At 38.0% G+C, this 72089-nt stretch overlaps 2 protein-coding genes, 1 non-coding gene and 1 pseudogene across 3 annotated transcripts in view; 1 reads left to right on the forward strand and 3 right to left on the reverse strand.

Annotated features, from left to right (window-relative positions):
• Window positions 1–31029: 31029 nt before the first annotated feature.
• On the reverse strand, window positions 31030–32971 carry LOC114264354 (uncharacterized). Its single transcript, XR_014343656.1, has 4 exons — window positions 32894–32971; window positions 32724–32812; window positions 31884–32028; window positions 31030–31210 (listed from the first exon to the last, which is right to left on the reverse strand). It is a non-coding gene; the product is annotated as an uncharacterized LOC114264354 (transcript).
• Window positions 32972–33497: 526 nt separating this feature from the next.
• LOC114300417 (phospho-2-dehydro-3-deoxyheptonate aldolase 1, chloroplastic pseudogene) lies at window positions 33498–34507 on the reverse strand (annotated as a pseudogene).
• Window positions 34508–37733: 3226 nt separating this feature from the next.
• On the reverse strand, window positions 37734–46197 carry LOC114264322 (protein NRT1/ PTR FAMILY 8.3-like). Its single transcript, XM_082893674.1, has 5 exons — window positions 45857–46197; window positions 42455–42560; window positions 42154–42371; window positions 40223–40779; window positions 37734–38762 (listed from the first exon to the last, which is right to left on the reverse strand). Exons 1-5 carry the CDS (start codon window positions 45917–45919, stop codon window positions 37940–37942), a joined length of 1767 nt encoding a protein of 588 aa, XP_082749800.1. The 5' UTR covers window positions 45920–46197; the 3' UTR covers window positions 37734–37939.
• A 22118-nt stretch (window positions 46198–68315) lies between these two features.
• LOC114264323 (glutamate decarboxylase 4) overlaps window positions 68316–72089 on the forward strand; it is a 6778-nt gene continuing 3004 nt past the window's right edge. The window contains exons 1-3 of the mRNA XM_028204927.2: window positions 68316–68580; window positions 69864–70068; window positions 71167–71367. Coding sequence (XP_028060728.2) covers window positions 68486–68580; window positions 69864–70068; window positions 71167–71367 — 501 coding nt within the window. The 5' untranslated portion in view covers window positions 68316–68485. The remainder of the gene's footprint in view (window positions 68581–69863; window positions 70069–71166; window positions 71368–72089) is intronic.

Here is a 72089-nt window from a genome sequence, read left to right on the forward strand (position 1 = left end):
TTGAGGACGGTCAAAAATAGGGTGTCTACAGTTACCCCCTTTTTGACAGAACTCGAAAGTCATAAGAATGACGGGAGTGAGTGTCAAAGCCCAGAGACGACCCATTTTGACAAGGCCGAAAACTTAGACAAAGCATGCAAGATAATAAAGATATGCGCCCGAGGGCAGGGGCAAAATGCAACTGATAATGCAAGAAGCCGAACATAACTTATGATCATGCAAAGAAAGCTGTAACGAAGCATAACATGCAACAGTTTTAAGCTAGCATTCAACAATCCAACTACACTACAATGCAGAAAGGATGTAAGAGAATTATGCAATTCTCGATACGTCTCACTCGGAGAATACAATACCTGCGCGCTTCGTCTGGTTGCACCAGCTTCAAATGAACCGTACATACAATATCTTGCCTAAAAGAGAAAGAAAACTCAATAGGTACAATATCGTTGGCAACATGCATAATATGTAAAATGAATGCTGCGCGATAACGCGAATGTAGGATTTAAAGTCTCCTTAGACCAAGGGGTGCACAAACAGTGCGATGATATGCAATTGAGTCTAATGTAACGCAAATGATATGTAAAATTACAAAACAATGCCAATAATATGCAAAGCATACAAAACTATATATAGACAATGCAAACGATATGCAATGCAATTGAATCATGATCCAATCATGAGCGGTTCAAAACCACACAAATGTCAAAAAGATGGATGGAGATGCAAAGTCTGTCTACCATAGAAAAGGTGCCGCAACCCTCAAACCACAATACCAGCAGTGGAATAGGCGCGTACACATGCAGAACTATGAGTAATGTAGACGGACACAGGAACAAGTAATTGGGTGGAATGACATAAGTAGGGAAACGACTCGCTGAAGAAAGACCAATGATCCTAATGCTTGATGCAAAAATTACACTACAATGTAATATGTACAATGGATATGGCATGCAGCCAAACCAAATCTTGCCTAGGAAAGGCATGGACACATACAAATCATGTCTAACATAGAACGGTCATACAGAACTATGAGTGTATAGATGTGAAAAGTATGGGCACATACCAGACTAAGCTCAACAAGGAAAGGTGCAAACCCTAGATGGAAGTGATGCAGTGAATGCATGCAAGCTACAATGCAATATCTACAATATGCAATGGAATGGACACAGTGGATTAAGGCCTACAGCAAACCGTATCTTTCCTAGGAAAGGCATGGACACAAACAAACCACGTCTAATATAGAACGGTCATCCAGAACTATGAGTGTATAGACGTGAAAAGTATGGGCACATACCAGACCAAGCTCAACAAGGAAAGACGCAAACCCTAGATGGAAGTGATGCAGTGAATGCATGCAAGCTACAATGCAATATCTGCAATATGCAGTGGAATGGATATATTCACAGTGAAATGCATGACATATGCAATATATTACAATGAAATGCATGACATATGCAATACTTAAAATGATGCATGACATATGCATGTTTGTTTTTTTTTTTGTTTTTTGAAATACAAATGATGCATGTTGTTGTTTTTGTTTTTGTTTTTGTTTGTTGTTTTTGTTTGAAATGCATGTTGCATGGAATGTGCGACAACGCAAGTCGCTTGAAATGCACGACAATGCAACCGAGCGGATTTAAGGTATCGCCAGACCAAGCGGGTTTAAGGTCTCGCCAGACCATTTGCTGGGGTAATGCCTAACAATGCAAGTGAACTAATGCAAATGAAAGATGCATATCAATGTAAATGAAAGTACATTCAACCAACGCATGTTCACGACGAAGCATTGCGAAGCAACGCATGTGGGGTAACTTTCAAGTCTTGAAAGAGACAAAAGGATACAAGAAGGATGCATCTTGCACATATTCGAGTGCCGCACACAGAAGACACGGTCCGAGGTCAAAACAGGGGCCGGTTGAGCTTCGGAAATGCACTGCTCTTGCACTGTCTTGAGCAATGAAGGTCCCAAACCACATATCTGACCCAAACAAAGGTGTAGGAGGCTCACCGGCCATCAGGAGATGTCACCGGCCATCTGCCAGCCATAGAAACATTACACCGGCCAAATATTTAGTCGACCGGCCAAAAGTTTAGCCGACCGGCCAAATCTTGCTGAGTCGGGACAGTTTGGTCATTTCGGCATAGGCTTTATAAAATAGGGCTTCTAGCCCTATTCTTTTCACTTTCTCTTGGCCGAAATTCCTTCCTCCCTCTCTCTAGAGTATTTTCCTCTCTCCCATTCGTCACTTTCCTCGGTTTTATGGCCCATTTCGTTGTTTGATTCGCGAAGTTCTTCGCGTTTCGAACATTTTCATCCGAACGAAACTTCGTTTCGGTATTTCCTTTTCGATTTTCACCACTCGGGACTTGTTTTCCTCAGGTTTTTCTTGATTTCTGTGCCTTTTCTACACTTCGGCTTTTCCGACCATTTTCCGCTCTCTCGGGGTTGACCTTCCGTTGACCCTTCGCATTCTAGCCCGATTTTCTCTCTTCCGGCCATCTTCACACCACTTTTGACATGGCGGATGATATTCCACGGGGCAGGACTCCCCCGGATCACGAGGTGGACCCAGAGGCCGAGCTCCTCCCCTTGAGGGTCCGCCCGTTCGACCCGGTGACCTACAGGTCGACGGTTCACTTGTTTCCTCCCGACGGACTTCGCCAGTTCCGGAGTTTTGCGAAAGGTGAGCCACCAGAGCTTCTCCTGCGTGAGCCGGAGTCACACCTATCATACGGTGCTTTCGAGGTATATTCTTCCCCGTTTCATTTTCCGTAATGTAGAACACTTAACTACCATAGTTGATTTTGTTCTTTAACTGCTTAACCCGGATACACCGATACACTGTATGTTGTAGTTGAGTGTGAACACACTTGCACTTGATGTCTGTTTGAATCTGAACACGTGCATACACGTTGCATTGTCACTGAACCACCCAAACACACTGGCACATCACATGTTGTAGTTTACTGTAAGCACACCAGCACCCGATGTTGGTTTGAACTTGAAAACGTGTACTCACGCTGTATCTGTACTGAACCACTTGGAAACATTGACATGTCATATGCCGTAATTCACTTCGAGTACACCGGCACCTGATATCTGTTTGAATCTGAAAACATGCACACACGTTGTATTGTCACCAATCCTGAATGTTCTTCAAAACTGTACATTGAATATTGCTTCGCAACTGTTGTTTTTGAATACAGGGAGATTCCTATACCTGCCGAGGGTATGGGAATGCCGCCGCTCGAGACTGGTATCTGGAGCTGCCAGATGCAATCCGTCACATTGTCGATCAGGCCGACTTCAGTGCCTTCTGTAGAGGACTTTCCCGACTCACCGCGAGCAGGCCTCTTCTCGCCGCTCTGGTGAAGAGGTGGTGGGACACCACCGACTCATTCCATTGCTTTGCCACAAGAGACATGACGATGACTCCCTATGATTTCTCGATGCTCACCAACATCGAGGTAGGGGGTGATCCGATCCCCTTCGACACCGACATGGACGAGTGGGAGGCCACTCAGATTTACCTACTCGGCGAGGTGCCGCCTCTCGCGCGTCCCGGTTTCGTCAGATATTCGTGGTTCGAGGTCCAGTTCAGGGTTCAGCCAGCCTTGACCGAGGAGGCTCCGATGACTCAGGAGGGGGTGGAGCGGTATGCGCGTGGCTTCCTCATGTTTCTGCTGGGGACTACTATCTTCGCCGACCAGGAGAACACCGTGCCCCTCTGTTTGTTGAGCGCACTGGTGGATGCCACACGGATTCTGCACTTCGACTGGGGTGGTGCTGCTCTAGCCACTCTATATGGATACATGAGCTCAGCCTCCCGTTACAGCGGGCAATTATTGGGGGGTTACTGGCGAGCTTGGGAGGTACACCTTTTCTTCTGTTCTTCGTTTCTGCTCTATATTTTCTGTACTCTGTACACTGCACACGCTGCGGTCTGCTTCACGTTTGACTATATACTGCACACACGGCACACACATACTCTGTTTTACACTGGCTGTACACTGCACACACTGTACACTCTGCACAATACACTGCAAAATACACGGTTCTGTAATTTCTGTTTTATTCTGTATTCTGCTTTATCTGATAATCCTGCTGGTATTTGCTCTACAGTTGTGGGTCTACGCCTACTTTCCGAGACTCACCCCAGTGCCAGACGTGGAGACCCCTCTCGTCATTCTGTTCTCACGTCGTTTTGACGTGAGGTGCGTGCAGAGGCCCCGGGAGACATTCATCTTTTTTCGCCGCTACTTTGACACCATCACCCCTGCAGAGGTATGTTCAACTTTTAGAGTTTTATTTGGCTTGGCTTTATACTTTATTTTCAATATCAGTAGATAACAAACTGCATGTCATTTACAGATCACTTGGCAGCCTTGGGCTCCATTGCCTGCGATGATTCGAGATCGATTTGCTGGTGTAGAGGAGACTGCACGTTTCAGGATTTTGCTGGAGGGCCCGGTCTGTCGGGCTTGGTACCTGGGTGAGCGTTTCCTACGCCAGACCCTGGGTTTGCCAGAGCAGATAGTTTCGGGTCCGCCTCCTAACCCACATGAGGGACACCGAGAGGTGCATTGCCGAGGAGATGGCCGATTACACGATCGGCTGGGACGCAGAGGGCTTTAGGGGCGAGGGCGACTACTCAGAGTACGTTCGGACGTACATTATGTGGCCTCTGAGCAGTGGCCGTCGAGTTGAGAGGGGGGACTTGCGGCGCCGGTAGTTGGAGCGGGAGCAGAGGCAGGGACGTCGAGGACAGCTCGAGTCCGTGGCAGGAGCGGAGCTCGGAGGGGTCGGGGGGTTAGCTGGCCAGCACTACCCACGATGATGACATGTAGAGGACAGGGCGGGGCGACTTACCAGATTCCCATTGCTCCCCCTCCAGCTGATCATGAGTTAGTCGGGTTCTACAGCTTGCCTCCGGTATGTACTACTGCGTTTTGCATTATGCATAGTTAGTTCATTTCAATTCATTTGATATTCCGCAGAATACTGATGCTTCTATCGCTTTTGCAGGCCTCTTCCGAGTATACTCACCAGTCCCTAGAGCTGACCGCCTCCGTGATGGGGATGCTCCAGCAGAGCCTCGACCTTCTGGCGATTTACAGCATTCTGGTATGTTTCTCTGACCGCGGTCTCAAACCATACATAAACTGTTTCTCATATCTGATGCACAACACAATACTTGATACACTACCCTCACGGCATCTGACATACTGTAGCCCACAGACTGTTCACAGCACTACTCGTGGCATTCACACACTGTACTCATACACTGCATTCTGCATTGATACACTGCTCACGGTATTCACACACTGTATTCATACACTGTATTCTGCACTGATACACTGCTCACAATATTCACACACTGTATTCAGACAACTGCATTCTGCACTGATACACTGCTCACAGTATCCACACACTGTATTCATACACTGCATTCTGCACTGATACACTGCTCACAGTATTCACACACTGTATTCAGACAACTGCATTCTGCACTGATACACTGCTCACAGTATCCACACACTGTATTCATACACTGCATTCTGCACTGATACACTACTCACAGTATCCACACACTGTATTCATACACTGCATTCTGCACTGATACACTGCTCACAGTATTCACACACTGTATTCAGACAACTGCATTCTGCACTGATACACTGCTCACAGTATTCACACACTGTATTCAGACAACTGCATTCTGTAGCATACTGATGCATTTGTCGTTTGTGTTTTTCAGCCTCCCTTCCAGATCCCTTCTGTGGGAGGTGCTCCAGCTGGACCTTCTGTTCTTACCGGAGAAGATGGCAGAGTATACCCCCGCACCAAGGCAGGGCGCACCCATGTCGGGAGTAGCTCACGGGCACCCGTCCCTAATGATGATGATGAGTCCGAGGCTGAGGCTGAGGCGGAGGCAGAGTCGTCCGAGGAGGAGACCGGAGACGGCTCGGGCTTAGACTCAGATGACGATGACAATGCTCCTGGACCTCCGTCCAGGAAGAGGACGAGGACGGACCCCTAGACCCGCGGCCTTTTGACATTGATACAGACTTTTGCTGTTTTTCTTTTTCTTTTCCTTTTGTACCTTTTGCTGGTAGCTAGAGTACCTTGTACTACCGTAGGCAGATTTTTTTTTCCAAAACCATGTACTTGAAAAAGATGATGAAATGAAACAAACTTTTTATCTGAAAAAGTGTTGCATTTGTACATTTCATATATTGCATCGCATTGCATCATGTTGCACCTCAATGTAAATGAAATTGATCTGTTGTCTGAAAATTGAACACTTGCATTGTAATAATCAGATAATGAACCAGCCAACAACAAAACAACCCATACCAACCACTGCTCATTCCGAACACTCGACTCATACTCTACTGGGGATTAATCTGCATACTGCTCATAACATAGCGCTTGGTTCATTTTGCACACAGCGGATCCAGAACAAACAGCCCAAATCTGACAAGACGGACCATGAAGGTTGAATCTACTGAAGTTGAAGCACACTCAGATGCGATCTGAAACCCAGAAGCTTCAAAGAGGCCCAGGTTTTCCTGTTCACACTTATCGGGAGTGGACCCTGCAGTTGTATGAAAGAACCAAATCATGTTTTTGCACAAATGTAGAGAATGGCACAGCATTCTGAGCATAAAATGATTAATTTTTGAAATTGAAGAAGGGTTTTTTTTTTTTAAACCGGGGTAGTGAGCCTACAACTAGACATAGCGAGAATGACTCAACAGCGGAGACAAAAAAGGTAAACAACCTAAACACAACGAGACACACTCGGAAAAGACTCAAAACAAAGGTTGAAGTAAACAAGACAAAAGACACGACATACAGACCCGTTAACGGAGATGGGGGACCTCAGATCACGAGGAGCCAGTTTCTCTGGGTATTGTTTCCCACCCTTTCTTATTTGTGGTTCTCATATAATTCGGCCCTCAAGCTCAATTTTTCTCTCAAGACCCTTTGGCTCACTTTTTCTCTCAACTTACACCTCTCTATTCTTTATTCTCTCATTTTTATCCCTTCCCGGGGTGTTTAATGGATGAATAGGAAGTTGTGGGTTCACGCCCGACATGGTTAGCTCACAGCTGTTTCTTCCGGTGGCGCTTGGTCGATGCCCCAGGTAAGGGAACGGAGTACCTTGATCCCTTCAGATTCGTGCTTTGCACTTGGTTTGATACCTCGTTGCTCGGAGGTTGAGAGAGCTTTCAGCCCTTTAATGACAGCTTGAGTTGTGCCCTTCTTGGCAAGTATGTTGGCGATGGGGGAAAGACAGGAAGCCTGACTCAACCGTGCCCCTAGTTCATCATTTTGACCATTTTTTTGTTTTTGGTTTTCTACTAAAACAGTCTTGACCAAGATGAGAGTTAGATCAACATATTTGTTCGATTTCTTATTTGAAAATTATGCAAGTCAGGCCATGAGCACTGAAAATTTTCCTTTTTTTGGGTCTAAAATGGTCTAAGTTTTGGAGAAATGAAATAGTTTTCGAGAAAATAGTCAACCTCAGTAAAAATTTTCAAAAACTATTTTCGCAAACGGCCACCGCTCAACGAGCGTGGAGCTTACTTTCGAGATGCGCAACCTCGGATCGGTGGCAATGGAAAATTGCCCCTTGTTTGAAGGACACTGCACGGCAATGGAATGTTGCCTCTGGTTTGAACGGTGACTTATGGCAACGGAAAGTTGCCCCTTGTCTGGATAACGCCGCAGCATTTTGTAGTCAGTCCTCATTAGTGACGATCACGACCAAACTCTCAGACGCGAAGAAGACGAAGATGGTCAAAACCAATATATGGACACAGTCACTTTGAAAGTGCGTGGGGCTAGACTTCAGGATGAAGTTGCCTATATATTCCAAACATGGGAACCAAGGATGATTAAAAACCATTGCATGGACTTAGTCGCTATGAAAGCGTTGGGGGCTGGACTTCAGGATGAAGTTGCCAACGTATCCCAAACATGGGAATCAAGCCTTACGTAGTTCCGGTTAAGGTACACTCGGGTGTTAACCTTCACTTTTTAGGCTCTAACTTTTGCCAAGGCGCCCGTTGCAGGTTTTCGACCTTGCGAGCTTTATTTTTCTTCTTTTCTTTTCAATTTTTTTGTATCTTTTTATTCCTTTTCTTTTCTTTTGCATTTTTTGTCCTTTTTTGTATTTTTCTCTTTTTTCTCTCTTTTTATTTTTCTCTTGCTCTAACTTTTGCCTGGGTCACCCTCCCGGGTTTTCGGCCCAGCGAGCCTCTCAAAGGGTAAAAGTGTAACAAGTCCATGCCAAATGGTTTTAGGGTTTCGAAGCCATCCGTGTCCAGGAGAGTGGTTGTTGTATCGATTTGCTGAAGGACCCCTCTTCGGCTCTTCGAGCACATCGGACATTTTTGCCCCTAGTTGGAGGGGTAAACTGTTCTAGCTTCACAAGCTTCTTCTGATGAGGTCTGATCTTCTTGATCTAACTTTGGTGCCTCTTGTTTGAGGGCTGCTTCCGATCTGGCCACACAGGCCTCCCTTGATGGTCGATCGTTGAACACTCCGAATTGTGTTTCAAGGTTTTAAAGCAAGGGCTCAAGTCTTGAGGCTGAGAGCGATCCTAAGCTGCACAATCTCAAGAGCAATTCAACACAGGTTTTCGCAGGACTGCGCAAAACATTTTGTTTTTGAAAGTTTTTAAGAAGGCGACAAATCGCTCGCGCCGAAGATAGTGTGGAACCAGTCTGGATCAAGCCAGGGTCCTTCTCAGTACTCACACTAACAAGCATGATTTCGATCATTAAGGGCTTAGCACGCCTCTCTTTCTCTCGATTGATCAAAGTTTTGCAAATCCCGAGGAATTCCTTCCTCTTCGTTTTCATCACTACAGTGTTTGAAAAAAGTTTTGACAAACTTAGGTCAATGCAATGATTTTCAGGGCACAAGAGAGTAGGTGGAATGTACTGCTGTTCCATTCAAATCCTCTGGCACAACTAGCTCAAAATAGCAGTAAGCATGGAAACATGAAAGCCGCACTGTTTCATTCAGATTCCCTGGTTGCAACTGGCTCCACGGCAGAGACAGACTTAAAAGAAAGTAAAAGGGTAATTACAAAACAAAAGGGTGTTCAAGGCAACAACTCCGGAATCACCCGACATTTTATGCAATGGGACTAACTTGACGCGACAAGACAGACCCTTAATCAAAAAGACTGACTCAAAGCAAAGAGACAGACTTAAAACAAGACCATCGAACTGACTCAACACCTAAGTCGGAAACCACAAAAATTGGCATTCGCAGATGCTCAAAAGTGCGTGCCAGACGCCACATCTGAAATGCATCGAGTGCCGCCCGCAGGTGGTCAAACCCCTGATCACAAACTCGTAGTATCCTTGAAGTCCAATAGCTCAGTGGTAACAGACTTTGCTGAGGTAGGCGGGAGGATGACCTCATTGTCGATCAAATCTTGCACTTCATGACGAAGGCAGAAACAACCATCGGTGCTGTGACCGGACTGTTGGTGGTACGCGTAGTATAAGGTAGCATCATGTGAGAGAGGGAGATTCTTTGGGAGAGGCCGAGGCTCGAGAGGTTTAAGATGCCCCTTTTTAGCCAAAATTTGAAATGCCCTAGACAAAGGCATGTAGAGGGCGTGAAAGACTCTGCGCCCTCGAGGCAGGTACTTCGAAGTCTGAGGGTTCTTGCTAGACGCACTAGCAAAAGGGTCGGCAGGCACTGCCTTGGCTTTCTGATCTTTTCCTGGTGCAGGGTTAGGAATGACAGGAACTGTCTTGGCATGACGGGGCCCATCCCGATTTTCCGCCTGGCTTGAACTGTCTTCGGTTGGAGTGGGGAAAGCATCATCTACAGCTTTAGTCATGACTGCGAACACCTGCTGCTTCTTCATTCCCCCAGCTTTCAGAGCCTCGACTGCCCACAGCAGGTGTCCAACGGGATCAGCATCTATTCCCACTTTGTTCTTACCTCTAGCCTCAGCCTGATCGAGGGTTTGGGTTGCTATATCAGAGCGGAACCCGGTTGTTGTTGACATGTCATTGCCATAGCTGGAGGCAACCTCTGGTTGGCTGAGCTCGATCACAATCCGCCCCAGTAGCGGGGGCTCCTGTGGTACAAAATTCCCGGCATATGATGTGGCTGGTGGCGAAGTCGACATTCCATAGGCCAGATCGGCCACGGATCTTTGGAGGTCGCTGATCATTCCCATTAATTCAAACGTCGTGGGCTCACGAGCCTGATACAATTGGGGAGTCCAGATCGGGTGTGCAGCAGGCGACCTGGGCGGATGCGGTACATCAACATTGGTCTCATCCTGCAAGATGATCCCTTGGTCTAACGCAGCTGTCATAACCACAATTTCCTCTAAGCTTTGGGTCGTCATAAGTTCGCCGATCTTGAACGGTGACTAACGGATCAGATATCTGCCTTGCCCCAGCGAGGAAGAACACTGGCTATTCTGTACTCGGGTCTCTAAGCCCCCTTAAAGAGAAAACATGCAGCATTTCAGCCCGAACGGAACAAACACAGGCGTAACTGAACAGCTATACTCTAATACTAATCATTGTTCCCCAAAATCACTGCCCCAAAACACTGAATCGGATACCCGCAGATATAACTGTTTCTCAAAAACACTGGTACTGATGCCCTCAGGCCTGGTGCCCAAACTTGCACACTGATGTACGCATTCTTGTAGAGATACACTCTAGAGCACATAGCAAACAAGTGAGAGCCAAAACACCCCTATGTTGGGGGTAGGGTTTCCCTATCCTATTTTTTCAGGAGCTAGGGTTTCACTACGCACGCAGCGGTTTCAAACAACCTATAATCGGGTAAACAACCTGTTCTAGCTTGGAATGGTCACTATGGATTCCGAATATGCACTAGGTCGAATGGTCGAAAAGGGTGTCCCGGTAAAATCGGGGTTTGTGTTCCCATACTGGCAGAGCCTATAACCGGTCAGCCTTATGGCATGCTTCTCAAAGCAAGCCTCCGGCAAACCGTTCAGGAATAGCAGACGCAAACACAGTGTCCTAGGCGCACCAATGCACATGCAATGCAAAGAAACATATAAGTGTAGTCAAAACAAGATATCACGAGTTGGAGTCAAGTTCTCTAAACTCCCCAACAGAGTCGCCAGAAACTGTAGACATCCCCGAACACCCCGGGAGGATGAGTCCCGTTCTGTTCATATTGGGCTCACTACAGTTCGGACTCTCGAATTGTCACGGTTCTTAATCTGAACCAAAGAGTCCAAATCTGGCAAATCGTTTTGGAAAATAGATTTTTAGAAAAAGAAGTGCCAAACATGGACTGCTTTGCCAGATACAGAGTCGCCACCTAAATATTTTATTTTGGGAGAATTTAGGAAACCTTGACTCGGTGCCAAAGGCCACGTGTCCGTCATCACCAAAGTTGCCTCGGCTCGAGAACTTGGGTACGATTGGGGAAGGTCAGCTATGAGCACCCCCTCTCGCCTGATCAAAGATCGGCCTCTACTAACCATGATATCTAGTTTTGAAAACATTATGCGTTCTTATTCCGGTTATTAGCCTAGATTTACTATGTTATGCGCATAGCAAATAAGCATAGACCGGGTCGCCTGAATTGGAACAAAACATTTCATGTTTGTTTGTTTGAAAATGATTTGATGATGCTACCCACAAGTAGGCTAAGACATGAATTTTGCCACCCGCAAGTGGGCTTAGGAAATATGGTTTTGCCACTTCCAAGTGGGCTTAAAACTCGCATTCAATGCATTGTTCCAATTCAAATAACCCAATCTTCACTCACAGGCATTCAGGCAGCTATATCACATAAGCAGCTAGCCTCATAGTAATTATGCTGTCATGGCAAATACTTACACTCATGCAAGATGCTAAAGCATAAAAGCTTACCTAGTACTCCGAGCCAAAACAAAAGCTAGTTAGTAATCAATGCATGACCCTAGCTCATGTTAAGATGGCTAATGCAACACGTACAAGATGCAACTACAATAGGCTTGGCTATTCTAAGATGGCATGTGACAATGCTACAATTAACATGTATTCAACTTGGAATTGAAATACAATGCAGTTAGTATGATGCGCCGAGCCCGGTGCATGCAAGACAAATGTATGGATGCACGCATGCATAGCATAAGGTATGCTAAATTTAAATATGACCCAATACTAACCATCAAAAGCAGGTAAGTAAAAAGGAGAAAGAAGTGGGGGTTGGAAGACATACACGCACCCACACTTATTACAAATACGCCCTCACTCGGAGAGACCGAAAGAATAATATAATTAATTAACCTACAAGCTAATTAAAATGTTACAGACCAATTAAACTAATTAAACTAGTTAAGCGAATTAACTAATCTAATAAAACAGTAAACAGCCTCGGGAAGAGGGCCCAATGCAATGCGTGTTCGGCTTCGCTCGAAAAGCCACTGCCATGCACAAGTTGCCTCTGTTTTGACTGTTATCCTCATTTGAAAACTGTACAAGTCCCAGGGTTGCTTCTCTGAGTGTTGTGGAACACCACCAGCTAATGGAATTGGTCACCGGCCAAAGGGAATGATCACCGGCCACTTGTTCAAGCTATCGGCCATTTATGGATGGCCGGTCGGCACTGGAGATGGCCGGCCGGCCAAAGCTTCCTGCAGAATCTGTTTTTGACAGCAGCAGAGGGCAAAACATAGCATGGCAATGCATTTCAAGCAATGTATGCACCAACCACACTCCTTATCATATTCATGACTCAAAGGAGGATGGGTCTCGATTCTCGGACCACCAATCGCGCATTTCAATGCGTGATGGCCCAAGAAACCAAGTATGCATTTTGATATAGAATCCAATGCACATAATCAAACAAAAGGGCTCGACCTCTATCATACTCAACTCAAGAGGTGAAGCATGCATGCAAATGGAATGCAACCTAGACATGGAGGCTAAGTATGCAAAATGAGCATGCAAGGCATGTGACAACTATGTTAGTGGCAAACATGCAACAACATGTAAAGTGGACTAAGCATATGAACAATGCAAAGCAACTTGGCCAATGAAATACATGCCAAATGCACCATGATTTCAAGCAAGCAATAACATGTAATAGACCAAGTATGCAACAATGCACGAGGCAAGCATGCTATAACACATGAAGGATGGACTTAAACTAATTTAGGCAGCCCTCAAACAAGCCTAAAATAGTGGCCATCATGCTCAAGAATGGAAGCCAAAACACGTACAAATAGGCATGCATGCAAGGTCCAACACTTAGGCACATAGAGACAACTTTTAAGCACACTTAAAAGAGGAACAACATGGGCATATGGCATGCAATGTAAGCTCTGGAAATCATGTTAATGATGGTGACAAAACAAGCAAACAAGACAAGCATAGCATACAACAAATGGTCTAAAGCCGAAGGCTCACCAAAGAAGCATTGAACTACACTTAGTGCAACCACACATGGCATGAATTAAGTGACTGAAAATAGAGATGTGACATGCTAAAATGAGCCTCAAAACCCACCTAAATGGCATCTAAATGGCTTAAGTATGGAAGCATGCACAAGGGCCTAAACAAGGAGCATAAGACAACAACCTTTTAACACATTAAAGGGATATCAAATCAAGCATATAGGCATGCCACAAGGACTGAAATAACATGGTAAGTGGTTCCAAACCACTGAAATAATGCAAGTAATGCATGCTCATGGTTCATGCACTTAAGGCTCACAAGCTAAGAATGCAAAGAGGCTATGCAATGCATGTTATGGTCGACCAAAACAACCAAAAACAGAACTTTAGCATGCTGAAACAAGCACAAAAACTTCACAAAGCTTGGCCAAAAACATGCTAGAACAAGGGTCAAAAATCTAAAGCATATTAAGGCTAAAACATGGCATTACAAGGCATGTATGCTAAACAAGCATGGTGTACCTAAACCAACTAAAAACAGAGCTATATTATGACATAATAAGCACAAAAATCAGTTAAGGCATGATCAACATGGACCTAAACTAGATGCTCACACAAGAGGCTAAAATGGCCCTTTTCAAGGACAACAAGGAGAGGGGGTGGCCCTCTCCTTCTTAGGACCTCAAGGCACCATCCTTACCACTGAAATCCCTCAAGATTTCAGTGGTGAGGAGGCCCAAACACAATGGTCCCGGAGCTCACCAAAATGGCACAAAAAAGGGGTCAAATAAGCCCTAAGAGGGGTCAAACAACCTTAAGGCTCAAAATACTCTTAACCAACTATTTAGAGTAGGCAAAAACAAAACTTTTATATGTTATACACCAAGCCTAAAAACAGTTGCAAGGCAGACTAAAGAGCTATGCAAAAATGGGGAATAAAAGGGATAAGTTCTTACCCTTGTTGACCCTCTTCAAGAATGATGGACCAGCAGCTTCTTTGGCTCAAACCAGCTCCAAAACTTCAAGAACAGCCTCTTAGTACCTCAGTAGCTAAAGGAAGGTGTAATGGTGGGTGTTTGTGCACAAAAGTAAGACAAAACACACACAAAACACAAGAGAGAGGGAGATATAGGCATAGGATAGATACACAACTCAAACCCTAAAACTAGAGCCCTCTGAAAAATGTTGTCTAACCTAAAAGAGGGAGAAGAGGCCTCCTCTTATGGAAGATTCAACCTTGTAAAGCTTCCAAGGCAAGCTAACAAGGTTGAAATCCCTCCACACACATGTATGGAGGGGAGCAAAGGTGGGTGCCAGCTATCACAGCTGGCACAAAAATATCTGCAAAAGCAGGTGAACAGTGGTCGGCCAGTCAAAAATGCAATTTGGCCAAAATAGATGGCCGGTCGACCATCTATAGTGCCGGCCGGCCAAACATTTGGCCGGTGGAAACAAAACATAGCCGGTGGCCTCAAGCCACAGCCGGTGGAGTGTGGGGATGGCCAATAAGCCATTCCCTATCCTCCAAAGCAAAAACACAAGTGTTTGGTGCAAAACCAAACACAAAACAGTCGAGTCGAGAGGTCCTGAGGCAAGGCGCGTTATAGCGACCCCGGTCTTTTCTCTTTAGATTATTGTATCCGGACTTAGGCTCCGTAGATCCTGTCATTATTTATTGGTTGTTGTTGTCCTTTAATCTCTTAGTATTTGAATTATAGGTTGTGTTGGGCGGGTCTGTTACAGGTTGGATGAATTTTGATGCCAATAGGTGATGCCCAGATTTTGGCCTTCACGCTCGAGCGGGCCCTTCGTTGTTGCTTCTCCGCTCGAGCGGGAGTTTTAACGCTCGAGCGGGATTTTCCATCTCCCAGTATTTTGCTCTGCAGTTCTTCCGCTTGAGCGGTAGTTTTTACGCTCGAGCGTGATCCCTTGTTTTTGCTCCTCCGCTCGAGCGGGGAGTTTGACGCTCGAGCGGGTGCAGCGCCTGCAAAACTTCTGAAAGGGTGCAATCGACGCTCGAGCGGCTTTCTTCAGGCTCGAGCATGATTCTGTGTCTTACGCTCGAGCGGGGCTTTCTACGCTCGAGCGTAGAGTCGACTACATCAGTCCGTGATTTCACTTTTCTGATCACTTTTTGACCTACCTTTTCATCTCTTAACTTTTAAAAACCGCCCCTTGAGAGTCTCTCTCTCTACTCTTACCTTCTCTCCAAGATTTGATCTATTTCCGGTGGTCTTCTACCCTAGTTCCTTTGGGAAAAAGGTAGAGCTTCACGAGATCTTTCTTTTAATCTGAAAAAGAGAGGATTTGGAGCACTTTGGATTTTGGGTCATCATCTCCATCTTCTCTATTTTAGTTGTGATCTTCAAGGTAGGGATTTCCTACTCTATTCTATAAGCTTTGTTCTAAGTTTTGGTATTTTAAGATGTTGAGGTCACTTAGATAATTTTGGGAAAAACCCTAGTTGTATTAATTAATTAATTTGTAAAATTAATTTAAGGGAATTGGGGAATTTGGTTAAATTCATGAAATTGATGAATTCATAGATTAAATGGTGTAGTTGGATGATTTAAATCACTCACCTATTAAATTGTTGATATATTTATTTCCAGTCTAGAAATAACTGTTTTGGGCTATCGGTGGAGGATAGTCGTGATTGTTGTAGACATTGCATGTGGATTAGGAATAACTGAAACTAATCACATTGGTTAAGTCATTAATTTGACTATTGAATTAATACTGAAAATACGTGTATTGGTTGAGCATTGCATTTGCATATTGTGTGGGAGGAGATAGGGGATGTACTCCACGGTTTAGGGAAAGATAGGGGATGGACCTCTAAACCGGATTTTTGTTTGGGAGGAGATAGGGGATGGACTCCATTAGCACCATTTTTATGTGTGCTTATTATATTGAAGTGTTTTTACATGATTATTGATACAGCACTAAAATGTGTATCAAATGGGAAGTATGAAGTGTTTTGATATGAGCATGAGTCTCATTTGTTTTGTTGATATTGGAAGTAATGTGATTATGATATATAATTCACTGTTGTAAGTTTGGCCAGGTTCTGAGCCATGTTGATAATAATGGAAAGTGAAATGTGTCTTAGACATTAGTGTCATGAGACTGTTTAATAATAAAATTGATTATCTTGATTAACCATCTATTGAATGCTATAGCTTTATTCAATGCTTATATTTGGTTTAGTATTTTTCTACTGGGCTGTGGCTCACCCTTTATGGGAACATCATTTTCAGGTTCAGGTGATAAGCTACCTCCACGGACTTAGCCTGGAAGGATTTGATGTTTGGGATGTTGAAGACTTGTCTTTAGTTATATGTTTTATTTTGTTATTTTTGGGATTTCATGTAAACATTCAAGCCTAGGGCTTAACTTGTAAATGAGTTAGTACTCATCCTTTTTGTGTCCAAGCGTTAGCTTGGAAAGATGTAAGCCCTTAGGGCATTTATTTTGATGTTGCAGGATGTTACAAGTAATGTCTGTCAATAAGAATACTCTGATGACTAACTCAAATGATTCATTTTCTTTTATAAATGCATGTTAATGTTATGGTTATTATGGGTTTATTTTGAGGGCGTTACAACTTGGTATCAGAGCGTACCGAGTTTGAATACTTTGGGTACGTGGGAAGTGATTAGTATCACAATGGGTTCGTCTCGTTTGATAGAGACTTAGTGTAACGTTATATGCTTATATGATAACATGTTTATGTGATTATGTGGGTATGGAATGTAGTTTCTAGGATGTTGATTGGACCCTTGAGTTCTAGTAGTCTTGTTGGAAAGGCACTTGATCACTGCTGCTTCCAACCGGAACTATAGTAACGCATTGGGACTATCATTATCCGGGAATGAAATTCGTAGGTGCTTATGTGATTATGTGCTTACGTGGAATGAATTATTGTTGTCCATTGTATTAGGACGCGAGTGTTTAGCTTTGGCACATTTATTAATGTGCTAATGTCTTTGTTTCCTTTATTAGGATGTCAGGACGAGGACGAGGACGCGGTAGGCGTGGTAGGCCGGGTAGGCAGGAGGTGCCTGCGCCAGAGGAGATTCCGATAGTTCAGGAGGGAATTGGCCAGGCCAATGTGGCCGAGCCAGTAGGCCAGCAGGCTTTGGGCGCTTTAGCTCGAGAGATAGCGGGGGCATTCAGGGAGTCAGTAGGCATTCTCAGAGCTGAGAATCAAGCTCAGGCTGGTATTGCGGATGCAGGACCTTCCTTTCTGAAGAGGGAGTTCTTCCGGTCCAATCCGGATGAATTTGTGGGTGATCCTAAAGAGCCACTTAAGGCAGATGAATGGCTCGAACAGACAACGAAGACGTTTGAGATGCTTGGCATCGAAGACGAGGGGTTGAAAGTGACCTTGGCATCTTTCCAGTTGAAGGGGGATACGGGTCAGTGGTGGAAGTTTACTAAGGGGCGTATAGGAGGTACGTGGGAGGCTTTTGTGAATGCTTTCCAGGAGAAGTTTTTATCTCCGGCAGTTAGGGAGAAGCTGCGAGACCAGTTTTGTCAGCTTAAGCAGTCGAGTTCTTCTGTGGCCGAGTTTGAGGCTGCATTTACTAGTTTATCCAGGTTTGCACCTGAATTGGTGGCGTCTGAGGAACGTCGTTGTATTGAGTTTGAGAGGAAGTTGAGGCGTGGCCTCAAGCTGAGAGTTGGGGGAACTATGATTCGGGATTATGGGCGTATGGTTGATGCTGCAGCCCATATGGAGATCATGATGCAAGAGGAGGAGGAAGGGCAGAAGGGCTCCAAGAGGAGTCAGGATAGTCAGAGTGATGGTAGGAGACAGAAGGGTTTTAATCCCCAGCAGTCTCATGGTAGCTTTTCGAGATCGACTTTTCCTGTACCGAGTGCTAGTTCGGGGAAAGGCAGTCAGGGAGACATTACCTGTTTCAAGTGTGGCCAGTTGGGCCACAAGTCTCCAGTTTGTCCTCAGAGGGGAGGAGTTCAGAGAGCAGCATCTTCTTCGGCTCGATCTCAGAGCCAGAGTCAGGGTAGAGGTCAGCCACTCTCGTGTTATCAGTGTGGTCAGCCAGGGCATATGAAGAGGTATTGCCCCCAGTTGGGTGGCACACCTGGTGCATCTGGTTTGAGGCAGATTCAGGGTCAACAGCCAGCTCAGTCGGGTCAGGCCTCGAGGGCCAATCAGGGGGCTTCATCGTCTCAGTCGGTGCAACAATCTTATGCTCCTAGGGGTGAGCAGGTTGATCAGAGGTCATCTGGGCGCGTGTATGCTGTTACCGCGCAGGATCTTGTACCGGCTCCATCTGTTGTGAGAGGTACTTTCTTGTTTTGCAACTCGGTTGCTAATGTTTTGATTGATACGGGTGCATCTCATTCCTTTGTGTCTGCTGCATTTGCATCTGTTTTGGAGTTGGAGTTTGCACAGTTAGCATCTCCTATTTGTGTAGTGTCGCCTCTTGGGGGTGAATTGATTTTGAAACACGGCGTTAGGGGTTGTGATATAGAGGTTGATTACCATAGAATCCCATTTTCCTTTGTAGTTATGCCTATGAGAGGTTTCGATGTTATTTTGGGTATGGACTGGTTATCGTCATACCGGGCAGTTATTGATTGCTACCGCCAGAGGGTCACCTGTTGTACTGTGAATGGTGAGTGTTTTCATTTTCTGGGGGACCGTGTTGGTAGTGTTTTGCCACCGGGGTATGTTCCGCGAGGACGGAGTGAGCTTAGTGGTCTACTTGCCAACCTTTCGATTAGTGAGGATGATGAGACCCAGGTTGTGTTGCCAAGGGTGGTTTGTGAGTACTCGGACGTCTTTCCCGAGGATCTTGTTGGTTTGCCACCGCATCGAGAGATTGAATTCTCTATTGACCTAATGCCCGGCACGGCGCCGATTTCTATGTCACCTTATCGTTTTGCCCCAGCCGAGTTAGTTGAGTTGAAGATTCAGCTCCAGGAGTTGCTAGATAAGGGCTTTATACGTCCTAGTGTTTCACCGTGGGGGGCACCGGCTCTCTTTGTTAAAAAGAAAGGTGGTGCTTTGAGACTTTGTATAGATTATCGGAAATTGAATCGAGCTACAGTTAAGAATAAGTACCCTATGCCTCGTATAGATGATCTGTTTAATCAATTAAAGGGTTCCCGTTGTTTCTCGAAGATAGACTTGAGATCGGGTTACCACCAGTTGAGGGTCAGGGAAGAGGATATTCCGAAGACGGCATTCCGTACGCGGTATGGCCATTATGAGTTTTTGGTAATGCCATTCGGGCTCACCAATGCACCAGCAGTCTTTATGGACTTGATGAACCGGATCTTCCGGGAATTCTTGGATCAGTTTGTAGTCGTTTTCGTGGACGACATCCTTATCTATTCACCATCAGAGAAAGAACACGAGGAACACTTGAGGGTGGTGCTTGATTTACTTAGAGCCCATCAGCTTTATGCTAAGTTTGGGAAGTGTGAGTTCTGGCTGAGAGAAGTCAAATTCTTAGGCCATGTGGTATCCGGTGAAGGAGTGTCTGTTGATACATCCAAGGTAGAGGCAGTGCAAGATTGGGCACAGCCTAAGAGTGTGTTTGAGATCCGCAGTTTCCTGGGGTTAGCTGGGTATTACCGTCGGTTTGTGAAAGACTTCTCCAGGTTAGCATCACCGTTGACTAGACTGACTCGGAAGGGAGTTAAATTTGTATGGAGTGAGACTTGTGAAAAGTCGTTTCAGGAGTTGAAAGTTAGACTGACTACCGCTCCAGTATTGATTATTCCAGAGAGAGGGTTGGGTTATGCAGTCTATTGTGACGCCTCACGAGAGGGTCTGGGTTGTGTATTAATGCAAGAAGGGAAAGTAGTTGCCTATGGTTCACGTCAGTTGAAAATTCACGAGCAGAATTACCCTACGCATGATCTAGAGTTAGCAGCTGTGATATTTGCCTTGAAGGTTTGGAGGCATTATCTTTATGGTGAGAGATTTGAGGTATTCTCGGATCATAAGAGTCTGAAATATTTGTTTACACAGAAAGACTTGAACTTGAGGCAGAGGAGGTGGATGGAGTTCATAGAGGATTATGACTTTGAATTGCATTATCATCCGAGAAAGGCCAATGTGGTGGCCGACGCCCTTAGCAGGAAACCTGTTGGTGACATAGCTAGTATAGCCATCCGAGAGTGGGAGATGTTAGGTGCACTTGGAGAGTTTGATTTGCTTCTGGGCGAATCCGTTGAGGCTGCGGCCTTGTTTTCTGTTGTTGCACAACCTACACTTGTGACTCGAGTGTTAGAGGCTCAGAGGGGCGACCTTGAGATAGAATCCCTCCGTGAGAAGATTTCTGGTGGGAAGGTTGAGAAAGGTTTGACGGTGTATCCCGACCTGAGTGTGAGATACCGAGACCGTCTATTTGTGCCGGAGTCTCATCGAGAGGAGGTACTCCGAGAGTTTCATCATTCACGCCTTGCGGTGCATCCGGGAGGTACTAAGATGTATCGGGATTTGGGTCGCCAGTTTTGGTGGCGGGGTATGAAGAGAGATGTGGCAGCTTTCGTATCTAAGTGCCTTACTTGTCAGCAAGTGAAGGCCGAACATCAGAGGCCAGCGGGTTTGTTGCAACCCTTGCCTATTGCCGAGTGGAAGTGGGAACATGTCACTATGGACTTCGTTGTGGATCTTCCGAGGACTCAACGGGGTAGTGATGCTATTTGGGTAGTTGTGGACCGGTTGACTAAGTCGGCGCATTTTATTCCTATGCGTGTTAGAGATTCAGTTGATCATCTGGCCGATTTATATATTCGGGACATAGTGAGGTTACACGGGGTTCCAGTGACGATCGTTTCAGATAGAGATCCTCGTTTTACTGCCAGGTTGTGGCAGAGCTTGCAGAGTGCCTTAGGCACTAAGTTGACCTTTAGCACAGCTTATCATCCTCAGACTGACGGGCAGTCCGAGCGTACTATTCAGATCCTTGAGGATATGCTTCGGGGTTGTGTTCTTGACTTTGGTGGGTCGTGGGAGAGGCACTTGCCTTTGGTGGAGTTTGCCTACAACAACAGCTTCCAGTCTAGTATCGGTATGGCACCATTTGAGGCCTTATACGGCCGACCGTGTAGGTCTCCTGTTTGTTGGGCCGAGGTGGGTGATGCACCTCTGTTGGGTCCGGAGTTAGTGAGGGAAACGACGGAGAAGGTTGAGCTTATCCGTAAGAGGCTTGTTACAGCCCAGAGTCGTCAGAAATCTTACGCCGACCGTAGGAGAAGACCTTTGGTGTTTGAGGTGAGTGATCACGTCTTTTTGAAGATATCACCAAGACGGGGATTGATGAGGTTTGGGAAGAGCGGGAAGTTGTCCCCTCGATTCATTGGTCCTTTTGAGATCCTTGAGAGGATTGGCGAGACTGCTTATCGTTTAGCTTTGCCGCCGCAGTTGTCCGGAGTACATGACGTGTTTCATGTGAGTATGCTTCGGAAGTATGAGCCGGATCCATCACATGTATTGGATTGGACCGATTTAGTAGTTGATGAAGATGTCTCGTATGAAGAGAGACCGGTTAGGGTCTTGGATAAGCGGGATCAAGTCTTGCGAGGCAAGACCATTCCTTTGGTGAAAGTTTTGTGGAAACATCACGGGGTGGAGGAAGCCACATGGGAACGTGAGTTGGAAGTCCGCGAGAAATATCCGGACATGTTTATTGATTTGTAATCTTGTAGTTAGATTTTGTAATATTGTCAAACCTTAAAGCTTTTTATATATGTCTTAAGCTGTAAAACATTTAGAATGTTTTGGTTAATGGAAATATTTTGGAACTTACCTCGAAATGGAAGTTTAATGGAACATTGTATATATTGAATATATTGAAAATTGTTGAAATTGAAAGAAAATTGCATAGTGTTAATGCAGGTTGAAATATATGTTTGTTTTGCATATTGTGGCATGCCTCTTAGTTGAGAGATGGAATGGCCGGTGTTGGGTCAAGTTGTTTATTATTGAGTTAACATATTGTTGGAATTTGAGAAAACTTGTTTTTAAAACCTTGTGCTTAATTTCGGGGACGAAATTCTTTTAAGGGGGGGAGGTTATAGCGACCCCGGTCTTTTCTCTTTAGATTATTGTATCCGGACTTAGGCTCCGTAGATCCTGTCATTATTTATTGGTTGTTGTTGTCCTTTAATCTCTTAGTATTTGAATTATAGGTTGTGTTGGGCGGGTCTGTTACAGGTTGGATGAATTTTGATGCCAATAGGTGATGCCCAGATTTTGGCCTTCACGCTCGAGCGGAGGTTTTAACGCTCGAGCGGGCCCTTCGTTGTTGCTTCTCCGCTCGAGCGGGAGTTTTAACGCTCGAGCGGGATTTTCCATCTCCCAGTATTTTGCTCTGCAGTTCTTCCGCTCGAGCGGTAGTTTTTACGCTCGAGCGTGATCCCTTATTTTTGCTCCTCCGCTCGAGCGGGGAGTTTGACGCTCGAGCGGGTGCAGCGCCTGCAAAACTTCTGAAAGGGTGCAATCGACGCTCGAGCGGCTTTCTTCAGGCTCGAGCATGATTCTGTGTCTTACGCTCGAGCGGGGCTTTCTACGCTCGAGCGTAGAGTCGACTACATCAGTCCGTGATTTCACTTTTCTGATCACTTTTTGACCTACCTTTTCATCTCTTAACTTTTAAAAACCGCCCCTTGAGAGTCTCTCTCTCTACTCTTACCTTCTCTCCAAGATTTGATCTATTTCCGGTGGTCTTCTACCCTAGTTCCTTTGGGAAAAAGGTAGAGCTTCACGAGATCTTTCTTTTAATCTGAAAAAGAGAGGATTTGGAGCACTTTGGATTTTGGGTCATCATCTCCATCTTCTCTATTTTAGTTGTGATCTTCAAGGTAGGGATTTCCTACTCTATTCTATAAGCTTTGTTCTAAGTTTTGGTATTTTAAGATGTTGAGGTCACTTAGATAATTTTGGGAAAAACCCTAGTTGTATTAATTAATTAATTTGTAAAATTAATTTAAGGGAATTGGGGAATTTGGTTAAATTCATGAAATTGATGAATTCATAGATTAAATGGTGTAGTTGGATGATTTAAATCACTCACCTATTAAATTGTTGATATATTTATTTCCAGTCTAGAAATAACTGTTTTGGGCTATCGGTGGAGGATAGTCGTGATTGTTGTAGACATTGCATGTGGATTAGGAATAACTGAAACTAATCACATTGGTTAAGTCATTAATTTGACTATTGAATTAATACTGAAAATACGTGTATTGGTTGAGCATTGCATTTGCATATTGTGTGGGAGGAGATAGGGGATGTACTCCACGGTTTAGGGAAAGATAGGGGATGGACCTCTAAACCGGATTTTTGTTTGGGAGGAGATAGGGGATGGACTCCATTAGCACCATTTTTATGTGTGCTTATTATATTGAAGTGTTTTTACATGATTATTGATACAGCACTAAAATGTGTATCAAATGGGAAGTATGAAGTGTTTTGATATGAGCATGAGTCTCATTTGTTTTGTTGATATTGGAAGTAATGTGATTATGATATATAATTCACTGTTGTAAGTTTGGCCAGGTTCTGAGCCATGTTGATAATAATGGAAAGTGAAATGTGTCTTAGACATTAGTGTCATGAGACTGTTTAATAATAAAATTGATTATCTTGATTAACCATCTATTGAATGCTATAGCTTTATTCAATGCTTATATTTGGTTTAGTATTTTTCTACTGGGCTGTGGCTCACCCTTTATGGGAACATCATTTTCAGGTTAAGGTGATAAGCTACCTCCACGGACTTAGCCTGGAAGGATTTGATGTTTGGGATGTTGAAGACTTGTCTTTAGTTATATGTTTTATTTTGTTATTTTTGGGATTTCATGTAAACATTCAAGCCTAGGGCTTAACTTGTAAATGAGTTAGTACTCATCCTTTTTGTGTCCAAGCGTTAGCTTGGAAAGATGTAAGCCCTTAGGGCATTTATTTTGATGTTGCAGGATATTACAAGTAATGTCTGTCAATAAGAATACTCTGATGACTAACTCAAATGATTCATTTTCTTTTATAAATGCATGTTAATGTTATGGTTATTATGGGTTTATTTTGAGGGCGTTACACGCGTAGCCGAGACCTCTGGGAACTCAAGACGAACACAAACAAGGATGATCACCGAGTGTTCAAACGGTGACGCCCAAGTCTTGAGGACGGTCAAAAATGGGGTGTCTACAGGGTATAATAGTCATATAAAATATTTAAATAATAAATTTTGTCTTTATACAAGACTTTATAATTATGAGGGGGTTTAGAAAGTGTAATTTTTTTCTTAGTCCTTTTAACAATGAAAGGAAGGTAAATGGGGTTTATAGCTAAATTTTCCAAGATAAAATGGTAGAAACAGACGAGTACCCCTAAAAAAGAAACATCATAAGAACATAAATGTGCTTGCGTGTTTGTGTTTTGTGTGGTGGTGGTTGTTTTAGGACAGTTTTTGCTATTGATTTCCCATTTCCTCACTTAGAAACATATATATTGAGTGTAACATAATATCATCCTATGTATAAAAAGTTGATGATACCATCCAAAAATATATTGAGTGTAATGACGATATCATTCGTCTTACGTGATATTACTAGCCAATTATAATGATATTATCTTACATAGTGTTATTGGTCAATAAAAAGTTACAAATAGATTAAGTGAACAATCATTGTCTCCCACAATCATTATCATAAATTAAAATTGCTCATTAAATGATGATACCACCATATAATATAGCCATTATATTCAATATTTGCTCACTCACCTGATAGCAATTGACACTAACGTTGTGTTTGGTTCAAGAATTTGGAGAAGAATTTTAAAAAATCATTTTTCCTTTCCAAATCCCTTTCAAAATCTTTGAATCAAATACAGCCTAAAGTTTTCTTGGCAAGTCTATCATAATGAAAAAATAAATAAAAATAGTGCTAGGTGCTATGGTATACATATAAATAATACGAAGCACTGAAGTTGAGTAAACAATCACGCAAACACAACAGGTCTAAAAAAGGAGAAGAAAACCAAATGCTCCAACAAGCATTGTAAGAGATTTTATGGGATTCAGGGGCTATGTCAACAAAATCATTACGATTTCACTAAGATTAGAATAAAAGGGGTTATAACAAGTCTCATATTCAAATAATCAAATTCACAAACTCTCTCTAATAATCTCTTACTAATGTATCTCTCTCAATATGATCACAAAACTCTATCTAATAGAGATACTATGAAGTACATATATATGACATAGTGCTCAAAGACCAAATCCTAAAACAAGAAGAAAATAGTGTAGAAAGTTCAAATCTAGACAAAACACTAATTTTCACTCTCAGGTGCCACGGTCTTTGCCCAAGCAGAATGATCCAGCGGTCTTCCCTGAGTTCTGCTCGAGTGGCTAAGAAGCTCCGCTTGAGTAGCCTAAGGACTCCACTCGAACGAGCCTTCAAAGTCTTGAATTAGGCTTCACACTTAACACTGGAGACAAATCAAAAAACATAATCTGGGCAATATAAGCCACTTTGTTTTCTCCCTGTACCACTGCTGGAAAATAGATTTTTAGTGGCGTTTAAAAAACGCTGCCAATTCCTTTTGCGACGCTTAGCACCAAACGCTGAGGACGCGGCCGTCGCTATAGTTTTGTGGCATTTTAAAAACGTCGTGATATTAGTATAGGCAGCGTTTTTAAAAATGCCACCAAATGTCCTACTAAACACACGCTGACGTCACTGACGATATTTAGCGACGTTTAGGAAAAATGCCGTCATATCATTTTTTTAAATATGACCGTTAGTAAGTAGGGTTTAAGAGGCGTTTGTAGAAACGCTGTCATATCCTTTTTTTTTCTTGAAATTGTGCTAATTTTATTTGATTGAACTAAAAAAATACCTGTAATAGCACTAATATAAAATAATAACTCCCATTCAAATAGTTGTAATGAAGCATTAATTTACTTTCTCATTCAATTAATATCCAATCACCATTACCCACAAAATTAACATATCCAAAATCCAAAAATCATGTTTTAACATTAACCACAAACTAACATATATCCAAAAATCATGTCTTAACATTAACCACAAACTAACATATATTCAAAAATCATGTCTGAGTATTAAAGTTGTAGTCTTCACTGGTCTACATGCCTGCATCAGAACATAAACTGCATCAGATTCACCAAAATAAACACAAATTGAAGAATTTGTACCAAATACTTATAAACAGTACTTAAAACTTGAAGAAGCACTAACAAGAAGATTTTATCACATACCAAGAAGCACTAAATACATATAAAGAAAAGGGCATATCCAAAGACAATACAGACACATATGAGAATCATGTAAAATTAAATAAATAATGCTCTCATAGCATAAACAAATTTAGAGGCCATTTGATCTAGCTCCCACTCATCAAATTAGGCAAGACTTCTGAAGGGTCTTTAACATGTTTTTTCTTTTAGAATGTGTATAACCTTATCAAATTGAGATTTTCCATCACATACAAATTCAAATTTGAATCCAACCAAAAATCTGGGCCAATGTTGAACAGGTCTATGATGGCACCATCTGATGCTCTCCAATTCAGCAAACACCATTCTTTATAAAAAAATTGCAAAAATTGCCAACAATTTCTTCAACGTATGATCAATTTCACACAAGAGAGCTTGAATCCAAGCAAGAGGCTACAAAACCCATAAAAAAATAGGAAAGAGAATATAAGATCATTGAAGCTTGAAATACCCATTTAAACAAGTGTACAAGCCCAATTCTAGCACTATGCTACCTACCAACTGCTAGGCCACAACTTTGTACTACCACCTTTTCTTTCCCTCACAGTTCATTCAACTTCCCATGGTTGTGCATCTTAAACTACTTAAAAGGCGTGTTTCAGATGTTAGAAAAAATAAAAATAAAAACGCTATTGAGAAATTGCAGATCATGCTGCTTGTAGACCAGATCAAGTATGAACTCTTTCCACAAATCACATCATGTCTTAATAGATTTAGAAAAGTGAGAAATTAAAAACTAGTGATGTTAGTACTTAGGGTTTGAGAGCTTGGACCAAAAAGAATATATATATATATATATATATGGCCAAAACGATGTTGTTTTGGTACAACAACAGGATGCACCATAGGATAGAACGGCAGAGGATCCAAACTTGTCGTGCACCAAGACTTAAAGTCTGACGGGCTGGGATCCTCTGTCCCTATCTCTATTCAGAAAAGTTATGTGGAGGAATTACTTCCCAGTGACAACAGCAATTTTATGTTACAGATAAATAGAAAAAGATTGAGAATTATGGTAGGAGTGGAGAGTAGGAAATTTACTATCAATTCATAGTTTTTTGATGTTGAATGAACCATTTGCCCCTACACTCAACAACGACATTGTTTAAACAATGTCGTTTTCTACTCTCAGCCCTAGCATTGTAGCACACTCCCAACATTAAAAAACTCTATTACCGTTTTCTTCTTGCCTTTTAAACTTTTTTTTTTCTTCTTCTTCTGTTTTATTGGTGGGTCTAAAGGCTGGGCCTAAGTAGACTGGGCCTAATGTCCTTATGCTGGGCTTGAACTTATCCACATATCTCTACGTAAAGGGCCCATCCCATCCCCTCTTATTAGCAAGCTTATAGTTGAATCTCAGGCATAAAAAAAATTACTCTACAAAAAAACTATGCTAGAGGATTTTGACTTCTCAATTTAATCTTCTTTGGTTTGGAGAGAGGGATTAGATACAGGACTTTGTTATTACATATGCACACATGCAAAGGATAAATTTGAACAAGGTAAGCAACCAAAGCATCTAATTGAACTCAAATCTATATTTGTTTTATCGAAAATTAATCCTAATTTTTCAATTATTATGTGTGTATTTGTCAAACAGGAGTTGGCAACCTTACGTGAAACATTTAATGAACAAAAAGCCAGAAGCAATCATTTCAAGAGAATCAAGGTAACCCATTTACTATCTTCCTCTCTATTTCATGATCTGTCAATCCATCAATCATGTGAAAATGCAACGTAGACAAATATAGAGTCCTGAACCAAAAAGGATGGCGGCTTGTAATTCGGTATTCTTATAAACTACTATAATACTAACTCAGCCCTACCATTTTCTCCCAACATAAAATTCTTGTTGCCACTGATAAGTAATTTCCCAAAAGAAATCAATAACCTGTTCCAGTGTTCTCTCCCCCCCCCCCCCCCCCCAAAACTCCATCTCCTGCCATATCTCTCTTCTCTTTTAATTTTTAACCCAAAGGTATCATTGAATTACACACCAAAAACATAAAACATGTTTTTTGAGTTTAACAATTGACTGTTCTGCAAACTCTATCATCATCTATGAGGGGTCTGCAAATCCTAGGCTATACCATACATGATTCATGGAGTCATCTAAAGAATTACAAGTATTGAACCAATGAAGTAGATCAAATTGTAGCTGTGCAGGGAACAAGAAATTCATTTGGCAAATTATCAAATATAATATATATATATATATATTGAATGACTTGCCTTGGCATGGTGAACTCTAAATTGTGTTCATAATTTGTCTTCAAGTATTAGAATATTGGAGGAGGACAAAATAGAATTCAGCAAACTTTGAGAGAATAATTATACCTCCAGTCAAACTACTGAGAAAGGCTTTCGGCCTGTTCTATGATGTAATGTCTTCTTCTTCCGGATTTTTCTATTATTCTTGCTTGATTTCTGTCAAATATGAAATTTATTTAAGATGTTATAAAAAATTATCATATATAAACATTTTTTCACATAAATAAAATTGTACCGATGCACTTTGAGTGCCCTAATAGTAGACCAAAGCCCGCCACTGATCCTCATGTGGGACCCCTTGTCTACTTTTGTGTGGCTTGACTTGAGCTAGGACCTACAAAACAATAGTAGTAAGCTTCATGTCACATACCAAACGCAGCAAGAGTAGAGAAATGGTAGTAGTCCTTCTGATTTTAATTCATCAGTAGTAGCTTTGTTTTGTTTCTAGAACAGAGTTGCTAGAGTTTTGTTTCTTCATTTGGCAGAAAGTAACATGGTTTTCTTATCTTTGTTTAGTCTCTTCCATCGGTTGTATGTTTCTTCATATTGGTCTGTCATTCTTATCATCAAAAAATAGAGTTACTAATAAATTGCAACTAAAGTAACCCTACATGTCCATAAAGACAACAAAATTTATAAAAATAAAAATAGAATACATAGTTATATTTGTGAAGATGAAGTCACAAGAAAACTCATGATAGCTGCACATCTACAACCTCAAATGTGCAAATCATACCCTGGGGTGTTAAAATTAAGCAGGAACAAGCTGGAAATGTTTTACAATCAATTGAATAATTGAGTCTAGTCTTTGCCAAAATTCACCTTTAAAACACATTTCAAAACAATTCCATCTACAAAAGCAAAAGCAAAAGCAAAAAAATAAAAATAAGCAACACGGGATCGAAGTCATTTTTGCAACTAAACTAATAATAGAAGAAAGAAAACTGATTAGGTATTTGCAACAAGCATTTCTGTATAGAATATAAATTTAAACTTATAAGTAGCTTCTGCTAAGATAGGAATTAAACTAGGATAATTGAGTTGGTTCTTTTTAATCAATAGTTTAACCTTGTTGAATTGTCTTTGTAGTAGAGCCAATTATGGACTGGTTCGGAGCTAAAAGGCCATGCTAAGATTAGTTCACAGCATATTTTTGCTCCTAAAAGGGGAGGTGGTTTGGGGTTTAAATGTCTTATTGATTGGAACACAGCAACTATCCTAAAAAACATTTGGGCTCACTCACTCAGAATGACCAAGGCAAAAGCTCTGTATCTCATGAGCCCCATCTAAAGGCTTCTTTGGAAACAGGGTAACCTGTCACAAAATAACATTGTTGAAAACAAATTGAAATGAAATTTAATATTTAATAATTTATTTGTTTCAATGGGTAAGAATCATCAATTACATGAATTTTAAAATCTCGATCAACACTAATAATGAATCGTCCATCTGACGAGAATTCCTGCAAGAACATAAAATTGTTTAGAAAAAGCCCAGCTTACAAGTAAAGGTCATTCATGCATCCACACAAATGTAGCCCTAATTTCAAAGACTTTTATGTAATAACTCATAAGAATTTAACAATGTGTATAGGAGTAGAGAAAGAATACATATATATATAAACCTCAAAAACATTGGCAGGAAAAATTGTAGAAAAAAGATAATGATAAAATCTATTATGTCCAATTTATTCCTGTTATTCATGGGAAAATGGAGGGAATAACCAATGATTCACCAAAAATAAAAACTAAAAAATAAAACTTAGCAAAAATGTCTAGGACAATAAACTGAAACATCTGATCCACAACTTTTGAGTACAAATCTACATAACCAAGTCTTGCACGTATAATGAGAATCTAATTAAGTTTTGTTTTTGCCAATCAAAAAAACATAAAGTTTTGTTTTTTAAGCATTATAATTATGATATGGTTTTAGCTTTATAACTGACATGGAAAAAGATGAGTTGTTATACTAGAGGTCATCACAAAAGGCCATAAATACAATAGAGCAAGGACAAAGAGAAAAGATATCAAAGATAACAAATGACATACCAGGCTAGTAATGATGCTACAGTAGTAAACAAGAATTGGCGCTGCCTTGTTACCGGCTAAAGCTTGATTTTCATGAAATCCATCCAAATCCACAAACCAAACAACTCCAAATTTGTTAGCAAAACAAACAAATAGACCATCATTGCTTATGGCAACTGCACTCACTCTATTCTCTGATGACCTGTTACACTCGATTTGAAAAGGAAGAATATTAAGAAATGTCCGGCACAAATGAGGGAACTTAATGCTGAAACTTATACAATGCAGCAGGTAGGTAACAAATGCAGGCAGGTGGGTTCTAGCATGTAACGATATCACTTAGATACATTCAATCCCACCGGTAAAGATAGTTTTTGCCAAACATTCATGTATGTGCAAAAACTCTTAGGAAGTTGTACCATCCTCAGTAATGTTCTCATGAGAGAGAGGGAATGCCAAACATTATTGTTAGAAAGTGCATCATTACATTTATGTGCATTTGATAATATTCTGAAATAATAAATGTGGACTATGATATATAAAACAATGACAACTGGATGACACTGTTATGTACAGCTTTCAATTACTGGCTTTGAGTTTCATTCAGAAAGTAGTATTTAGCATTTTACTGGCTGTTGAAGTTAAGCAAAGCAAAGGGGTCGTTATTCTGTTCATTGATGAGTTGCACACTCTAATTGATGAGTTGCACACTCTGGGATCAGAATATAACAGGGAATTTCTGCTTAATTTCTGCTTAATCTCCCATTTATCAGTCAAAGTTTTTACCCAAAAAAAAATCAAAAGCAACAAAATACAGAAATGAAAATTAAATTCACATAAAAGAGAGAGATTTAGTAGAAGTTATGAAGATAAACCTCATCTTGACAATTATCAATAATCTTTTTGATCCTCAAGACCTCCCCAAAAACCTGACTCTCTTCTTCAATATCATCAGTCAATGCCTCAGCTTCTCCATAGATGTAATTGCTCACTTGGTTGATATTAAATAATAGTACTGAACTAGAAAGCAACAAAAATGCATTGAAAGGCCTTCAATGGCTACTCTACAAAACACATTCGGTTCAACAGAGATGGAGACTTGAATGTAAGCAAATGGTTGTTCTTAATATCTGAATTCTTATAGAAATTCAACAGACAAAATTGATCTTTCATCATTCAACTCTACCTTACCAATTCAATTTGAAAGTTTATTGCATTTAACCTAAAAGGAGAATTTCTTAATATGAATGAAAACATTACAACACTACTATTATTACTATCCCTATTGGTCCATTCAGATGCCAAAGAGAATCACAATATACTATCAATTAGATCATCTATTATGAATGATCAGAATAAAAAAATCACCAAAGAGATAGAGGCATTGCTTAGCATTTAGCAACCAATATGAAAAATATATTTGAGTCAGCGGTTAGTAGTATTAACCAAATTGATGAATTATGTGAAAGTTAATAAGCAAGCTACAGGATTGATCTCTTGTTCTAATTGTTGCAACCTCTGACATCATTGTACTTTTAATTGTGATTTTGGAGTGATATTGTCTATCAATTTAACACAATAATTTGCATTGCCAAAACCAAGAAATCATTAAGGTATTAACGATGAAAGGAAAGCAAATGCAGGCCAAATTAGCCCGAAAACATGCTTCACAAGATGAATACAAGGTTTAGGAAAGCAGCCACCATCATACCTACCTTCATTTTGAAAACATCATCTTTGATATTCTTTTGAAGCTCCAAGCACTGCTCATTAATCCGAGTGGAGTTCCCAAGCTTCAAAACCTCTAGAACAAAATTTCAATATCAAAATTTTAATATCAGAACTCCTGAAACAAAATTTCAATATCAGAACCTCTGGAATTTACCTCATCTCCCATTTCCCGTAGATATCTAATAAAATTCTAGAACCGATTTTTATACCTGGGCACGTAATTGCAAATTCAATAGAAAGCAGGAGAGAGGTTGATGAAACCAAGTCAGGCTACAAAAAACCTATCAGAGTTATAGTTGATGTTAGAACTCCACACATCAAACAACAGCTAAGTTAGAAAGCTAACTAAGTCACGTACATGACTACAATTTACTGTTAAATGACCTTAAGCTACCAATGTAATTGGAGAAACAAACAAATTATAACTAAACCCCATACTAGAGCACATTGCCAGACTTTCATTATAAGAAACAAATCCAATTTAAGCAATCCTAATCTATAGAACCCACCAAGATTTTTGCACAAAATGTTACAAACTTTACAGCTTTATTCCAAATCTAATCCACACCATAGATTCAACTTTGGATTAACAAAACAGTACATACACAAAGATTCTTGTATAAACTAATCCAGAAGTAGAATTAGATACTCACGCAAAGGGAGAGGGCTCAACAAAGAGAGCAATTCAGCGAGGCTTGGAAATAACTTCTGAGGAAATATTATCAACTTCTTCCTGGAAAATGTTTTTAAAGGCCCAATCACTTCAGTATCAGAATCTCCTTGTTAAGAATAATATTGTAATACTGAACATCTATACTGTTAGATTTCCAATCAATCATATCTTCATAGAAAAAAAAATGCTAAGCACGTAGAGGTGATGTTAAAACCTACCATCACCTACTCCACCTACTACACCTACCACCACCTACTACCACCTACTACACACCTACCACTACCACCTACTCCACTACATCTCCTATATAAGGAGCCCCTTACCATTTGTAATAGATAATATACATTAATCAATAATACATAAATTCTTACATGGTATCAGAGCAAGGTTAAGCACTTAGTATTTTTCGCTTCACCGGCGGGCGGCAACCTCGCCTTGGCCGCTCGCCGGACCTCAACCTAGTCCGCTAGAATTTTCTACACATACCTTGAAATTTCTTCCTTGACTCACCCAGTCAACCCAGACACACACATAGACGACACACAAGCTCTCTCTCTGCTATATCACACAGATACACATCCATGGGCAAGGGGGGTGACTGATTATGCTGATAGGATGATCAACTATAAGTCCAGCAGCAGACATGAATCCAAGGGCCTCATCAACTCGGTTAGCTAGTTCCCGATACCTATCTCCCTGCTCACTGTGCTCTGTGAAATCCATATTCCACTGGGTGACTCACTGCATGGCGGCGTACCCTCCGGTGTCGAAAGCCCTCAAGAGATTGAGAGTTGCTGCAGATTGACAGTAGGCTCTGATCAACCTCTGTGGGTCCGGAGTTCTCGACTCCAAATCGAAGGCGTCTCCATTGATATTGTCACCTCTATAACTCGGAAGCTTCACACCATTCTTCTCTTCAAATGGATCCGATCTGGGTTTCGCAAACTGACCAGCCATTCTTCCCACCTTGATTACTGGCATTTGTCCACTGAACATCAACACAGCACCCATCTGGAGGATAATCCTGGAAGTGTCTCGAATGTTATTCGCGTGAAACTCCTTGAAACTCTCAGACAGTAGTGGGTCCACCAGCATTCCTCTCAAGGCCACCAGGACTCGTTACTTCATATGTGGTGTAGTTGGTCACTGTGGCAGTGGCATGAAGCTATCTGCCACCGCTGTCTTTGATAAACCTACACGGATACCAATCCTCCTTCCTTTTCTTTTTTAAATGACACCACCTCCACCCACATGGGTTGGTTCCCACTTTTATTTATTTAATCACACTCACCAAGTTTGTTTCACTCTCATTATCACATCCATACACACCGGTATCATGTTGTCTTCAACTTTCTTTTATTTATCATTTTAAAATACACCCTTATCATGTTGTTCCCCACCTTCTTTATTTTATATATATATATATATATATCTCTTTTTATTATATTCTATTACTCAAACTCTCCTCCATTTGATTTTAAAATCACTTATTTTTTATTTATTTTTCCCAAATCACTTTTCCTCCTTTTTAAATAACCCCACTTTATTTTGAAACAATCACACTGATATTTTTCAGATAATCCATCTATAAATATTTTTTTATCTATTTTCTTTCTCCCTTGTTTTCTTTCATTTTATTTTTATTTTTTCAACACAACACTCCCAAAATATATATATAAAAAAAAAAAACAACAACAACAACAACATTTTACGAACTTGTCATTTCTTCATGTCGGGGATCAACCCCGATCAGCATTTTACACCAAAAAAAAAAACACACACACAAAACAACCACATCCACAGGCAGGATTTTTTTTTCTTCTCTACTCTGCCGCCGGTCTCTTCTTCTTGCCTCCGTCCTGGACGGCCCTTGCCGGTATTGCCTCCGTGTTTCCCACTCCACTGGGCACGATCACTACTTCCTGCTCCTCTACTGCAGCATATGGCGGACCTCCAAATCGGAACATCACGGTGGCCTTCCGCTTCAGCTCCTTATCTTCCGCCTTTAGCACACTTATCTCTGCTCGCGCATCCTTATACATGCGCTGGAGCAGAGCCAGTTGGGCGTTTAACTGCTGCACCTCATTTGTCCTACTCTGCAGCCGGTGCGACAAGTTTGTGACCGCAGTCATGGTTTCCACATATGACTTCAATGTATACTGATTGGCCTCAATATCCGTTTGCACTGCCATTTTTTGCTCCACCGACCGCATCGAAAAGTTCAACGGAGCAAAACCAGAGGTGTTTGGTTGAGGTTCACGGGCCACCGCACCTGTTATCTCTCCTGTTGACTCGTTGAGGTCGGGAAAGAGAGTGAGCAGACCACGAGAAGATGAGGCCATGTTCTGGGTAGCTGAACGGGAAGAAGAGGCCATGTTTTTTGGGTTGCTGAGTGTTTCCGAGAAGGGTTGGATACAGAGTATTTACAGATTGTTTCAGAATGACAAGTTCAGAGGTTTCAGTCTGGTTTGGTTTCCTCCGCCTCCGCATTGGTTTATATTGACACTGACGACGCGGCCGACACGCCGCTCTGTCGCTCACGTGCCTCGCCGCGTCTCCGGCTCACCTTTTGATGGCTCGACGCTTTCTGTCGGGCACGACTTTTGATGAAGTGGGCGCGCCTTTTGAGGGCGCAACTTTTGATGGCACGCCTTTTTATGGATTGGGCACGCATTTTGATGGCACGTCTTTTTATGGATTGGGCACGCCTTTTGATGGCATGCCTTTTGAAAGATTGGGCACACCTTTTGAGAGTGCGACTTTTTAGGGGTCCGACAAGACTCTGTAAACTGTCCCGACATTGATTCTGATTAGCTCCTTCATGGGTCCGACAAGACTCTGTAAACTGTCCCGACATTGATTCCGGTTAGCTCCTTTATGGGTCCGACAAGACTCTGTAAACTGTCCCGACATTAATTCCGGTTAGCTCCTTCATGGGTCCGACAAGACTCTGTAAACTGTCCCGACATTGATTCCGATTAGCTCCTTTATGGGTCCAACAAGACTCTGTAAACTGTCCCGACATTGATTCCGGTTAGTTTCTACAAGGGTCCAGCAAGACTCCGTAAACTGTCACAACAACTGTCACAACAACTATCACAACATTGTCTGCTACAACGGTCCGACATGACCCCATAAACTGTCGTCTACATCGGTCTGCCATAACCATACAGTCTTCTACAACGGTCTGACACGACCATACAGTGTCTCCTATCCTGTTTTATTTTATTTATCAGTTTACTTTCCTGTTTTGTTACTCTCTCCAAACTCAAGTTGGTTAGTATCTATCCTCCTTGAGTTTGAGGGGGGCTGTAAGTGTGGTAGGTAGAGTTGAGTGTGTTAGGTGAGAGTTGAGTGTGGTAGGTAGATGTAAGTGTGTTAGGTGAGAGTTGAGTGTGGTTGGTAAATATGTTTTTCTCTTCTATATATAGGAGAGTCATTGTATACAAACAGATATCAATCAATAATATAATTCTCTATTTCTCTTTATACATTAAATTTCTACAGGTGATAAATAAGGAGTTTGAGTAAATAAAAACTTTACATATCAGACGGTTAGAAAAAATGTAACTAAGATTTCAGGTAAGCTAAACAGTGACATAGTGGGGCAAAAAAAAACGAAGAAACCAAACATTTATATACACTCACACACACAACACAAATAAGCAATAGATCTCAATAACCAAATCGGGAGAGACGGGAAGGAAGAGCTTGAGAGAGAGAGAGAGAGAGAGAGAGAGAAATCAATACCTCACGGTGAAGCTTCGAAATCGAGAGAGAGAGTACTTCAAAATCGAAATCGCTCTGAGACCGATCTGAGAAATCAAGCACAACCTCTCCTGAGATCACTTCCTCTGCGATCAAAACCAACCCCTCTTCTCTCTTCGCAATCTCCCAGAGCTTCAGATCGATATCGCAGAGAACAAAGGATGAATCGAGAGAAAGAGAGACAGTGGAGCTTCAAAGCTTCAAATCGAAATCGCTCTGACGAAATCGCTCTGAATCAAAATCGCTGGTTTAGAAGCAATTGGGGGTGAGCAAGAGAGAGGCGTGAGGATTGTGACGGCGTGAGGATTCAGAATAGGAGTTTACAAAGCTTTAACAAGTATTTTCAGATTTAAAATAGGCGCGTGAGGCACAACGTATTTGGAGGCGTTTAACGCCTCCTATTGCAAAACGGTACCGTTTTATTAAAGGAATATGCAACGTTTTTATAAAACGTCGTTAAATATTAATAAACGTGGCATTTTAAAAAATTGCCGTTTAAACCCATTTTTCTTGTAGTGTACCAGCAAAATGTGAATGCAAATAACCAGAAAGATTCAAACAATTTCATGTATTATTTTATTAATTTTACATCATGACAGAATGAAAGTTTTACGGCCTATAAACGTAAATGCATCGTACTTACATTACAAACAAATACTTTTTCTACAACATTTGTGTTACAACCATCTTCTTGGAACTTGGATGGAAGTATGAAATTCCAGAAACATACACTGATCATATTCCCAGCACTTAAAATACTTACGAGAACTTTTTTGGTTTATACATTGTGGCGCAAAAGACAAAAACCACCCAGTTTACTATGCTGAGTGCAGCCACAAGCCAGAAGAAATAATCGAGATGGCCCTCATTCAAGTTATCCGGTATCCATCCAGCCTTCCCACCCTCGGTTGTTATAGATGTCACTACAGTAAGAATAAAAGAGCTCAAGTAGCTTCCCATGGAAGTCGTCAAAAGGGACAATGCAGCAAACAAGCTACGCATGCCATCCGGTGACTGCTCGTAAAAGAACTCAAGCTGCCCTATGAATGTAAATACTTCTGCAGCACCAAACAAAAAATATTGGGGTATTTGCCACGTGATATTAAGTGGTATTGGAACGTTTTCATCAACCAAACCAAGGGCTTGTGCGAGTGCCAATCTCTTCATCTCCACCAAAGCAGCAGATACCATACATAGTACTGAAATAAAGAGGCCAATTCCCATACGTTGCAACTCTGTAAAGCCTTTCGCTCTGCCAGTAAACTTCCTCGCAATAGGGACGATAACCCTATCGTAAACAGGGACCCAGAAAATAACGCTTATGATGTCACATGCTGAAAGAGAGGCTGCAGGAATGGAGAAGGAACCAATGGTCCTGTCCATCATCATCCCTTGCTCAACAAACAATGTACCCAATTGTGCATAAACAGCACATATGATGATTCCAGTAGCCCAAATTGGAAACATGCGAATCAATATTTTTAGCTCCTCCACCTGCGTTACGGTGCAAAGCCTCCATGGATTGGAGAAGTCCCCATTTTTGTTCTCAATGTCTGTAATTACCGCAGCTTTGTCAAGGCACCTACAAAAGGGATAATAGTTTTACTGAAGTTATGACATAATTTGTTGTGAATAATCTGGGAAACAAATTGGTGAGAATTAATCAAGTATACAAACTATCATAAAGTAAAAGTATTGTAAAAGTCTAAAAAAAAGATGGAAGTACCAGAGATAATTATAAGTATTTCATACATAACAAGTCATGTTTTGCCAAGAGAAAACATATCATACAAAGCATGATTAGAAATAAAATAAAAATAAGACAAATGTAGTGGTGAACTCTCATTTTATTGTGTTGAGGAGTCCGAGTACCAACCCCTCCCTAAACCCAACAGAAGGATCAAATTCTCATTTTGGGGTGTGGTTTTGGTCTACTAGGAAATGGACATGTTGCTGAAAGGAAAAAAGAAATATTGGAACTTGGGTTTTACACTATTGTTTCATGCCTGTTTCCAATCAAACGGACAAATGAACAGTTATTTCTAGAAAAATCAAACAGATTCCTTCCCCCTAAACCTGTCACTAGTAGTCTCCTTAAAGAAAATCATTAGGATGATACAATTGCCAAAATCAGGAATTTAAGATTTATTTAAGTATACACAAATAAACTATTTTAAAGAGATGAAATAAATCAGTGAACTTTCTATTACTGCTGTGCTGACAAATCATACCATACTTTATCACAATGCTGCATCTTCCCAGTAATTTTCATTGGCCTTCCAATGCTTGTTCTTAGTCCATAGATGATAAGGATATAAAGCCAATCTCAATAAACAACTAGTGAGAGGACTCAGTGAAAGGAATTCATAAAACTAACCATAGAAAGACCACATTACTAGAAACCCCTCCATCTTCCACTTTAAGATTGCATTTCATGTACATCTCACATGAAATAATATTTTTTGAATCCAAGCTCAAAAATTAAGTTATTTGTTTATGAAACAATGATTTTTTTTCATAACGCCTTAAATAACTAGACTGAAAGAAATGAAAGAAAATAAAAATAAACAACATATTTTTTTAAAAAATGACTTGCAATAAATAAAGCAATATTTACCATCCCAGTATAACGTTACAGAACCATGACAAAATAAATGAGGACACCTAATGGATATTAAGCTTCCTATTGTGTCTTCATACACTAATTGAGGTAAACCCGGTAATTTTAAAGGTAATTCATTAAACCTATTACCTAGTCCCAAGACTCTCAAAACTTCACAAAAGAGCATCATAAAATCTCATTACTATCAGTATATGAATAATTATGGTGGTGATCCCATTTACACAACCAGCATGTGTGTTCAATGCAAAAACATAAAAGGCCTTACTTATGTGCAATGCCCAAAACACCCTATAAATACGTATAAGTTGTACATCAATTGATAAGCTTCTAAATGGCAGAAGAAAACTGAAAACAGATTATTAAAAAAGGGTAAGAATTGATTGAAGTGTATAAACTAGGAGAACAAGGGAAAGATTTACTTCAGATCATTGGTATGGTCTAGTTTCCTGCTTCCTTCAATTGCTGAGGTTTTGTCTGGTGTTTCATACAGGAGAATACTGTCCGCAGGGACTTCCAAATTCCACTTGCGGAATGATGCAACCAAAACTTGGCAAAGTCTTGTAAGAGGGCTTCCCCCCGGGTTCTGAAATCTATATAGTGGAGTGCCTGAAAAGAAACTTACAATAGCAATGCCCATAAACAATGCAGGGATGCCAAAACCTAGGCCCCACCCAGCATTTTCTTGAATCCACACAATTAAAATACTAGATACAAGAGCACCTAAATTGATAGAAAAATAAAACCAATTAAAGAAAGATCCCTGCTTTGCCCTCTCTTTAGGATCGGTGTCATCAAATTGATCTGCCCCAAATGAGGAAACACATGGTTTGATCCCGCCAGTTCCTAGTGCAATCAAATACAACCCAAGGTAGAATAACAGATACTGAGCAGGAGTAGCTGGAGGGCATATGGAATCAACACATTCAGCTGGCTTAAGCGCAGGAACTGTGGCTGTTAGAGTCAATGTGCACATTCCCTTTACAAAAAAACAAAGTTCAAAAACGTAAGAGAGATATAGATGAAAGTCACTCTTCAAAATTTTGAGAGGAAAGAACCATGGTTTCTAGAATCGTATGACTCACGATTTGATTCACGTGAGTCATACGATTCTAGATGAGTTTCAATAAAAACGATTTGAATTGTGTTGTTGAATTGGAAATTGAGTGAATTGTACGAATCAATTTGCAATTCACTGAGATTCATTTTTATTTTTGTTTTGTTTACATAATGCACGAATCGATGTCATTTTTGCCAAACTATCAAGATATATAGAAGAGATCAATTAGTTATATTGATATATATGATTTTATATGTATATACATATACACAATTTATTTATATTGATATTTACTTCATTTTAAATATTACGTGTATTTTTATATGTATATAAATATATAAAATCATATATCATATTAAATAAAATGAATCTCACGATTCACTATTTTAGCAAAACAATTCACAATTCGACAACAATGGATAGAACACATAAAAGACTCATGTAATTATTTCCCATCATTGCCAACATACCTAGCCATGGTATGTTTGAACTTAACTGAAAGTCCCCCAAAAAAAAAAAAATACCCGACGAAGTTGCATGGATCATAATTAATATGGAAACCCCAACTGGGACATGATCCAAATCACTTTCAGAACATTAAATTTGTCCATAAATTTGTTCCGACTTATTTTCCTGTTTTCAAATTAAGTAATAAAAGTACTTGTGAAATAAAACATTCTAGAATTGAGAGTTACCAAAAAAATTATTATCAGAAAAGAAGATAGGCTAAAACAAAGTAATAAAATTCACAAAAGAGGGTAGTCAACCGATCAAACAACCTTCATCAAATATAATTCTTCTCCCGTTCCTGATTTAATAAAATGTCCAGATTATTGGTCCTTTTATCCTTATAGATAAATCCCCAGTTTAATTGGCACAAGTAGGTCTATTGCCATTGCACCATGCTGTTGGTAAAGTTGCTGACTGCTAACTCATTATTCTTGAAACCACTACCACCGTGATTCATACATTCAAGTGATACCAGACTAGATGATGGGTACACCTAGGAAATACCATCACTAACTAATAAAGTCACAAGCATCTAGAATGGATTGTGGCCCTACAGTAGGCCAATATGGTTCCAACAGAAAGCTGTAGGTAACACATAATCAGACGCTACAAGAACATTCAAATAACAAGCAAGCCTTTATCAGAAAACTTTAAGATGACGTAATGCATGCCCAACACAAAAAAGGATCAAAGCAATGATTAAAAAGCTGAAGTTGTTTATGTATCATCGCCCATCTCTTTTTGAACTTATTTAGAACATTGCGAACTTCAGTTCATACTTACCAAAAAATAAATTGCGGAGAAGACAGCAATTGTCCAATACCTTCCCCAACATGCATCTGCCAAGACCGCTCCAATAAGCGGTGTTAGGTAGGCAGTGCCTGCCCAATTGGAAACATTTCTTGCAGCAGAGACATTTCCTTCATGCATTGTTTTGGTGAGATAGCTGACCAGGTTAGCAGCAATCCCATAGAAAGCTAAACGTTCACAACATTCAGTACCTGTTTTAAATATAAAGATATTAGAAGGAAAGATGGAACATCAGAAACGTAAAAAATATGGAGAATGATGGACTAGCAACTACCAAGAATGAAGGGGCATGCTCTCCAGTTTCCAGTGTTGCTCTTCAACACAGGCTGCCCCTTGATGTCAACTGAACCATCTCCAGTGTATAGTCCACTGCTTTCGTTCTGAAGACGTAAGTTGTAAGCCAGAAAGCAGAAACTTTTTAGTATATAAACCTTGCAGAGTAATCTCCCGTGTTATGTGTGCATATGTGTTGTGTGTGTGTGTGTGTGTGTGTGTGTGTGAGGGAGAGAGAGAGAGAGAGAGTTTTGTCTGTTAAGTTTTTACAATTGGGTAGTTTTTCTGACCTATTATTAATTTTTTGACATCCTTATATAATGTTTAGCGTATGGAGATGACAATCTAGTCTGAACCACCTTAATATGCAGCTACTGTAACAACTACTAGCAAGTAGCTAAGTTTTGTAAATAATGTTATTTGTCATTCCAATACATTGAAACAAAATGAACAATGTGCAAAGCAGCAAGAATGAAAACATTGAATGTGTTAGATGTGCAAATTCACCACCAGATAGGTCTTGTTAACAATTAATTGTTTGACATATTGGTACAACTATTTCTGATTTCCGATTGTATGTGAGGGTCCAAGAATGTTGCCAGAAAATTCGAATGTCGCCAGAAAAATAGTCAGAAACTTTGAAGGTTTGCCGGAAAATTCGAAGATTTGCCAGAAAATTTGAAGATCTTCGAACATCACCGGAAAATCCGAATTCTCTAGAAATAATAAGAGAGGCTTAGATTTTTCAACGGTTGTAACTAGAAACATAATATGAAAGAGATGATAGAGATAAGAGATTGGGTAAAGAAAAAGGCAAAATAGTTGGAAAGAGAATAATGGTAAGGCTCTCCCATGGATCGCCCACTTTGACTCTCAAGGTAAATAATGAAGAAGGGAGATTAGTTCTCTCCCCAAAAATTCTCTCCAAAAATCATCTCCATTGTAAAGTTATGGGTGGGTGCTATTTATAGACACCTCATGATATAAGATAAAATATTCTTTCTAACCACTTTGTTCGAAGAGGTGACCTCTCCGAGAATAAGAAAAATCCCAAAGAGTAGATCAATATCACAGTAAACCCTGGTTCTTAGCCACATCTAACCAATGATCCCCAATCATCCCAGAGGGCGCCATGTCGCCAAAGGATCAGAGGTAGTTCAAGAGAATGCCCTACCGCAAATATCGCCGAGTCTTAGGAAACCTCTAGATCGTGCCACCTCGACCGAAGTATAGGCTAGTTTAATCGAACAGTGAATTTATCTCCATCCACCGTCCTCAGGATTGGGTCTTTTGTTTGGATTCTATCACGCCCATGGCTCTGGTACATCGATCCCGAAAAGCTTCAAGCCTGCAAGTGTTCTGGGACTCATTAACGGAGCGACTTCTAGATTGAGTTTGAATCCGTTTGAAGTAAAAAATGCATCGAATCACTAGGTTTGCTTAGAACCCTTTCGAGTCCAAGCTCAATAAGCCTCTGCGTTCGTGGATCAGAATTTTTTCAAGACAAAGCAATTACCTCCGAGAATGGATCTCCTCTGAGGGTTTCACTTCTTCTGAAAATGATCTATCTTCAAGAGTGCGCGCCAGTTAATTCTTCCAAATGCCCATATGATCTAGCCCTCCTCAAATGTGTTTGTTGGGCTCTCTTTAGATATATAAGTTTGATATGTCCTCCTCAGCCCAATTTGTTGACTTTTTTGCGGGTCCGTTCAATAGAATTCACTTTAGTCTACTTGGCGATAATTTCTCTAAGCCCACTAATTTTGGGCTTTCCGACTGGACTCAGATTGAGCCTAATTAATTTAATGGGCTCCAGTTAACCCCCTCTTACACCGATCAATCAAAAACTTTCTCAAGTTCACATTTCTTAGAATGCTTTAGCTTTATAAAGTTCAAATATTGCAGCAACTATTGTATTTGACTACATGGTATGCCTTCGGAACATTTGCATGGTATTAATGAAGTAGGCTTAACCATCAAACTGATTTTGGTATTCAGTTCTAGCAACCAATTCAGGACTTTTATTTCCGGTCTCTACACAAATTAGGATAACTGAACTATGGGTTTCAACCAAAATAGGTTTCCTATCTCTCTTCATATTTGCATTCCATGGCTACTCCCCTAAACCGGGTCTTCATAGAACAAAGTTCAGAATTTTTGTTAGTGGGAGCAAAACAAATTAAACAATGCTCCCATTACAGGGCCTGAAATTTCAGACGTCAATACAGGAAAATCCTGCCCATGAAAAAGGAAAAAAACTAAACCAGAATCAATTCAAAAGGTTTCAAAATGATTAAAACGGAAACCTTGTTCTTCGAGTGGGAGCATCTTCAAATCATTTATCAAATTTTTCATAAAATTCAAATTGGATGAAAAATTGGCTAAAAGTGCGTTTCAGCCATTTTATCAAATCCGTATGAAATCAAGGTAGAGGCAATTTTTTCACTAAATCAAGGATGAACAAAATCCTTAGCCAAATTTCCAAAATTCATAATTTTTCTCAATTTTGATGAAATTTTAAAAGGACTAAGGATTGAAGATGGTTTTCTTTTTTCAAAATGGTTAAAACAGATTTTTAGGATAAGTTTTGCAATTTAAAAAAAAAAAAAAAATGAGAAAAGTTAAGGGTTGGAGTGTTTTTTGGCCCTATTTGGTTTAGATTATTAGAAACTAAAATCACATAAGGCTTCATTTGAGAAGGGAAGTTGGGTTGGGTTTGGAATTATTTTAATAAAAAAATAAAATAAAATAGACATTTTAGTTTAATAAGACAAAATATCACATCTAATTTATAATTATTATATTCTTTCTCACACAAAAAATCAAAAAAATCCAAAAAATTATTTCCAAATAAAACTTTTTAACTTCATACTAAAATAGTCAAAAAAAAAAAAAATCAAAAATCAAAAAACCAAAAACCAACCCACTTCCTAAACCAATCCATAAGTTAAAAGCAGCTCTCTCCTGCTTTTAGATAGTCAATAGTTTTTGAACTTTTCTCTTAAATTAGTACTGCCTATATAAGCCATATAAACTACAGACACAAGTCTACCAAACAGTACCAAACTCCAAATTAAAATAAGTTATAATCATTTCTATTTTAAGCTGTAAAGCTTTTAACAAAATTTTCATTAAATTTGAGCCAAATTTTCATATCATATAAAGCTTTTAATTAAATTTTCACTCAAATTTGAAAAAAAAAAAAAAGAAAAAGAAAAAAAGAAAGATTGGTAAAGCTCTTATACATCTATAAAAAGAGTAAAAAAGCAAAAAATATTGGAAATCCATCTTCCATTGAAATTTGAATCTGTTTCAAAAATCTGTCAAAAGTTTTAGGACAAGTTTTGCAATACATCATCTATAAGTTTTGTTCTAGAAATTTGAATCAAAGCTTCAAAAGTACCTGTGGAAATCCATCTTCCAAGAGCAATCTCTCCTCCAATCTCTCATCCTCTTGGGTACCCATTAGCAGCAACCAACAACTCTCTCTCTCTCTCTCTCTCTCTCTCTATAGATTTATATATATATATATATATATAAATTAAATACTAGATGGGGTAGATACAGATTCCAGAGGGACAGAAGTAATCAGATTTGATACTCTACACCCTTAATTATTTTATATTACTCCTTAATTATTTTATTTTTGTTATCTTAAAATATATATTCAATTTAAAAAGATAAAACTTTAAATTTAAAAGTCGAGGCTTTTGTGGCTTGAATGGAAGTTCTACAGTTCAAAGTGATTAACGATGGCTCTTCAAGTTGCAACTAAACTTTATTAATATATTAATTTTTTATCTTGATTAAAAAAATAGAAAATTTTAAACTTAACCATTATAAAGTAATTATAAATATATTTAAAAATAAGAAGGAAATTTTTTTTAAGATCATAATATAAAGATTTTATAAGATAAAAGGTATTTAATATTTTCATAATAGTTAAGATCCTTTAATATTTTTATAAAAAAAATTCAATTCAGAGAACGTAGGTGTTTGGAAAGTGAGTTTTTTTGTAAATTTTTTTAGTTGTAGGATATTATTGAAGAAATTTTTTTGTGTTTGGGAAGATAGTTAGGTTTTTTTGTAGTTTGATGTGATATTTGCGAGAGAAAAAATAAAATGATTATAAAGTTTGATGTGATATTTTGTTTGGGTTTATTTTTTTTAGTTTTGTAACTAATTTGTCTTTTAGTAAAAAAAAAAATCATTCCCAAAAACCGCCAAATTTCACTCGACTCAGAGAAATTTTAACCGACATAAAAAAAATTTAATTTTTATAAAAAAAAATTAAAATTTTTTAATATTATCATAAAGAAATATTATTGATAGACATTAACTAGTAAAAAAAATATTTTAAACCCCTCTTACTATAAAAAAAATTGTAGAGAGATAATTGACTAATTTTGGCAAATAAAAATAAAAAGATATTTTTAAAATAAGGTCAAGTTTGGCTAACCTAAAAAAGTATACTTATTTCATATTTTTATCTTTTTTGAGTCACATCAATCAACATTTCCTCTCTACTTTTTCTACACATAATATAAAAAAAATCAAAAAATATACTTATTTAATCTTCCTAAACTTGACCTAAATCTTTTAAAATTTAAATTCAAAATGTAGTAATTATATTTTTTTTTGAAAGAACTGTCAGTGTACGAAATAACACAAAATGACAAATCTGGGGAATCTTGGTGACATAATAAATGATTAGAGCTAAGACCACATTGCTGGGTTTGTTTCTTACGTAATTTAGGCCTGGTTTAGTTTGTTTTTGAGAGAGTAATTTTAGAGAAAAATTTTTAAAATTTTGTTTAATTTAGTGGTTTTAGAAAAAAAAATTTAAAATTATTTTTTCTCTCATACACATCAATTAATCATTTTTTTTCTCTCTTCTTTCATTCTCAATTATTTTTTTTCTCATATACATCTACTTAACTACAATAAAATATCAAATTACCCCAAACTCCCATACTCTAAAACTATTTTCAAAATATACAACCAAACAAATCAAAAAAAATTCTAAACTCTCTTCTCAAAAAAAATTTGAAAATTTATCTCCCAAAACTAAACCAAACAACTTTTTGCTTCTGCCCTTATACATTAGATATTTTTGTATTTTTTTTTAATTCAAAATTGGGAACATCGCAATAAATTAGAAAAAGACAAAAATAAAATAAGAAATAAAATTACAATTTAGTGAATTTTTAAGAAAAATGATTACTGATTATGTTAAATAATGATGTATTATTTATTGATGTATTACAAGATTGTTGTATATTGATATTTTGTTATGTTTACAATGATCAAATATATAGAAGAGAAGAAGGTAGTAGGTGAAGTGGTAGGGGATGAAGTGGAGGTGGTAGTGGTAGGTTAGGTGAGGAGGTGAGTGTGTGTGGTAGGTAGTAGTGGGTTAGGTTTAGTGGGTTTAACAGCCCCCCTCAAATTCAAGGAGGTTAGACACAAACCAACTTGAGTTTGGAGAGAGTTACAAAACAGAAAAATAAACTGATAAATAAAATAAAACAGGATAGGAGACACGGTATGGTCGTGTCAGACCGTTGTAGCAGACAGTTTACGGGGTCATGTCGGACCGTTGTAGCAGACACTGTGTGGTCGTGTCAGACCGATGTAGAAGACAGTTTACGGGGTCATGTCGGACCGTTGTCGCAGGACAGTTTACGGGGTCATGTCGGACCGTTGTAGAAGACAGTTTACGGGGTCATGTCGGACCGATGTAGCAGACACTGTGTGGTCGTGTCAGACCGATGTAGAAGGACAGTTTACGGGGTCATGTCGGACCGGTGTAGCAGAGGTTGTGGTGGTGCACAGTGCGCACAGGAGCGACTTATACATGATACTGTGTATAACCCCCCCTCAAACTCAAATAGGTGGGAAGATAGAAACCTATTTGAGGTTGAAACAAAGGGATTGATAAAGCTGACCGGTGTAGAAGACACTGTATGAGTGTGTATATAGGCTGCCCAAAAAATATACATGTAGATATATATCGAGCCCTCAAAAGGCGTGCCCTCAAAAGGTGTGCCCGCACCCTCAAAAGGCGTGCCATCAAAAGGCGTGCCCGAATGCATCAAAAGGCGTGCCATGAAAAGGCGTGCCAGTTTGTCGGCGAGAAGAGGCGCGCGATGCGCGTGGCTGCCTCGGCTATTTAACCAAGACAGAGCCTGAGGCCGAGGCAGAAGCAAAAAACCTGCGAAATTCGCTGAAAAACTCTGCCGTTTCTGATAGAGAGACTCTGTAATACTCTGTTGCCCAGAAAATGGCTTCGTCGTCCCGTGGGCTGCTCACTCTCTTTCCCGACCTGAACGAGTCCACAGGAGAGAGAACTGGTGCGGTGTCCCGTGAACCTCAACCAAACACCACTGGGTTTGCTCCGTTGAACTTTCCGATGCAGTCGGTGGAGCAAAAAATGGCAGTGCAAACGGATGTGGAGGCTAATCAGTATACTTTGAAGGCATGTGTGGAGTCCATGACGGCGGTCACAAACTTGTCGCACCGGCTGCAGAGTAGGACAAATGAGGTGCAGCAATTAAACTCCCAGCTGGCTCTGCTCCAACGCATGTATAAGGATGCGCGAGCAGAGATAAGCGTGCTAAGGGCAGAAAACAAGGAGCTGAAGCGGAAGGCCACCGTGATGTTCCGATTTGGAGGGCCGCCATATGCTGCAGTGGAGGAGCAGAGAGTAGTGATCGTGCCCAGTGGAGTGGGAAACACGGAGGCAACACCGGCAAGGGCTGCTCAGGACGGAGGCAAGAAGAAAAGACCGGCGACAGAGTAGAGAAGAGATGTCGGTGTGTGGTCGTCTGCAGAAAAGAAAACAAAGCTGTTGTTTTGTGTTTTTTTTTTTTTTTTTTTTTTTGTTTTTTTTTTTTTTGTTTTTTTTTTTTTTTTTTTTTGGATGTAAAATGGTGATTGGGGTGAGCCCCGACATGAATAAAAGATGGGCTGTTGTGCAAATTTGGAAATTGTTTTTTTTTTTTTTTTTGTGTTTTGGAAAGAAGAATAATAATAAAAATGTATTAATGGGGAAGAGGCAAATCCCGTCGGTGTGAGCAAAAGGAGATAATAATAATAATAAAAAAATATAAAAAAAAATAAAATAAATAAAGAAATAAAGTGGAAGGAGATAAGAACATCATGATGGCTTTGGTGGGTGGAGTCTGTGGGTGAAGTGCAGAAGTGGACGTGGGTGCTGTAGTTAATATAGTATAATAAGCATATATTAAAATAAAAGAAGGTGGCTGCAGAAGAAAAAGAAGAGAGAGAGAGAGTTTGGTGGTGTTTTGTTGTGTTACTCTCAAATCTGCCGAGAGAGAGAGAACACGCAGCTTTGACCATTTTTCATGGCCCCTAGCGTGAGGGCTCCGAGAGTGTAAAGAAGCCAACTCACCGGAATTGAACACACAGAGAGAGAGAGACCAGGTGCAGAGAGAGAGGCCAGAGATTGACGCCCAGGAAGAGAGAGAGTGGTCGTTGCATATGTGTGTGGATGCCGAGAGGGAGAGACTGGACCAGTGATGGCCACAACGGGGACGCTGTCGAGCAAGGCGTCGGCGAGGCCGCTGACTTGTGGGTGGCGCCGGGGCCGGAGAAGTGTGACCTTCTTGGCGATGAAGTCTCAGCGGTTCGAGAGAGAGAGAGACCACGGTTTGGTGTGGTGGATGGAACATGAAGCAACCGAGGTGAGTGAGGCTGTAGGTGAAGATGGCTCGGTCGTGGAGTTGAAGGTGTCTCACAGTTGACGAGCATGTCGTCGAGAGAGATCGGAAGGGTGGTGTCGTGGCCGTGGAAACCCAAGTGGAATCGGCTACCAGCGACGGAGAGAGCGAGGCTGAAGGCAACAGGTTTCAGTGTTTCAAATTGTGGTGGGAGATGTGGTTTTCTTGAAGATCGGAGACCGAGTTCCTGCTGATGGGTTGTTCATAGATGGGCAGTCGTTTGAAGTCGATGAATCAAGCACGACAGGTGGGCATATGGGGACGATGGTGACCACGGATCAGCTTCATCTTCATGAGCCACATGTTGGACATTGACTGGAGGCTCGGATGATGAATAATAACCAGGCTGTTGTGGAGGATAACCATGATGAGAGTAATTGGGTGGTGGTGGTGGCTGAGAAGATAAAGCAGAGCCGTGGTCAGTGAAAAGGGAAATAGAGCTGTCTGCAGAGCGAGAAATTAGAAAATTTGGATTTGTCCGGCGGGCGGCCAAGGCGAGATTGCCGCCCGCCGGTGGAACGAAAAATACTAGGTTCCTAACCTAGCTCTGATAACCTAGCTCTGATACCATGTTAAATAATGATGTATTATTTATTGATGTATTACAAGATTGTTGTATATTGATATTTTGTTATGTTTACAATGATCAAATATATAGAAGAGAAGAAGGTAGTAGGTGAAGTGGTAGGGGATGAAGTGGAGGTGGTAGTGGTAGGTTAGGTGAGGAGGTGAGTGTGTGTGGTAGGTAGTAGTGGGTTAGGTTTAGTGGGTTTAACAGATTAATTGAAAAAATTATAATTATAATTATAATTATAATTATTAAAATTGATAATTTTTTTGGTTAATTTATAATTATATTTGTAAAAATACTAATTTTTTTATAAAATAATTTTAAATCAGCTGAATGATACTTTAGATTTATGTATTTATTTGTTTTTGATATGTTTTCCTCATTAAAAATAGGAATGATTTCAATAAAATAGAAAAGATGAAAAATAATTTTTATTTTTGGTTACATTGGAGATAAAAACAAGAGACTAAGCATGTTCCCTAGACATTTCTACTATTTCCGCAATAAGTAGACTTCTAATCTCAGTTAGTGGTTCATATACCACTATTATGTCTTCAAGTTGTGCTGCTCCAAGCTTGGCCGGTGCATCAGTACAAAGGTTTTCTTTTTTCCAAACATGTTGGACAGTGCAATCACCCCCTCTAAGCAGGATTTTGACATCTTCTACCAAGTTTTTGAAAAGGCATTTATCTCCTGTTTCTTCCTTCATCAATTGCACTATCTAGGTTGCATTTGTCTCAATGATCACATTGTTTAATCATTTTTGAAGAATGACTGTCAGTCCCTTGTACAATGCCCATAACTTAGCTTCAAGGCTTGTTCCTGGCTGCAATCTTCCATAATATCTACACACCCATGCACCTCTTTCATCCCTAATCAGTTCTTCGAATCCTCCATCCTTTTCTATTTTTCTACAGCTATTTGTGTTAAGCTTAAGTCTCCCTGCAGGTGGCAAATTCCAAGAGATTAGTATATAAGATGGTCTATAAATTGGCACAGAGTTAAGGAAAGCTAGATGGATTTCTCTAGAGTAATTCAAAATGGACATGGTACTCTCTTGGTTTCCAGAAATTTTTCTTTCAAACATAAACACATTTCTATTTTTCCAAATTTTTCAGAAAGCAACAATAAAAACAACGTTGGACCATTTTAATATCTTTTATTTATTTATTTTGGTGACCTTTTGTTTTGTTCATAAATAGAGATTATTTGAAGGTCAGGGACATTAGTGGTGAGTTAATATTTTGGAGATTTTGGGACTCTCCCTTTTCTCTAGTTTAATGGTTATTATTTTTTTGGTGTAATTTGTAAGGTCTTAGTGGCTTATAAATTGTTTCTCTCATCTACTATTTCCTAAACCAACTCTTTTTACACTTGAGAGATTACTAGCCAAAGGATGATGTTTTTCTTAGTGGAGCTTTGGGTTCACCATCTTGTGTAGAGTTGGCCTGAACTATAAGACAAGTGGTCGGGCTGTTGTATACTAGAGGGGACAAGTCAGAGTTCAGTGACTGCTGCATTGATATTTAGGTTCTTCCTACCGTAGTAGGCTTGATCTCCTTAAAAAAAATAAGATATCCATGCCTCAACCTAATCTATTTGTATCTCATTTTATTTACATTATTTATCAATAAAATATAATTCTTCTAGTATTTTCACCAACAAACAATATACCAAGAGAGGTCACCATTGAAATGATTTTTGTTTTTAGCATTACTCTTGAGCCAATCCATCCAAGGTTTTCCCCTCATGTCAAGGTACCAATGCTTACTAAAAATAAGAAGCCAAACTTCTTTGGCCTTGTAGCACTCTCTAAATAGATGATTGATATCCTCAACCCCACTACAGCCAAGGTATTAAGGATTATTAGTCAAACCTCTTTTCATTATCATTTGATTGGTAAGCTGTAACGCCCTCAAAAAATAACATTAAAATCAACATTTTAGACATGCATTGATACAAAAGAATTCAACCATTTCTATTCCTCAGAGTAATTCTTACAACTGTATTACATGTTAACAACAAAAGCAAATGCCCTATGGGCTTACAGCTTTCCAAGTTAACACTTGGTTACAAAAAGAAGAGTACTAACTCAATACATATTAAGCTCTTAGCTTGAATTTACATGTAATACATCAAAATAAACAAAAGAAAGAGTCTTCAACTCTCATCATCATCCAAGCTATGTCCGTGGGGGTGGCATACTACCTGTACCTTAAAATAATGTCCCATAAAAGGTGAGCCAACGCCCAGTAGAGATATGTTAAACACAGTATGAGCAATGACTAAGACATTAGCAATTGATAAATGTTCAACTTTCATAAACCAATTCACAATCCATTTCCATTTCATGACCACTATGTTCATGTTTCATTTCAGTTTCCATTTCTTACCAATTTCACAATTTACATCAATGGCTCAGAACCTGGCCAACCACTTATATGAGACGATGGCTCATATTAAGCACTTCCCATTTTACAATAGATAAACATATTAGTTGTATCAACATCTCAACAGATAAGCATACAAGTTGTATCCACATTTCAACAGATATGCATATTAGCTATATCAACACTTCCAATGACAAGCATATGAGCTGTATCAACACTTCCAAAGATAAGCATACGAGCTGTATCAACACATTATCTGACAAGCATATGAGCTGTATCAGTGGAGTCTATCCCCTATCTCCTCCCAAACAACATCCGGTTTAGAGGTCCATCCCCTATCTTCCCCTAAACCGTGGAGTACATCCCCTATCTCCTCCCACACACACAACATATATACACAAAGGTCATATACGCAATCAATCAATACATAACGTTAATGTATTCTATCGACCGTCATTCTCTATGACATATCCAACTGATTAGTTTTAGTTTGCCTAATCATCATGCATTGTCTACAACAATCAAAACTACCCTCCATCGGTAGCCCAAGCAATTATTTCTAAACAGATAATAAAAGCTCCAACAGATAAAATATCAATGTTTTCAAAAGTGAGCGATTAATAAATCTAACTCCACTATTCAACCATATAATGAGTAAATTTCATTATTTCCAACTCAATTCCATATAACTACAATTTTCCCAAATTAATTTCACCAATTAATTTTAAACAACAATTTAGGGCTTTTACCCCCAACTTCCAATATTAACTCAAAGGTCCCAATATCAACAACCAATAACTATATCATCACTTTGAAACCCAAAATACATGTTATGAGACCAAAATCATAAAACCCCTTACATGCCATGAATCACAATCTACAAGAAACCATTAAGTTTCTGTGGTAATCTAGCCTTCCATAACCAATTCTAGTCCTTCTCTTTATCATTGTTCCTAAAAAAATAAAAAATAAAATTAATACACGTAGGAGACGGTGAATGCACCATCAGGGGACCTTTTCCACAGAGAAGTATCCCTGTCTAACTTCCTTGGAGGGTTAGTTTTTAGAATCAGAAAGGCCAATTAGGGGGAAGGGGGAGGAAATTACTATTCACAATAGTCTCATCCTAGTTGTCATTCTTCCCCAACAGCTCTCTCATATTGGCACTATCAAAGAGATTACTTTGATTGGTAAAGTTGGTACTTGACACAGTTTCTCAAAGGAACTATATCCACAACACCAATCTTTCCAAACATTGATAGATTTTCTATCACCCACCTCCTAGTTCACAGCTTTCATTAACATTTTCCTAAATGAGAAGAATTCATTTCTCTTTTTCAATCATGGAAGGAGGTTTTATTTAAGCATTTTTTCTGAAGGATATCACACCACAAACCATCTTTTTGACTAATCAGGTGCCAGCCTAATTTAGAAATCAAAGCTAGGTTTCCTAGCCCTTCATTTTTTTTTTCATATTACATACCACAATCCAATTAACAAGATGTATTTTCTTTTTCTCCATGGTATTACCCTAGAGAAAGTTCCTGTTCAACTTGTCAATGCCATTACAAACTTTCTTGGGTAGGAGCATAGTTTGCATGGTGTAACAAGGGATAACAAAAGTCACAGATTTTTATAAGCGTAGCTTTACCTGCCATGGATAAAGAGTTGGTTTTCCACCCAGCTAATCTTTTTTGCATTTTATTCAAAATATCATTGAAAAAACCTCTAGTCACTCTGCCATATAAATGGGGCACTCCCAAATATTTCCTTAACTGAGAATTAAGTGGAATACCACATTTAGTACTGAACTCTTTGGTTCTCCTTCTATCAGCATTAGGGGAGACAAAGAGCTTGGACTTAAGGGAGTTGATTTTCAACTTAGAGATACTACAAAACTCATCTATAACCTCTATGATTGTATAACAAGTGGACATAGTTGCCTGCCCAAACAGTATAAGATCATCAGCAAATAAACGATGAGTAAGGCTTAGGCCACCTCTAGTGGCCTCCACACTTTTCCAACTCTTTTCCTATGCTTTAAAGCTGATCATATTTGATAATCTCTCAAGGCAAAGCACAAACAGATAAGAGGAGAGAGGATCCCATTGTCTCAAACCTCTTAAATGTTTGAACTCCTATAAAGGTTCACTTTCCCAAATAATAGTAGTATTGACAATAGTAACACAACACATGATAAGCTTAATAAAGTTTGCAACAAGATTAAATTCCTCCAGAGTTTATTTTTAAAAAATCCCAAGAAACATTATCATAAACTTTTTCCAAGTCTATTTTTAAAATCACGCCACCCTTTTTTCCTTTCTTTTTATTCAAAGAGTGTATGAGTTCTTGAGAAATAATAATGTTATCACTCGTATTCCTACCAAGTATGAAACTACTTTGGTTAGGTCACACAATCTTTCTCAAAAAGGGCCTTATCCTATTAACAATGATTTTGGAGATAATTTTGTAGAGACATTACACAGGCTAATAGGCCTAAACTGTTTCACATTCTCAGGATTGTCAATTTTAGAAATCAAAGTAACTAAAGTTCTGTTAACATCACTAGGGATTTGGTTATTTTGAAAACAATATTTAACATACTCACATACAGAATTATCAATCACAGACCAATAAGTATAATAAAAAATAGCCTCGAAACTATCCACTCCAGGGGCTTTGAAAAGCACTAATATGCTTCACAACCCTCCACACCTCCTCATCAACAATGGTTTTAGTGAGAGCAACATTGTCGTCATGGCTCAACTTACAAGCCACTAGGTTTCTCCAATGGTCAAGAGAGTAACCTGTCTAAACAGACTAATAAAATAATTACTGATCAAGTCTTTAAGTTGGTCAGGTTGATCAACCCAATTCCCATTATCATTCTTAAGCATGCCAATCTTTCTTCTTCTCCTTTTGGCCAGGGTAGTAAGATGAAAAAATTTAGTGTTTCTTTCACCCTGAGTAATCCAACTGGCCCTAGATTTCTAGAACCATTGAAGTTCTTTTTGATAGAACACTTTATTATATTGTTCAACAAGATCAAGTTCCAAATTATGGAGATTATGAGAATAATTACTAGTCTTGGATTTTTGGATTCCTTCAATCCTCTCCAACAGCCATCTCTTCTTTCTGAAAATGTTGCCAAACACCTCTTTGTTCCAAACACTAGTTGCATGAGCTAGGGTTTTAAGGCTCTTACTTAGAGAAGGGGCCTGCTTATCCCAACTATTCTCCATCACATACTTAAAATCCTCATAAGTGATCCAAGTAGCCGTAAATTTCAAAGGTTTACAAGAGGGGTTAAAGGGACCATCGTGGGAGAATGGTCTGAATATGTACGGGGTAAATTTCGAACAGCTCCATCAGGGAATGTAGTTGTCCATTCTGTATTGCACATTGCTCTGCCTAATCTGACCATTGTGTTTGCCCATTCTTTCCGATTGTTGCTTATGTCAATCTTGGTCTAGTGCATCCCAAGTATATATGGTTGCAGTTGTTGAGTCTTTCATTGAATTTTCTACTTCTTGAGTGATCTTGGCTAAGGCTCTGACTATTGCTTATTTGAAGGGAAAATGTTATGAACCCCAAATAATCTACTAAATATTTTATTAAATCTCTCACATGGGTGTAGGACCCACACAAACCCACATGTGTGTGGGTCTCACACCCATGTGAGAGGTTTGGTAAAACATTTGGTAGATTATTTGGGGTCTCTAGCATTACTCTATTTGAAGGCTTCATTTCTCACTATTGGAAGTGAAGTCATTGAAGTCTCTAGCTATTAGCCAAGGCTCATTCATAGATTGAGCAATAGTCTCAAGATGATCCCAAAGCTCATTTCTCTTGTTAGCATTATGGTTTGCATAAACAAAAGAGAGTAACCAATTTTGGTAATCCTGTTTAGAAATTGTGGTTATGATTTGTTGAGAACTGGCCTCCATGACTCTAACATTCACTATATTTGGGTTCCAAATCATCCAGATACCCTCACTTTGGACAATATGGTCAACATGAGCTAAGGCAGTGAACCCCATGCAGTTGAAAAACATCTCCATAGCTTTAAATTCCACTTTGGTTTCAATAAGCACAATTAGTTCTGGTTTATGAATTTGAACTAACTTTCTTAAATTTCTTTTGGATTTCTTGTTTCTTTCTCCCCTACAATTCCAAATTAGCAGATCCATGGAAGGTATGTTTTGGTTGGGTAGAGGATTCTAGGTATCAAGTTTCAGATAACCACTTATTGCTTGGAGATTCTCTTCCATTGACTTCAATGGAGTCATTGAGAGGTAGTGACAATCATGACTTGCATCCACTTGTCTCCTTGGCTGAATTCTCAGTTTTACTTCTTCGTTCCACCATTCAGAGGTGATGAGGTGAAATACTTCTTTTATTGGTGTTAAACAAACCAAAACTCTGTTCTAAGTCATTATGTGCTTCTCCGTAGGGTAGTTCTCCTATTTCTCTTCCATTTTTCTCTGGAGGATCTTTAAACTTGAGCTTTGTAGCTTTGGGTTTAGGCTGGTTGGAATGGGGTTGGGAAATGGGGTTATTTAGTTGAAGGATTGAAGCTTGGTTGTTGATAATTGATTACTGGGTGCCTTGTTTAAGAGGTTCCTGGTCTGAATTGTTCAGAGGAATTGATGGCTCGCCTTTCCCCAACTGTGCCCCTTGATACCGAATCTCCATATCAGTGATACCTTTATTTCCCAATCTGATCTCTTCTCTCTTTTTAGCCTTAGCCATTTCAAAGTTATTAATCTCATTCTTTCTCTCATATGATATGAGTCGATATTTGAAAACTCCTTCCATTGGGCTTTGCCTTTTTGTCCATTCTCTCTGCCTAATTGGGCTTTGTTTCCTTTAGATTGTTCATCCTCTTCTTGTAGGGCTTCATACCTATTCTTTTGTTGGATATTATCTCCTTTTAGGCTTGGGCCTCTTGGTTTTCTATTATGCTTAGATACTGTCATAGCCCATATTTCTCTGGGCTGGATTCATTGCTCTGGGTTTCCTTCATTTGGCCTTCTTCTCCAATCATAGCTTGCCCCATTTGTTATTGCCACCGACATGGGTCTATCACTGTAGGTTTCCCTTCGATGACCAACCCTGCCACAAGAAAAGCAAAATAAGTGCAAATGTCCATATTTAACGTTGTAAATATGTGTTACCTATAGAAATTTGGGAGATTATAGGCTTTCGAAGATCCATTTCAACGTAAACCCGAGCATATTTTCCTCATGCTACCATGACTGGGTTGATATCAATCTTTAGTGGGACTCCTAGCACTTTAGCTATGTAGTAGATAACTCTTTTATTGTAGTACTCTATGGGCAAGTTGGGAAATCTCACCCATATCGCTGCATTGTCCTTATCCAACTTGAAATCTTGCTGTCATTTTCTTATTGTTACATAGTGGTCCATAAGATCCATGGTCCTCCCGTAAATACCTTAGTATAGTCCTCAACCATATCAAATTTGACTATAAAGAAACCATGGCCAATATCTAGGGCTTCAATATTAGCTTGAAGTCCCCAAATTTTAGTAATTTTTTCCATGAACAATTTGTAGCCTATGGTTTTCCCTAATAATCTCACAATCAAGCATTTCCTCTATGGTTCTCTGAATTTTTTCAACAAAGTGGTTGGTATTTTAACTTTAGGGACTCTATTGTTCTTCTCTTCTATGACATCATCCTCTTGCTCTGAATTATTCATGATGCTTGTGCCTTCTTTATTAGAGGATAGATCCTCTACATCGCAGTCAAAATTTTTCTCATTCACATTTTCATTGAATCGCGAACGCATAAGAGCTTGTTTGAAGGATCTTAAGGCTTCGAAGACCTTAACAGTCCCTTTTTGTTCAGTGATCGAAAGCTCTCCACTTAGAAGGCCTTTGCCCTCATTCATGGCTTTTGTAGTATTCTTATGTTTAGAACTGACCTCTTTTTTTTCACTGCCTAGTGGCACAATTTCACCCATGACTTCATCTTCATGATTTGGGGTGCTTTTGATCTTCTTAGTATTTTCAAACAGCTTCAAAGAGTCGCTAATGCTTATATTTTCACGAAAAAAATTGCAAATGGTTGATGTTTCCATAAATACAAAATGTTCAAATTTAATTGCAAATACATGAAATTTGAAAAGTCAAAATTAACTTTTTCTTTTCATTTGTCCTTCTCTTTTGTTTTCCTAATGTAATTTTCATTGTTAAACATTTGCCACTACTCAGACGTTATACCCTCTTCAACCCTTCCCTGCCATTCCACCATCACTGCCACCTTTATTATCTTCACCTACCCTACCAACAACCTCAGTATTCCTTGCTTCTATTCCTTTCTACCCCTTCATTTTTCTTTGCCCACAACCACTACTACCACCCAAAACTCACCCACTAGTCATTCCTTATTTAACAAATAACTCTAACCCCAACCCCAACCCCAACGCCCTTCTTTCACCCACAAAACCTTAATTCACCACCCAAACCAACTTCACAACTAAGGGTTTGTTTAGGAATTGACTATTTTAGTAAATTTTTTGACTTTTACGAAAAAATGTACAAAAAGTAAAGAGAAGAGTTGAAATTTTGGTGGTGACGTTTTGACTTTTAGTTGTTTTCTCACTTCCTAAACAACCCCTAACTTTACCATGAAACTCCACCATTGCCACCATCTCACAAATCCATCATCATCACCCATTAACCCAACTATCATACCCCAAGACATCATTGGACATAGTTATCTTAAACAAAACTAGAAAGAGAAAATTGGACTAAATATTAATGGCTCATTCCTTGTTTGGCAATAAAGAAGGTGTTGTGTGGTAGTGGCGATGGTCTACGATGGCAATGGTCATAGGGGTAGTGGCAAAATGAAAGAAAGGAGAAAACATGGCTAGTGCTACGAGAAGGGGATGTGTAGTGGTTAGTAATGACTATTTTCTCGTTTGACAGCAAAGAATGAAGTAGGTAGTGGTCACGATGGTTGGCAACGACAGTAGTCGTAGATGGTAGTGGAAAAAAGAGAAGGTAAAGAAAAAGACGGTGGCTTGGTGGAAAACATAGAAAAGAAAGAGAAAGAGAATGAGAATGAGAAAAATAGATGAAAAAGTAAATAAGGTATAGTTTCTATTTCATTACAATTATTTTTGGAATGATTCTACTTGCACCATTACTTTACCTCCTTACACCCTCCATTTCATTACACCACTAAAAAAAATGTGATTCTTATTACACCTGTTATATCACCAAAACTAACCCTAAATATGACTCTTCAAAACCCTTTCATCTCTTCACACTAATAGTTTTTGGAGTGAAAATAAGGGAACAGAAAAAGACGCAGCAAGGGGAAAGAGAAAGACATAGGGAAGATAATTAGCGGAGCCTACAGCGAAGTGCCTATTTGGTCACACAGCGCTAAGCAATTTTCATTTTTTCATTGTTATCTTGCCGAAAAAAATAAATTTCTCCAGCGTTTTATTACTATACATTTACAGAGCCACTTTCTTTGAAACAATAATTTTTAAATTTATGTCGGGCCTATTCGGTAATACAATGCTAATGAATTTGAATTAATCTAGTGTCATGTTACCAGACAAACTTTTTTTTCCTAGCAATATGTTGCCGTTCGTAAAAAAATCGTATTCACAAAAAAACTTAACAAATCTCGTCTGTAATGAATTTATGATTGGAGTTCACTAATAATGCAGTACTTGCATTGTTGTAATGAATAGAAACATAATCCTTTCAAGAAAAAAAAATTTAAAAAATATAAAAGAATGAAACTAGAAATACACGGTAATAAGTAGTCGAACATATTAAAATGATTTTGACCTTGGGTTACCGTAAATGTATCTTTTATTCGACACTTGGTTACCAGACATATATTTTTTATTCGGCAATGTGATGCTAGACTATTTTATTTTGTTCAAGTTTGAAATATCGAACAAAAGTCAAAGAACAGTCCAGAAAAACAAAACAAAAACCTACCCAACAAATAAAAAAATTCACCATTTCACTTTTTTGATGGTTCTTCACCACCATTTCTTCATCCATTGCTTTCTTCTATTATCAAAACACTATGATTTTCACTTTTTGAAAAGAGATGTGTAAGAGAGAAGAAAAATTGAGAAAGGAACAAGAGGAGTAGGGATTGAAAACTAAAAGGTGTAAGAAGATAATAAAATATATTTAATTTTAGTGTTTTATCCTTAAATGTAATTTCATGCATGGGTAAAATTGGAAAAAAAAGAACGTCTCATATGGAGGGTGTAAAGAACTAAAGTAGTGGTGTAAGTAGAATAACTCATATTTTTGTTGTTTCTATTTCATTGCAAGTTATTTTGGGTATTTTCATTGCTGGTGCAATTTGGGACTCATTCCATTAAAAGTGCAAATAATTCTACATCCTTCAATTTATTTGCAATTCTCCCTTGAAAAAAATAATTTTATATGAAAAATGCAAAAAAAAAAAATTTGATAAATATTATGTTTAGTGAAAATGTATATATATATTTGTTAAAAAAGTATTATGAAACATATTTTCATTTACAATTTTAATTTTTTTTTTGAAAATAAAAAATATTACCAAACATACAAATAATAATCTAAAATCTTTAGTTGAAATTTAACACAAGAAGGGTTGGTCAGATGAGAGGACTATTGACAAGTCTTATATTCAAAAATCAAAATCAAAATAAAAACAAATGCTCATCCTCGCACAGAAAAGTAGTACAAGGCTCAAATCACATTTGCGTGTTTCTATTTTTAAGTTCCAGCCATCTAATTTCTTGACTTCTCATCTATTTGTTTTACTACATATTTTTGTTTTTAAAATTTCATACAAAGGCCCACCCATTTGCAAACGGTCCCTCGAAGTTTTAGAATATATTACAAGTGTGAAACCAATGTTTTAAAAACCGGACCGGTGAATGAACCGGAAAAATGATCGGGTGGACGGGTCACCGGTTCAACCGTTGGGTTGAACCGGAATCGAACCGTGACGTCATAAATATATTAAAATTATATTTAAATAAAAATATAAGTAATAAAATTATAAATTAAAAATTTTAATAATCTTAAATATTTCTCTTAATACTTTTTTTATTAAAAAATATAAAAATATATTTAAAAATATTATTAATTTTCATTTTGGAAGAAGAATTTAAATATTTAATATTTCTTCCATATGATTTTAATTCAAACACTTTGATTGAAAGAAGAGCAAAATTTTTGGAGGGATATCAAATTTTAAGTTTCCCTCCAATGAATTTGATTGAATCCCACATAGATTTCTTGAGTTTTTTGGAAGAATTTTTTTCTTATAAATAGATAGAAGCTTTCACAATAATTTCAAGCTCTCAATGGGATTCCTCACAAGAGGAGACCCTTAAAAGAGAGTTTCCAATTAAATTTTTATTATATATATAATATATAATATATATATAAAATAAGAAAGAAAGAAAAAAAAAGAAAGAAATAAAATAAAAAAAAAGGAAAAAAAAAGGAAAAAAAAAAAAAAAAAAAGAGGCCGGACCGGTTCAATCAACCCGTGGCCGGGTCGACCGGTTCACCGGTTTAACCGGTGGGTTCACCGGTTTTCAAAAAATAGGCTGGTTTTTTCAAATGGCCGGTTTAAGAGGGTCGACCGGACCGGAACCCCATCCAGTCACCGGTTCAACCGGTTGAACCGGCCGGTCCGGTCCGGTTTTTAAAACCATGTGTGAAACAGTTAAATTTATAATTATTAATTAAAACAATTAAATAGGGCAAAAACTACTTCACAAGATGAGAAAAATAACCATAGTAAACCGACTAAATGTTGTACATTTTATAATATAGAATGGATTTCAATAGCAAATCTAAAAATTAAAAAAAAGATTTCAATAGCTGTCATACAGTTTTAAGTATTAATAAAAGATATTGTTTTTGGTCCCAAACAAGTGTATATAATCCTACTTTGGTCCTACAAAAATTTAAATAATTTTATTTTGGCACCCAATTATTTCATAAAAATATCGTTACTCCCATACAACTTTGAGTACTTATAGAATAATATAATATAGCATGTTCGCTCCCAAAATCTATATAATATTGCTTTGGCCTATCCAAAACTTAAATAATTTTGTCATAGCCTTGGCATTGTGCAAATCTTTGGTCCACTACTAAGGTTGTGAACGAGTCTAGCTTAATAATAAGTTGTTCAAACTTAATCGAAAAATTTAATGAGCTTAAAAATTGTGTTAATTTGTTTATCTTTTGAGTCGATCTCAAACGAATTTTAATTGAATCAAATTCAAGTAGTTTGATATTTTTATTAAGTACATGTAAGTTTATTGAGGCAATCTCAAAAAATTAACATAATTCAAAATATGACCAAATTTAATTTATTTACATTACAAACTAATTTCGATAAATTTTTAACAAGTTAAACACAAGCCAATCAAATGTCCATTTTGTGCCCATCTGGAGAAAATAATCCAAACTGAGTTAATGATTTGATGTGCATCTATAAAACTGATTTGATCACTTCATTATAGTTGTGTGAAATTTATCGTCGATGTTTTGAACACTGAAATTAATTTTGGGTTGGAGAATATAGAAGTAAAAGATGTGTGAAAAGTTATTTTGAGGTTAACACTGGAGTGAACAGTGATTTTTGGAGTTGGAAAACAGTTAATATTATTTTTATGAAGGGTTTATTACATTTTCTACCCTTAAATTATTGTCAAATTGTCTACTTAATCCATAAACTATTAATTGAGTCTAGTTGATTACTAAAGTTTATAAATAAAACCTATTTAACTCCTAAATTGTCGATGGAATCTATTAACTTCCTAAAATATTTAATTTAAACCTATTTAGTCCCCAAAAAGATTAGAAAAAAAAAATACCCATAAATATTATAAATTAGTAAAAAAATTTACCCAATTAAGATTTTATTATAGAAAAATTTTAAATTTGTTTTTACAAGTGTTTTATTTCATTGTGTGTTTAAATTAGTATTAGACTTTAGTTTCTCATTGCCAATGAAATTATATGAGTATTCGATATATTTAATAAGTAGAACTAAATAATTTAAATAATAACAATTCTCTACAAATAATACTAGAAGAAAATAATACATTAATTAAGGTATAAAAAAAAACTTAATGAAATACTTAAAAACAATTAATTAGAAATTATAAACGAAATCTAACATATAACACTATAAAGGTAAGTACATAGCTATTGTAGAAAATAAGTAATAAAATAGTATAAATAATTGGGAAAATGTCCCTCTCTAATTTTGGGTAGTAGAAGAGGTCCACAATTTATTTATTTTTTTGGTTAGATAAGGTCCCTTACATCCTTTACTTCTATTTTATTCAAAAAAAATACCAATTTTACCTTCACTTTTCTCTCTCTCTTTACATGTTTGGGTCTCTCTCATCCATCTCTCTGATCTCTCTTTTCCCAAATCCTAAAACCCAAATCCATCATCTCCTCACTCTCTTACACCGCCACATCTGTCCATTTCCACTCTGACGATCGCTTCATCACCGCCGTTGGCTCTCACTCCGACATCATCTTTCCATTTATCTTCTCTCTTCTCTCTTCTCTCTCTCTCTCTACAGATTTGGATATCTCCACTACCTCACAATCTTCTCTTCCCAAACCCTAGAACCCAAATCCACTATCTTCCCATTCTTCGGCACCGCCATCTCTGTTTTTTTTAATTTATTCCGACAACTGTTTCATCACTGCCCACCTTGTCCATGTCTTCGACACCAAGTTTTGAACCCTTTTTGCTGCCTTCGCGACCATGTCCACCTCGTTGACCTTGCCCACTACCATGATGATGAGTCCTTGATTTATTTGATGAAGAATAAAGAGTGGCCAATCATAGATAACAAAAAACCCACGGATCTTGAGGAATTTAGAGGACTTGTTAAAATTTCTCTAGACCTATATCAAAGAATTTGAATGACCTACTGAAATTTCTCTAGATCTATACTATAGAAATTTCACTAGACTTATAGTAGGTAATTTTCTCCGGACCTATACTAGAGAATTTGGAGGACTTGGTGAAATTTCTCTAGACCTATACTAGAGAATTTGAAGGACTTGCTGAAATTTCTCTGGACCTATACCAAAGAAATTTATTCGTAAAGAGAAATTTTTTTTGAAATTTCACTAGACCTGTATCTGAAATTTCTCTGTCATGTTGATTTTCTTTGAATTTCCTCTACAAATGTAGTTAGGAAAATTTACTTGCATGTTAATTTTTTTTAACACATCTGATTTTTCTCTGAAATTTCTCTGCAAATGTAGTAAGAGAAATTGACTTGCATGTTGATTTTCTCTACACATTTCATTTTCTTTGAAATTTATCTACAAATGTAGTCAGAGAATTTACTTGCATGCTAATTTCTTTTAAAAATTTGATTTTATCTGAAATTTCTTTGTAAATGTATTTATAGAAATTTACTTTCATGTTGATTTTTAACTGAGTGAAATTTTGTCAATTTTTTTTTCTTTTGAATTTCATATTCATCATGGATCTTGTTTGATAGATCTCGACAAAGGGCATTCAAAAAATATGATTTTTAATAAAAATGGACATCTAAATTAAAAGTTATTGAATTTTTAAATTTTGAAAATTTTCAGGAAGTGAAAGACGTTTGAATGTAAAATGTAATGATATTTTGGTCCAGTAATTTTGGAGGGAAGAGACACATGTTTTTGAGGGACCTGAGGTATTATGAAAGTTTAAGATGTCATTTATCTCCTAAAATTGTAATATTAAGGATCTTTAAAAAAAAAAATCCTATATAATTACCCTTACCCTTTTAAAAGAAATTTACCAAAAGAACTATTGCTTACTTTTCAAAGATGGAATAAAAATTTAAGATTTTTTAAAATAAAATTTTAACTAGATAGGGTCTTTTACTAATTTATAATACTTATGAGTTTATATTTTATTTTTTTAATCCATTCAGGGACTAAATAGATTTAAGATTAAATAGATTTAGATTTACATATTTTAGAAATTTAGTAGATTCAATTGATTATAAATGAATAAATGTTTGTATGCTTGTCGATGAATAATTATTTGTTGTTCAACTGTCAAACACAGGTTTGCAAAACAAGTTATTGAAATTTATTAGAAAATCTTTTTTCAAGTGTTTGTATCCCAATTAGTTCATAAGATATTTTTATATTCTAATAAATCCTCTAATTCTCATATTTAAGGTATTCTATGGACATTTCTACCCTTATAAATATTTTTTGAGCGGTTAACAATTTGGTGATGTAAACATTCATATTTTACAATGTGAATAGTCACATTGATAGTGTGAACATTCACAATGTAAATGTGAATATTATTAGGGGTATTTTGATAATTATGTCATCCGTAGGACTTATTAGAACATAAGAAAATAATGTGAATTAAATGAAATATAAATAGGTGAATAGACATTTATGAAAAGGTGGCCCCAACAAGTTACATTTATTTAATACATAAATCATAAAGTATTGTTATTGTCATTTTTTCTCTATAGCCAAAGTAAATTCTACTTATCAATAAAAATAACATAAATTACACACAATTAATTTTGGGTAAATCACATTCACCTCCTCAGGTTGAAAAAAATACAATTAGTCCTACGTTTTCGACATAATTACACTGACTATCCTCAAGATTTTAATTCACTTATACTTGAACTTTTTTTTATTTGTAATTTGTTAGTCGTGTGAATGCAAAAAATTATATTATCATCTCTTTCCTACTAAAATATATATTGGGCAAATTTCAATACCCTCTTATACACGTGAATTACCCCCATTTCATTTGAAAATAAGCACATACCCTATTGTGGTTTGTAGACTGAAGTACACAGTAAAAATATTTCGTTCAACTTAACAGTAAGTGTGAAACACATGTCAAACATAAATATACTCATTTTTTAATTTTGAGGAGGTAAATTGCACATAAAATAAAACACATGAGATTATAGTGCATTTTGCTTCCCAAACAAATGATAAAAACATATGTAGTTCATATGCTTAGATTACTTATATACGGAAGTATTTTAGTCTTTTCCATTAAATCATTAATAGACCTAATGGTACATTGTAGTTCACAAATCACAAATGGGCTATGTAATTTCTTCCAAATAAGGAGGTAATTTACACATGGGCCAAACTATAAAGGGGTAAAGTGAAATTTGCCCGTATATATCTATCTTTGCTTATTTTAGTGTTTACCCACCATAGACATTAATTTTGGTCACTTTAATCATACTAAAAGAGTGGTTTGTATAATTATATCAAATGTGTAAGGTTAACTATATGTTTTCCAAATCTCAAGAGAAGTGAATATAATTTACCCAATAATTTTTGTTTAAACAATAAGATATTTGAATTAAACAAAATAAAGCGCCATGAAAGTACTGATTTTCTTCATCTATATTATTGGTAATTCTTAAGATTATTATTCAATAGTATTCGAATTGGACCGGACAGTCTCCATTCCAGATCTAGGACAGTCTGGTCCAGTTCAGCCTATTGGGCTCACTTTTGAATCCCTTTTCGATAATTAGAATTGTTCACATTTTAGAATTTGTTGAATATATTATTCCTGTAAAAAATCAAGCCGATCAGATAACGGATACTATGTATTCGGATCACTTTTGTTTGGAAAAAAAAAAAATAGACGGTCAAAAAATTAACGGTTCATAAAAAAATGATCCGAATACATAGTATTAGTTATCCAATCGATGTGATTTTTTATAGGAATAATGTACTCAATAAATCTTAAAATATGAACTGTTCGAATTATTAAAAAGAAATCCAAAAGTAAGTCTAATAGGCCGGACTGAACCCTCCAATCCACCATCTAAGTAGACTGGAGGCAAGCTCGGCCTATTCGAATATCATATGATGTTATCCACTTAGTGCTTTCAACTAATGACTTCGCAAATAAAAAAATTTCAAATGGGATGATGATATTGACACAATTTTGTTGAGCAGTAGATATATATAAGAGACTTTATTTTGCGATTTCTTAAGCGCTGAATTCCAAGATTACTTAACAAGTTTCCTTAACTGTCATGTAAAGCAATCCTTCACTATTTTTAAAAGCAATGAATACATAAATCAGGAAAATTATGGAAAGACTTGAAGATTGTTCTAACCTTCACTTACAAGTCAAGCAAGACTAGGCACCAAGTCAAGCACAAAAGAATATGTTTATGCCTTTATAGTTTATTCCCATTTGGTGAAGCCCAACAGGAACTGGAGAGAGGGAGAGAGAGAGAGAGAGAGAGAGAGAGAGAGAGAGAATGGTTATCTCAAATGTTCAAACCCCAGAAGAAATATCATCCAGCTTTATCAGTTCAGTCTTTGCATCAAGATATGTTCAGGATCCTCTACCTAGGTTATGCTCACTACTCACATTATAGACCAAATTTTGGAACATTTGCTCTAATTGATTTATTTTTATTTTTAGAGGAATTTGGGGAGGGAAAGGGACTCCTGGGCTCGAATTCGAGTTTTGGGCTTGGTTGACTCCGTAGTGTGTTTGGTTAGGGGATTTGAGTAAAGATTTAGAAAGGAAAGTTGAAAATATAGATGAAATGTGAATAAAATGTACTTATATTTTATTTAATTTTACACATATATATATATATATATATTTTCCAATCCTTTTTCAAATCTCCTAATCAAACAAAAGGGGCTTTGCCATCACTTGTTATTAGCAAACTTGTGTTTGGGGCAAAAACCATAAAGCAATCATTATGGACCTAAAAATGTCTTAAAAGAAAGCCCCAAAATTATGTTGTCTTTTGTACTACTAGTTCATTAGAAAGGCCCACATTTTAAATTTAAAGTTTCTTATAAAAAGACCCATTCTCAATTTAAAAGGCCAAAAATTTTGGAGATCAAATTTTTATTTTAAAAACATTTGAGGCTTTTGTCTTGCCTGTTGGGGTTTTCTGCACTTCTACTGTATTTTTTTCCCCCTTTTTTTTAATTACTAAATTATGATGCGAAGTCTCATATTTGTAATATAAAAATAGAGTTTCAAGTTATAGACTCTATTATGGATGCGAGTTCATCATGTTTTTGTTTAATTAAATATTTATTTGATTATTATTATACATTTTTTTTTGGTTATGATTACATGATTTTTGTTTTGTTTTGTTTTTTAATTTTTTTATGTGTTTCTTTTTTCATTGAATATTTGATTTGTGATGGCTGAGCATACATAATCTTTTGATCATAATTTTTTATTTATTTATATAATATATATGAAAGTCTCCTTACTTAAAATTCACTTTGGGCTCAAACAATATCAGAGCCAACCCTGGTTATTAGTAATTATTTTAAGGATAAATTATAGTTTTTACTTTTTTAACTTGATTCAAAATTTATTTTGGTTTGTATTATTTCAATTTGAACAATGTTAACTCTAAGCCTTGAATCCAATTTCAATTTGGTCCTACTGTTCAATTTTTTGTGAGAGATATATGTTAAGAAATTGTGAATTTTGACAACCATTTTTAACAGTAGGACTCATTGAATTTGGATTGAAAATTTAGAGTTAGTATTGTTAAAATAGAAATAATACATATCAAAGTGAAATTTGAGTCAAGCTATAAAGTTTTTATTTATTTTTTGTTTTTTGAGCAATTTGGTTGGTTCAATGGTTTAATTCAGGTATAGGATGGGAGAGAATTCAATACCAAGGGAAGTGGCATATCAAATAATCCATGATGAATTGCAATTAGATGGTAATCCAAGGCTTAACTTGGCTTCATTTGTAACCACATGGATGGAACCAGAGTGTGATAAGTTGATGATTGAATCCATAAACAAAAATTATGTTGACATGGATGAGTACCCCATCACCACTGAGCTTCAGGTAATTAAATTACAATCCAATCCTTTTTTATTTTCAATTCCCCAATTATTAGTTTCTCTCTTTCTATATATATATATATATATATTATTGGTTTGTTAGCTGTTAAATAGTTTTTGAAGGAATTGAATCCCCAATCTCTCCCTTAAAAACACTTGCCATTGATGAGATTGCTGATATTGTTGAGCAACAATCATCCTGTTTTTCTCGACAAAAAAAAAAAAAAAAAAAAAAAACATATTTTTTCTGTTCTTGAAAACAAAAAACATAAATTAATATGGAAAAGTTATTTGACAAATTGTTTTTGAAAATTGTTTGTAGAAAAGTTTTGAAAGCACAAAATTTCTAGGAAAGACTTCTACTAAAATATTTTTCTAAATTTTTTAAAACTACTTTTGCACTAAGTTATAAATTATTCAAAAGTTTAAACTGTTAGGAAACGGATATAAAAGTTAATATGATATTAGAGTTCTGGTTGTAGAAGATCTCGAGTTTAAGTCTTGTCGCCTCTATTATCTTTATTATTAAACAATCTATTCTATCTGTCTTCGTGCATCTTGCTTTTTGGTCTATTTGTTTCTCTATGTGTGAGACGAGATTGCTCATAAAGGGAGTGTTAGAATGTTATACATTGTTGGACTAATTTCATAGTTATAATAGCCCGTCAGAATAGGGTCTCTTTTGTCCCAAATGTTTATCAACCTAACAATTTATAAAAATATTTTTGAAAACGATTGTCCAAATTGAAATGAAACTAGGAGGCTTTCAACCTCATTCAATCGCAGAGTGGCTTTGATACCAAATGTTTCCTGTAAAAATACTAGAATGAATCTGGATTTATCAGATAAAAATGATAATTTGGTGAACCTTAATTTCATGTAAATTTGATCACAAGCAATTAAATGAGATAATTAGCAATATAGCCTTAATAGATAGAACAACGAATGAATTTTTACAAAACAAAAACAATTGTCATATTAATGAAAAATTCTGACAAACCTACCATCAATTCTATGATCAATGAAATGTAATGTTAAAGAAAAGACTAATCTAAGTTTCGTTTTGTCATATTTCATTTTGATTATTGGAATGTTTTTGCAGAATCGATGTGTGAATATGATTGCAAATCTGTTCAATGCACCTTTAAGGGAGCCTAAACAAGCAATTGGAGTTGGGACAGTTGGATCATCAGAGGCTATAATGTTAGCAGGGCTGGCTTTCAAGAAGAAGTGGCAGAACAAGAGAAAGTCTCAGGGAAAACCCTTTGACAAGCCTAATATTGTTACTGGTGCCAATGTTCAGGTATTTTCTAAAATAGATTTGTGCTCCCTAAAGTATACGTTATGTATTATTTTTTTGATAATTTAGATTTTAGTTTTGTCGATTTGACTCTTAGAATTTTCAATTTGAATCTAAATATTTTGACTTAAATCGGATTGTTTAAATCAATAACAAAATTACAATGAATTACACCGATTATGCCAAAGTATGCATTTCGTGTCACTTTGATTTTCAATTTTGACAAATCCATCCCTAAACATTGTAATATAGATAGAGCAAACGAAATTGTCAAATGCAACGAGTTGTATGGATACTAAGGGCAGCCCAGTGGAACTGTTATTTGAGCTGACATAACTATATTATAGCAACTTGGTGGTCCGATGGGACTGTCATTGAAGTTGCCAAATTTTGGTTTTGTTTTTCTTAGTGTCAAATTTGGCACAAGTTTTGATAGATTGTCAAAATTTGACATTGTTGTCAATGACTAGATGTAACCATATAACTATCCAATAGCAGTTGGAAAGACGAGATAATGGTAATGCAAGAAAATGACTCAACTATTGGAGTATGATTAGGGGTGTTCATGGTTTGATTTGGACATGTTTTGAGGTAAATCAAGAACCAAATAGACAGGACCATGAAATCTACCAAACCAAACCATTGGAAAGCGGTTCAGTTACGGTTTGGAACTACAGTTCAAGGCTAAAAAACCTTTGTGCATATTCTATACCTTGCTAATTACA

Source organism: Camellia sinensis, chromosome 11 (genome assembly GCF_055761805.1).
Source record: "Camellia sinensis isolate YWXY chromosome 11, ASM5576180v1, whole genome shotgun sequence".
Taxonomy (NCBI): Eukaryota; Viridiplantae; Streptophyta; class Magnoliopsida; order Ericales; family Theaceae; genus Camellia; species Camellia sinensis.

Coding starts and splice junctions, on each gene's coding strand:
- LOC114264322 (XM_082893674.1), bottom strand. CDS start 45,919: ATGGGTACCCAAGAGGATGAGAGATTGGAGGAGAGATTGCTCTTGGAA. Junction 42,561..45,856: donor TGGAAGATGGATTTCCACAG/GTACTTTTGAAG, acceptor TTACGTCTTCAG/AACGAAAGCAGTGGACTATA. Junction 38,763..40,222: donor GACCATACCAATGATCTGAA/GTAAATCTTTCC, acceptor TCCCTTTTGTAG/GTGCCTTGACAAAGCTGCGG.